This window comes from Hakea prostrata, chromosome 10 (assembly GCF_041222555.1).
Source record: "Hakea prostrata isolate BN-2017 chromosome 10, UWA_Hpros_2, whole genome shotgun sequence".
NCBI lineage: Eukaryota > Viridiplantae > Streptophyta > Magnoliopsida > Proteales > Proteaceae > Hakea > Hakea prostrata.
Window position 1 is genome coordinate 19913528 of NC_142609.1, and position 72089 is coordinate 19985616.

The window sequence follows — 72089 nt, forward strand, 5'->3', positions numbered from 1 at the left end:
TTCAAGATCTTCTAGATTACTTCTTCGGATAGTACTCTTAATGAGCATATCATCCACGTACACTTCCATATTTCTTCCAATTTGGTCTTTGAAGACCTTATTTACCATTCTTTGATAAGTTGCCCCAGCATTCTTCAACCCGAAGGGCATTACCTTGTAGAAGTAACTTTCTCGATCTGTCATGAAAGCCGTATCCCTCTCGTCCTTGGGATTCATCATTATCTGATTATATCCTGAGTAAGCGTCCATGAAGCTCAATACTTCATGTCCTGCTGTGGCGTCGATCAAGAGGTCGATCCGGGGAAGTGGATAGCAATCCTTTGGGCACGCTTTGTTCAAGTCTGTGTAATCCATACACATTCTCCATTTGCCGTTGGCTTTCTTCACCATGACTACATTCGCCAACCAAGTTGGCATTCTATGGGTTTTATGAAACCTGATTGCTCTAGCTTCTCCACTTTGGTTCTGATGGCAGCATGTTTCTCGAGGGAGAAATTCCTTCTTTTTTGGATCAAGGGAATTACATCTTCCCTAATCCATAAGCTGTGCTCTGCAATTCTTCGATCAATTCCTGGCATGTCTTCGGCCGACCATGCGAATACATCAAGGTTGTTCTGGAGAAACTCGGTCAGTTCTTCCTTAAATTCTGTAGGCTGTTCTGAACCGATCATGGTTCCTTTCTTGGGAAAATTCGGATGAAGTTGGATTTTCTCAAGCTTCTCAACAGGTTCGGCTCTCTGCATAGCTTCTTCGTCTCGATCATCCCGAATTTCAATACTCATTGTATTGCCCGATCTTTCTGACCTTCTCACTTTCTTGAGGTAATTCACATAGCATTGTCTTGAGAGTCGCTAATCAGAAGAGCACTCGCCAACTCCTGCTGTTGTTGGAAACTTCAACTTCATATGTGTTGGAGAAACCAGAGCCCCTAAGGCGTTAAGAGTTGGTCTCCCGAGCAAGACATTATAAGCTGAGAGGTCCCGAACTACCATGAAGGTTGACTGGACGATAGCATCCCGAGGAGGTGTCCCGATCCTTAGGTCCAATTGGATAGTCCCTTCGGATATGGCAGATGACCCAGCGAACCCATATAGGTGAGTCCCGCATGGAGTCATCATCTCGTCTTCGAATTTCAATTTCTTAAATGCTTCATAGGATAGTAAGTCGGCGGAAGATCTCGTGTCCACAAGAACTCGGTGAACTTCTCGATTTGCAAGTTTCACTTTGATGACTATAGCATCATCATGAGGAGAAGTTACGCCCTTGAGATCTTCATCCGTGAAGGTTATTGGATTTGGACATAAGTCATTTCTTCGTTTTCTCGGCAACTGCATTGATCCCACGAACCGTGCTTTTTGCTTTGCCTTCTTAATGGATTCTTCGGTTGGATTTCCCAAAACAATATAGATGGGAGAGAATTCTCGAGTGTCGCGTTTCTTCTCGGGATTCTTATCTGCCCTCTCGGGACTTTTGGACCTGAGTCTTTTTGTTGATCTAGGTGGGGACTTCTCTCGATCTTGCCGCTTCTTTTGAAGATAATTCTCGAGATGCCCTTCTTGAATGAGTTCCTGATCTCAATCTTAAGATTTCAGCACTCATCGGTATGGTGGCTGTAGTCCTTGTGAAAGTGATAATACTTTGTCATATTATTATCTTCGGGTCGGGCTCTTAGCTTGCCTGACCACTTCAAGTTCTCTTTGTCTCTAATCTGTAATAGGATTTCTGACCTCTTAGTATTGAGAGGTGTAAAGTCCCCATTGGATAGTCTTTCTTTCCAACCTCCCTTTTTGTCATCTTTTGCCCGAGCATTTGAATTCTGACCTTTTTCTATATAATTCTTCTTTTCCTTCACCACTTTGGTGGATTCTTCTCGGGCTTCAATAACTTCTGCAATTGTTGATTGCTTTTGGCATTTCTTAAGAAGTGCTCCATAAGTCTTTGGCTTATCTTGGAGCAATACCTCAAGCTAATGTCTTTGGGTTATTCCACTCCATAGTGCATTGTACGCCATCGTGTCATCCAATTCTTCTATCTCGATAGCAACTTTATCGAATCTTAGAAGATAGTTTCGAACAGATTCATTCGGTCCTGCCTAATGGCAAAAAGGCTATCTGTTGTCTTCTTACTCCCGATGCAGCTTCGGAATCGGGCAATAAATTTTCTCCCGAGCTCTCGAAAGTTTCGGATGGATCTTGGCTGTAGGCTAGAAAACCATTTTATCGATGGGCCTTTGAGAGATGCCGGGAAAGTCCGGCATAATAGCTCATCCTCTTGGCCAATCACAGCCATGACAAATTTGAAATAACTAATATGTTCTCGAGGATTAGACTTACCTTCATAGGGAGTAAACGTTGGCATGATAAAGTTAGGTGGAAGAGGTGCTCTCATGACTTCTTCTGAAAAGGGTTCTCTGTCAACCACGTCATAGTCGTCGTCAAGGTCCCGATCATCAACGCTTCTCTCCATGGCATCTAATCTTCTCCCGAGACCATGCGCCTCTTGACGTTCTTGCGGAGACCGAACACTTCCAAGATCAGAATATTGGGAAGTTGGTCCATGAGAAGATCCATACTGACTAACTGACCCTCTCGGGTCATCAGATCTGGAATGGCCTCTTCTGTGGCTTTCGCCTTCTTGTTCTTGAATTCTTTCATTTTTGCGCCCTCTTCTAGGTAAATCTTGAGTTTGCCTGAGCCCAGCCAAATGGTTGAACACACTTCCCCTCGTCCGATCTCCTTGGGGAAGTGGTTCTTCAATATGAACTCCTTGAGATCTTTCTCCAACTTGTTCGGTTGTTCGCCTTGGTTCTCTGGGATTTCGCCCTTCTCGAACTTCGTTCACCGGGCGTTGCCTGTTCCTAGTCTATCAGACAGCTTCACGTCTCCGTCCTTCTTGTGTATTTTTGGCGGGTCCGGGTGGTACCCCGACTTGATGGACTAAGCCACGAACTACTCCTTGGAGTTCCAACATTTGTTGTTGGACTTCTCTTTGCATATTTTGCAAATCGGCCACTGTCGCTGGAATCGAAGGTTGATTTGAACCTCCTTCTCCAAATGGAGTTGGAATAGTTAACGGGGATTCTCTTGGAATCCGTACTTGAACTTCCTCTAGAATCATTTGTGGATCTGGAGAAGGGAGAGTTTGTTCTTCAACACGTCCGTTTTCTATCTCCCTTTCTCTTGCTCGAGTGATAACTTGATGAGAACTCGTCACCTGAGGTGTGGTACGTCTCTTCATGACTTTCTGGTGACGTTTCCCACGACGGCCCCAATTTGTTGCGTCTAGAACTCTGTTTGAGGGCCGGATATTGAGATGACCACCTTAAGAGCTCCCCAGCCAAGTCGGAATAGCTGAGATGCCTGCACTCACAAAGAAAACAAGAACGGTCCGGCCGAGTTTTGGCCGGGGAACCGCCTTCGACGCCCAAGTCAGTCTAGGCAACAATAAGAGTTCTCAAGAACGTAATGAATAATTAATCAGATGAAGTTCGTTCTTCCTTTCTCCATGTAGGAGGTGGGTTTATATAAAAATTACCTAGAGGCGGCGCTTCCTTGAGTTTCGGATCAACAGTTGAAGAGTAAGTGGAATATCTTCGGAATAACGGATCCTTCTTTGTCGGACCAGATAGAGCCGTTATCTGATGACTCATCTCCCCAATTCTCGGAACGACCTCATTGAGCAGTTATCTGTAACTAACTCTTCTGACTTGGCCATCTGTAACGTCACTCTTGGACTTAGTCCAAGTAGGCTTCTTAAGCTTATTCTGTGCATGTTCCCTGAAGGGGTGAATATGCTTCCTCTCGAGGGGGTCAATAAGCTTCCTCCCGAGGGGTTTTCTGTGCTTCTCAAAGGAGAACACTATTCCTCCGAGTCTTCAGAATACTCATTTCCTAAATGGGTATGTGTTATTTGCATAAGAGGATTCTCAGAATCCTCTCAATGTAATTTCTTTACCCCGACTGGGGGTGTACGCTTGTCCCGTGGGGGGGATCCTCGAGAAACCATGCAACCACTTGATTTTCAATAAAGTCTACGCCTCCATCTTTGATATTCCTTTTCCCATGAAGAAAGTTATATTGAAGTATTCACAAATGCTTCCCCAAATGAAGAAGAGCCCAAGAGAGTTCTTGACTTAAGATAAGTTCAAGAACTCGAGAGTGTTCTTAAAATCAAGAAGAGCCCAAGAGAGTTCTTGACTTAAGATAAGTTCAAGAACCCGAGAGCGCTCTTCAAGTGGAGAAGACCCAAGAGAGTTCTCCAGATGAAGAAGAATCCAAGAGAGTTCTTGACTTAAGATAAGTTCTTGAACCCGAGAGAGTTCTTCAAGCGGAGAAGACCCAAGAGAGTTCTCCAGTTCAAGAAGAGCCCAAGAGAGTTCATAACAAGTTTAAGAACCCAGGAGCGCCCTTCAAAGCAAATAAGAACCCGAGAGAGTTCTTGACAAGTTTAAGAACCCAAGAGCGTTCTTAAGAAGAGCCCAAGATAGTTCTTAACAAGTTTAAGAACCCAGGAGTGCCCTTCAAAGAAAAAAAGAACCCGAAGAGTTCTTGACAAGTTCAAGAACCCGAGAGCGTTCTTAAGAAGAGCCCAAGAGAGTTCTTAACAAGTTTAAGAACCTAGGAGCGCCCTTCAAAGCGGAGAAGACCCAAGAGAGTTCTCCAGTTCAAGAAGAGCCCAAGAGAGTTCTTAACAAGTTTAAGAACCCAGGAGCGCCCTTCAAAGCAAAAAAGAACCCGAGAGAGTTCTTGACAAGTTCAGAACTCGAGAGCATTCTTAAGAAGAGCCCAAGAGAGTTCTTAACAAGTTTAAGAACCCAGGAGCGCCCTTCAAAGCGGAGAAGACCCAAGAGAGTTCTCCAAGCGGAGAAGACCCAAGAGAGTTCTCCAGTTCAAGAAGAGCCCAAGAGAGTTTTTAACAAGTTTAAGAACCCAGGAGCACCCTTCAAAGCAAAAAAGAACCCGAGAGAGTTCTTGACAAGTTCAAGAACCCGAGAGCGTTCTTAAGAAGATCCCAAGAGCGTTCTTAAGGAGAGCCCAAGAGAGTTCTTAACAAGTTTAAGAACCCAGGAGCGCCCTTCAAAGCAAAAAAGAACCCAAGAGAGTTCTTGACAAGTTCAAGAACCCGAGAGCGTTCTTAAAAAGTGCCCGAGAAGAGTTCTTAACTTATAACAAGTTTAAGAACCCAGGAGCGCCCTTCAAGGACACCTAAGCCCAAGGAAGGCTTTATCAGAAGATCTCTCAGAGGCGTCACACTCGGTAACTCACTCGGGTAGCCATTCGGGAGAATCTCACAACCTAAGCCCAAGGAAGGCTTTATCAGATGATCTCTCAGAGGTGTCACACTCGGGTAGCCATTTGGGAGGAAACTCAATATCTTCTTATGAAGCTCAAGGAAGACTTTCATAAGATAAGATCTCTCAGAGGCGTCACACTCGGGTACTCACTCGAGTAGCCATTCAGGTGAATCCCACAATCTCTTATGGAAACTCACAAGGATTTCATAAGAACTACCTCAAAAGCGTTACACTCGGGAAGCCACTCGGGTGAACATTCGGGAAAATTCACGAGCTTCTATGAAGCCCTTGGAAGGTTTATATAAGAGAAATTCCACTCAGAAGTGTTACACTCGGGACATATAAAGGGAGAACACTCTGGAGAAATCTCACAGTTCGACGTGAGAATATCAAGGTTTTCAAAGTATCAATTACCTTTAAGGCATTCCGCTAGGGGAGTGACTCGGGAAGATAATCGGGAGATATAAAAGCTTAATGCCTTAAGTGATACACAGATGATTACAAGCTAATTCTCTGTGAAATATTACAGAAAGCAAGGAAGCAAAACAAGTTTTTCTTCAAGAGACAATAAAAGAGATCGATCTTGTTTCTCGGGAGGACGAAGGATCACCTCAACCATGTTTGCTTCTTGCTCAATTTTTGGAGTTTCCCGAACTATTGAAGTCTTCTTCTCGAAGCTATCTCTAGTTTCTTCTTCTTCAAGAGGCTCGGTACAGTCAAGGGTCAAGTGGGTGGAACAGCTTGAAGAGCATGACACCCTTAATAGAGGCAATGGCATTTCTCGGAGAACCCGGCTGGGGACTTCTCGACTCGATGAGACTTTAGAGAAATGATGGCTATCATTCAAGACGACGCATTGGAATTTCTTCAAAAAAAAAAAAAAAAAAAACCTTCAAAGAGGTGTGAGAAAAGTATTCCGTACATCGCATGGAATGGGGGGCTCTGTTGTGGAGAACATATAGCCCGAGGGACCCCCCGAGACGAACGTACACCCCCACTCAGGGTAGAGAAGTCATCTTAAGAGGATTCTGAGAATCCCTTTGGGAGTAAAACACATACCCCTCGGGACATGTGTATTCTGCATGCTCGGGATGAACAGTGCTCTCTCATGAGAGGCATAGAAAACCCCCTCGAGAGAAGGCTTATTGACCCCCTCGGGAGGAAGCATATTCACCCCTTCAAGAAACATGTTCGGAATAGGCTCAAGACTCCCACTTGGACTAAGTCCCAGAGTGACGTTGCAGATGGCCAAGTCAGAATTGGGGAGATGAGTCATCGGATAACGGCTCTATCTGGTCCGACAAAGAAGGAGCCGTAACTCCAAAGATATTCCACTCACTCTTCAACTGACGATCCGAAACTCAAGGAAGCGCAGCCTCCAGGTAACTTCTATATAAACCCACATCCTACATGGAGAAAGGTACGAGATTCATCTGATCAATTATTCATTACGTTCTTGAGAACTCTCTCAAGAACTCTTATTGTTGCCTAGGCTGACTTGGGCGTCGGAGGCGGTTCCCCAGCCAAAACTTGGCCGGACCGTTCTTGTTTTCTTTATGAGTGCAGGCATCTTAGTTATTCCAACTTGGCTGTAGAGCTCTTAAGGTGATCATCTCAGTATCCGGCCCTCGAAGAAGTTCTAGACGCAACACTAATATAAGTTCATTAGCAGACTAATGCATTTATCTGAAAATTAAGTTGTTTTTATATCTTCAAATGTACTAGATGAGGTAAGAAGTAAAGGAGAGATGGATCTAAGTTAGCTTTTTATCATTGTTGATAAAGGCGAAAAAAAATCCTTTGATGTGCACATCTCTCTATTGTGCACAACAATGCATTTTTGTACCAAATAACTGGCTGAGATTAAAGCTTATTTTTAAATTTTGTGTATAGTAGAGACTTGTGCACAACAAATGATGTTTTTTCAATAAAAGCATCCTAGTTTTTCAACAATTAATAGAAGGAATGGCTTAATCCCATCATCAGGCAAAATTTAGATGTGAACCAAACCAGATCATGTGGCATGCAGCAAGAGAAGAAAGATGTGTTAAAGTTGGTTTCACCTAAGGGTGTAAATGGATAACCGAAATCCGTTTCTGAATTCGCATCCGCATCCATTTAGGGGTATCCGATCCGTCCGATTATTAATAGGATGCGGATATGGTATACCCCTTTCTTACCGATTATTATCCGTCCGAAAAAATTATCCGATTAAGTTTCTTATTTAGACTTATTATTCTTATTTTTATAAATGTTACCTATGATATGTGATTATTTTTCTAGATTTTCTAATAAAACAGCTACCGAAGTTGTTAAATTCTTAAATTTCAAACCTAACCCTCACAAATAAAAAAGTAAAGATGTAAACAGTAGTCGAAAACTTGTATTTAATCTATATTCATGCCCATTTAGAAGAATCTACTTAAGAAAATAACTATCCAATTATCATCCGAATCCGACGAATCCGTCCCAAAAACCATTAGGATATTATCTGAATCCGTCTGAATATAATAGGATGCGGATATGGATATACCATTATCTGATCCGAATCCGGTCCGTTTACACTCCTAGTTTCACCTTTACACTATGGATATTTGTGACTAGCTAAATTAATTTGAAACTTTCCTTCTAATAAATTCTTTTACTACAACTCCCCTCCCCCCCCCAAATTTTTTTTTATGTACAAGGGATAAAGATATTACAAATGCCGTTAGTGAGAGTCGAATCCACAACCTCTTTACTTGGAGGTGTTGGTATTACCAATTGAGTAATCCATGTTACTAATATTTTTCCTCAAAGTTAAAGAAAAATAGAATATGCAAAGTTTCAATTGATTGACTCGAGTGAAGGAATGAACCATGCTTATTGCTCTAAAATCTCATAATGGCCCTAGACAAATTTATCTTTATGCAAATTTGTTCTTTAAAATATTTTGAGGGTGTTTGAACTGTCTGTGTTTTTCAAATATATAGTGGAAAGTGTTAGTGTCTTAACACTTCCGTTTTGGGATGCTGATGCAATTTTCTCTTTTTTTAATCAAACCCTCAAAAGATGAATCCTTGCAAAAAAATATCTAGCATAAGTTCCCAAGCACCATGGTAAGAAATGACTTATGCGAGGGGGGGGGGAGAGAGGGGGAAAAAAGAGGGGACGTGGGGGCGGGAAGAGAATTAGTTCTAGATTCCCTGAGCACAGCCCCACTATACCACAATTGCTTCATAGAGGCATCCTCACTGATAGCAATGATGTTTCATGTGAGCTTAACAATCAAAGATAGAATATACACCACTTTTGAGGATCCAGTAAGTCTCACCTAATAAAAGAAAAGAAGAAGCCATAGGATAGATAGATCCATATGGTGTCCATTAACATTCTATAACAACAAAACAAAAAAAACAAGATACGCGAGCCAAGAATATCTAGGGAAAGTAGACGGGCCAGTTGAAATAATAAGAATCGCGTGAGTCCTTGTCCATGTATTGGTTCCACTGCAACAAGAAAGGACATTATAATGAATCAACAATCAATGAAGGAGCAGAAACAACCGACTCATGAGAAAGCTCCAACCCCAGACAAACTCTATGAACCTAATACACCTGTACCTTATAGTTAAGAAACTCATTTACAGGCTGAAGTCTATAAGTCAGAGTCCATACCTTGTACTTATAGGGCTGCTTTTTCTCCATTGCTTTCTTCAAGTGGTATTGCTCAAATAACATTGCCTTGTCATGCCAACTGGATGCCAAGTGTTGTGTAAGACATCAAGAAGTAAAATGTGAATAGTGGCTGGCAGTATTTGGCATTGGTCATAATGGTAAGGCAGAAGTGTACAAGATGGACACATGAATACATTTATATATAGGGAAGTCAGTTTCCGATGAAAATTAATGTACTTCAAAAACAGCTCCTCCGGTAAGTGGTGATTAAGCTAAGCCGACCCTTTAATTTTCAAACAAAAGCAGTCTAAACAGATTAAATCCACACATCACTCCAAAAGTGTAACCATTTATGGATCTTCCATTTTAGACCATCTAGTCACTTCCTTAGGTGCACCAATGAAAACAGAATGTCATAAATGACATTAAGATCATGTATCATGCAAATGAGCTCACGGGAATCAGTAAATAATAAACATTGTCAGTAACCTTTGAAAAATAAAAATAATTCACTCATGTGGACCTAATATAGTTACAAAATAGGAAAGAAAATCAGTTTACTTTTCATTACATTGCAAATCTTAATAAAAGACAGCTTGAAAAAGGAATCATGAGACGTAAGAACATAACTCATAAAGATATTAAGCCGGAAACCCCACTCAATGACTAGATGTAGTAGAGATAGTTCTAGATGTAATGGTAGTGGGGGCAGCTTGTAGTATCCGACAAAGAGTTTGCAGTTCCTCATTGGAGAGCTTTGAGAACGTGTCAGCTTTAATGGAAGTTGTGGAGTCGGTTTCAGTTTGATTGGCTTGAGTATGTCCCCTGTTCTTTTTATGACAAGCCTTTCTTTGTGCTTCAATCTCTATAGGCTTCTAGTGTAGTTTCCAACACTTTTCTTTTGTATGCCATGGTTTACCACAATGTTCACATCTGATAACTACCTTTGGTAACTCTTTACTATTTCCACTTTGAGTCTGAAGGGCTCACCTATCAGGTGCAAAAAGAGGGAGCATTGCAGCACGGAGACAATCTTTAGTGTGAACAAAAGCATATGATTCCTGTAGTGTAGGAAAGGGATCTCAACTGTGAATCTGAAGCCGGATAGGGTCATACCCAACATTAAGTCTTGCTAGGAAATCATATACTCAGGCCTCATCATGGTGCTTGCGATAGGATGCAATATCATCCCCATTATTTGGCTGGAATGTGTCGCAATGGTCAATCTTCTACCATAGTGCACTAAGAGTGTTGTAGTATTGAGAGAGTGTTATGTAACCCAACTTTAGGTTAGAATTCTTTGAAGTAATGCACCAAAATTTAGGATTAGCCCAAAAGCTTCCACCAAATATTCACCAAATTCTAATAGGTTGCTAGGGTTTTACTAAATCCCCCATGGGATGATTTTCGATCAATATGGTAGGGTAAGAGTTATTACAAACTAATATGGGATGAAAAGGATTAATCTAATTTGGGATGACTAGGGAAGATTGTGGCAATGATTCATGGGATGGATCAAAGATAAAGAAGAATTTATGGTTTTGGGAAAGTTTTGGGAAGGGTTTTGAAGATCTTGGGCCTCTTTTTCTTTCTTTTTCCTTTTCTTTTCTGTTTTCTGGTTGCCGCAAGTCGAGAGATCGACAGAGAGAGAAAGGAAGCCAAGGAAAAAAAAGTCTTTTTTTTTTTTGGGGGGGGGGGGGGTGGAAAGTGGTTGCTGCAGGGTTCTAGGACGGATCACGGGGGTTTTTAGGGTTGGGGGTGGGGTGGGGTGGGTTGCTGCAGCATTCTAGGAAGGATCGCAGGGGTGGGGGGAGGGGGTTAGGATGGATCGTGGAGGGCAGGGTTCTGAGGGGCTATGAAGGGAGGGGTTGGGGTCTCCTAGGCTGCACAAGAAAAGGAATGGAAGGGGGAGGGCGGCAATGGAGTTAGGAGATTGGGGAGAGGCAAGGGGTGTTGGACTCACTTGGTGGGGCTGCTGTTGAAGATGGTGACTGCTGGTTCTTGGAGATCTATGCTGCACTTGAATACAAGAAACTAAGAATCTGCCATGGCCTTCCCAAGAAGGCCACAACCTATTTTCCTCCAAGATTTCTTCAATTCTTTATTCAATGCAGGCTGCTTTTACGATGAAGAGAATGGCTTATTTTATAAGCCTTACATCAAGAAGGAAAGCACCTAACTGTAGCTGGGAAATTGACTTGGACTCAACTAGGGATTAGAAACTAATCTACTAGGGTTTTCCTTAGAGGTTAGGATACCCTACTCCGTCGATAAGAGCTCTTGGGAGTCATCAGCCTGTTATCCCCGGCGTACCTTTGATCTATTGAGTGAGAGCCCTTCCACACGGGACTCCCGGATCACTATGGCCGACTTTCGTCTCTGTTTGACCAGTCGGTCTCACAGTCAGGCAGGCTTTTACCCTTACGCTCACGAGCAGAATAGACGCTTGAGCCTACCTTCGCACACCTCCGTTACTCTTTAGGAGGCATCTGCCCCAGTTAAATAACAGCCACATAAAATAAAAGCACTTGACTTGAAATAAAAGACCTAAATTATCCTAAAAAGTCCTACTTAAAAGAAAGCTTCCATAAGACACTAGAACTCAACAACTAACTTAACTAAGATTTCAAGATAGAATTGGAGTAAGAAAAATAAAACAAAACTTTTGAAAATAAAATCAGCAACTAATTAGGGCTAAAAATGATCAAATTGCCCCTACAGGTTCAGCCAGCCATCGGTGCTCCATCTTGGTTGGGCCTTGGGGCCGAGACCCTGGGGGAGGGCCCTTGTTCACATCCGAGTGACATCAGTCTGCATGGTCTCATGAACTTTTTTAATGAACCTCACAGACCTGAACTGTCCTGAACCCTACTTCCAACTTCCCTATAAGTCTTTTGTGCAGCAGTCCAAATACTAGCAGCAATCTCCAATAAAAGGAAGGTTTGGTGTAACTTTAGTTTCATAGATCTAATTAGGAATACTACTACCAGAGAATTATGTGCAAGCCATCGATCTTGTGCTGATCTAGGGTTTTTTCCTTTTCTTGGCCACATTAAGTAATTTGAACCATCTAGGATTGTACGAGGGCTGGTTATCAGTCTTATCAGGGCTTTCAGTTGTAGTAGATATAGGGTCTATGGTTTTAGTTGATTCTGATGTAGTCATCTTCTCCCAAATTGTGTGTAGCAAACCCTACTGAACTATTTGGGTCAAACTTAGCATATAATTAATTACAACACCAATTGGTACTTGCGAAGTACAATCAAAGATTCTTGTTGTTCGTTCACCCATTGTAATGAGATAATAACTGCTAAGCTACAACAGGAAAAATAGAACTTCAACTTAGTAACAAGGTTATTTGAACCATCTAGGATGGTTCTATGTAAGTCTGAGATGGGATCCTTCACAGGTAATAGGTGAGGGGGACAACCACTGTTTTACCATCACCAGACCCCCCCCCCCGGGGCTCCTCCCGGGGTCTAAAAACGCAACTGGTTTTCAGATCCTTTTATGTAGTCCTTGGAGGTGCTTGCAATGGGTTTCTCAGGTTTCTCAGGTAGAGCGGGTCATCAGGGTCTACCGTGGGAAGAAGAATAAGTCAGTTGCAGATTGGAGCAAAATACCTTGCTCCGGTTGAGGTTTGGGAGGAATCCTTCATTACTTTTCTCGTACGCAGGGGAACAAATTTGGCGTAGCTCTGATACCATGTAGACCCAGGATTGCTCCTGAATCTCAACTAAGTGTTACCGTTTTTTCCAATTGGGGATGGAGTACAAATTAGATTAGGAAACAAATAAAACATAAAGGCAGAAAAAACATAAGGAGAGGGGAATACTATTTTGATTAGGACTTTTCCCAATCACTTGAGCTAGCACTGCTTCTGGGTGGAGTCCCTCACGACACTACCAAAAATTTCCGAACTATTGTCAGAAAGCCAGTTGAAAATTTGTACTCAACTCCTGTGAGGTTTCCTCTAGCTTGATACTGCAGTTTTGCCAAGATTTAGCTACACGATGTAAATTATATACTGTGTCAAGTTTTCACAGTTTTTGTGGCACATGGCACACAATCTTGAGATTGTCATACTAGAAGCCATTAAACTTGATGAAAATCCAGCAAATAGTAATTGTTAGACAAAGAAATACTTTCTCAATAATACCAAGGTGCAGCGGGGCTCTGTCAAAGTTACAGAAAAAACAGGAAGTGTTCTCTGAAGGGAAGAGAATTCCCTAAAAAGAAGACATGCATGATCAAACATGGTAATTGCGATGTAGGACTCACGGCCACCCCCATGAAGACCCCAGGAAGGCCTAGGGTAGTTCTGTAAAACCCTGAGGCTCAGCCAGCAGCACGGAGCATTTTTTGATCAATAGGGACATTTTGGTCATTGTTGCCAGCCCTATTCCACTCTAAGTCGGTCTTGTTAGATGCATAATTATATTAGAAGTCTAGTTCTATTTTTATTTTTGGGATAATTACTGTTGCCCCCCCATATACTTTGATTTTATTACTACTTTATCCCCTGTACTTTTTAAAATTTATAAATCCAACCTTTTACTTTGTCTACAATTACTAATGGCCCCTACCATTAAGCTCCATTACTTTACTGATGATTGTGGCATCTATATATTTTTTCAAAATCCCAAAAATAACCTTAGTGTCATCTCTTTACTTATTTACCTTTTTGTCAAGTTATAAAACTACCTATAATTAACCATGGAAAAAAATTAACCTTAAATCCATTTTATTCTCTAAAAAGAAACCACCAAATAAAGGAAATATGTGATTTTTCTTCTCTACAAAGAAACCACCGAATAAAAAAAAGATGTGATTCAATAAAGCTCAAAATAGAAACTAAATATGAGAAAATATCAAATTTAAATCAAAGTTGGAAATTTAAAATCACCTAATATATGCTAACCATTGTGCATGTTACCAAATTTCCTATCAATTAACATCTTATATGCTTAATTTGTTTGTAAAACTTCCATCATTATGATTGTGAAAAATTTAAGTGGAGCATGAGTTTCAACAACCATAAGCATGTGGTCCCACCAATCCTCGAATTAAATTCTCAGAAGAAAACAAAAAGAAAAATAATTTTAGGACAACACTTCCAAGATGAACCTTACTTGAAAATCTATATGATTTATATTTGTTAGTGCAATAGTAAGACCCCCATTAACAAGTATCACGTTGCAACATAGATCATTGTTGTTTTGTTCGTTTGTGTAAATTCCAAGAATTACAACACACAGAGAGATTCATTTCTTTTCTCTTAGATCACTGCTCCTGTTGTTAGAACTTAAATTTATACTGGTGAAAAATTCGTCTTTACCATGATGCACATTTTGATAGATTTAGGGACGAAGAAGCAAGATCTCACGAGGTAATTCATTCACAAACTTTCTTGATCTGGGTCTTCATCACATTTTAAATGAAGACAACAGGTACTCTTTCAAATCCAAAATTGATTCTAAAATATAAGATTTTAAAGATATAATTGGCATTCAATATATAATTTCTATAAATGAAGGTAATGTCATCTTTTTGATTTCTTAATTTTAATGAAAGGCAAAATAGACATCACATATTCAATGTTAACAACCACTTAATACCGTTAGACGTGAGGGGGGCAATAGTAATTTCATAAAGGAGGTTTGATTAGTAATAAAACCAAAGTATAGGGGGACAATAGTAATTATCCCTTTGTTTTTCTATTCAAATCAGTCCTTAAGTAAGAGTCCTAGTCTAGTTAGGAGCTTTATTTAGCAGGATTGTTTACATGGTCCAAGGTCTCACAAGATCTCGGTTTTTGAGATGTTGAGACAAGATGTCATGTGGATTAAGACGATCCCAGAAATATAAAAATGTCAGACAAGATCTCAGTAAACTCGAAATCTCATATCTCGCAAGATCTCGATTGAACCCTAGTTTTTAGAATACCACATCTTGTTCAAGATCTCAAATCATCTCACCTTGTCTTGATGCTTCTTTTAACTTTGCTGGTATTGGTGTTTTGGTCAGATTTTTGCCAGAATGTTGGTTGAATCGCTACCTAGGCTGCATCAACAAACTATCCAGCTCACCTATGACAAAGATCTACTGATTTTGAAGCCAATCTTAAAGCAAAGTGAGTGTTCTTCCAAAACTTCAAAATTATGCTCTACACTGGTGGAGGTGGTGCTGGTGCTGGTGAAGCACAGTTGGAGGAATTACTTAGTCAATGATTTTACTCATTTACTCTCATGATGTAACTTATAAGTACACGAATATTGTAATGTGAAATCGTGACAATTGAAGATGCTTAATGTGTTATTTGACTTTAAACCTTTTTGTTTTCATTTATATCAAGTAATGGTTGTGTGCTTCATGTTTTATAAGCTTGCATGTTCACTCCTTCAACATATTGATTTAAAAGTTCGGGTCTAGTTGGGACTCATACATACACCTGTTTTCTCATGTATCTAAAGGCCACAACTATGTTTAGAAGGCCTAAAATAGGCTAAATAACAAATTCCAGCCCAAAATAGACCCTAATACCCACCAAGATGGGCCCTCAAGTTGGTTGAGTTGACTGGGGATTTTTACCAGATTTCCCACCGAGGTCTAATGAGATCTCAATTTTTTGAGAGATTGAGACACTTGATGGGACCAAGATCTCAGACCGTGTTCTTTTAGTTGTTGTCCAACAGTCCAAGTTTCACCAAAAGTCTATTCCTACTCTTATTGTGTAATTAGAATCATTCTAATCTAAGGATAATTGGTGTATGAGTACTAATTATTTTAGAAGTTCTTATTTGTTTTGCTTTCAAAGTTGATTCCAAGTATGAGTCCTTCACTATAGGCTATAAATACAGCCCATATATGTTAACAGATAAGTTTATGTTGAATAAAAAATTGATTGAAGGAGACTAAGGTTCGTATAGGGTCCTTGGGAGTTTCTAATGCAAGAAGGGCTAGTGACAGCTTGGTTGATTGTTTCTCTTTCTTTCAGTCTTCATCCACAGCCTCCTAATCTAGTAAGCAAACATTCCCACCCCTTCTCTTCTTCGCCTACCATCACACCCATTATCTCCTTTCCTCATCCCTACAGCACCTCTTCTTGCTCACCAAACACCCTCCACCAAATCCCATTCCCTTTAGGAAATCTCACCTTCTCTCCTCCCCTAGATTCCGATCCCAACCTTAGCCCTAATAATCCCCATATCACCCTTTTCTTCCTTGAATTTTCTTGAATTCTTGGATTTTCTAGAGACCCAAAATTCAAGGTCAAGCATACACCAATCTAACCATTAGATCTATCCCAAAGTTTAGGAACCTCATCCCCTCAACCCTAGTGACCTTCCATCCCAATTTCAGCCCTACCGGACCAACCAAACCCTAATCTAAGCCCTAATTTCCCAAAACTTTGGATTTCTGGAATGCAGATCTGAAACCAGAAACAGCAAGGTACAGGTCTGTATCTCATTCACTCTAGACATCCAAACCCTAGCCTAATCTAGTAAGCCATCCCTACAAACCGTTAACCCCTAAACAGCCCTAAATCCTAACTGCAAGGTTTTGAAAACCCTAATGGCCTGCTGATTCTCATTATTAGATCCTAGATTTTGACCTCACCCCAGTGAGGTTACATCAATCGCTTCCTCTTCTTCAAGAATTCATTAGGCACCCCCACCAAATATCCAAATAGTAGGCTCACATCATGAAAAACTCCTTTGGTACAAGAGACTTCTAAAATAAATGAACCTGAATCCACAGGTTCCTTAGCACCAAAGCATATGATGAACATGGACTTCCATAAGATTCCTAGACCAAAATATTAATGGAATCCTATTGACTTCACGTGCCTTCCATCATAAGGCACCCTGTGATGCTTTCCTTCTTTATATTTCCTTTCATGTGTCTTCACACTTCTACTTGATGCACAAGGCAAATTTCTTGGCAAACAGTGTGCTAGAACAAAACATAAGAAGAGGGCTGGTTCACTTAGCCAATTGGTGAATGATGTAACCCTGGGTTACAGGGGCAGTAGGAGGATCTTTTCTAAGAAGCAGCAGGCAGCCTAGGTTGAAAACCTTGCTGTTTGGATCAAAATCTTAGAGAACAGCAGCATATAAAGGCTTATAACCCTGCTGCTTAGGCCTGGAAGTTGAGGACGACAACTAACCTTCTTTAATATTCTCACAATAGGTCAATTTGGGTTTGATCCTTGCTGTCCAGGTCTGAATGTCAATGAAGAGCAGCTAAACTTCCCAAAACACAGTAGGATCCCTGTGGCAAGGTCTAAATTAGTTCCCCACCCTTGGTCCAGGTATTGAGTGGGTTAAGGGTTATTAAGAGAGGAACTAGGGTTCGGCCAAGCTAGGGATGAGTCTGAAATTGAAGGAGAATTTTCTCTTTCTAAATAGGGCTGTAATTGCAAAGTTTTGGAAGCTAGGGTTCTGTAATTTTCTAAGCCTTCTAGAATTCTAGGGTTAGGATAGGGTGGGAGTCGAAGGCAAAAGGGCTGAGTTTGGGTTAGTGTTTTTTAATGATATTAAGGTTTAGGGTTTATGTGAGGAATATGAATTGCAGGAAAATTCTGCAACTAAGAAGGTAGTTTTAGAAGTAAGAGAAGAGAGAGGCGTGATCCTAGGAGAGGGTTAATAGGGAACGGCAATGGGGGATTCGAGGGTTTTATGTAGGGGAGGAAGGCTGCTGCCATGGGGGAAGAAGAAGAGGGAGGGTGGTCTGCAATTAGCAGTAGGCTGGGGAATTGAATTGGGAATGGGGTAGGGGATTGTACTTACTTTACTTGTTAGAGAGTGGACTGGTTCACTCTAGGCTGCTGTAAGGGACGTCACAAGGCTGCCGCAGGCTTCAGAAGAAGAAGAATGAGAACATTGCAGAAACTTCAAACCCAAAATTGTCACACCCCACCTGTCGGTCTCGGTTACCCGCCCGACAACCCGTGGGTGCGATCCGTCACAAGATCCAAGGTTTTAGTCTATCAACAATATTTAAGACAAATAAAGATAATCAAGAGCAAAGAATATTCAATAACTGAATTAAATGAATTACAGGAGTCCAAAATACTCCAATATCAAAGGAAAGAAATAAAGAATAAAACAAAAATGAGGGCAGCGGAATAATTCAAAAGTGTTTATATCAGTTTCTTTCCAGTTTGCTTTTGCTTTTCTAAGTCAATGAACTTAGACTCAAGTTTAATAAGGTGAGGGGTCCTCCAATTCTTCTCCAGTCTCTGTGCGAATTGCCTGACTACCTTTCGCCTCTGACCATCAACCGGTGCGATAAGCGCACTCCATGCACCCGAGGAACTCCCGCACATGCTATTTCCATCTCCCACTGGCGGTGCCACATCCTCTTCATACGGGATGGTTCCTTCATAGGAAACCAACCCATTTTCAGATATAACTCCTTCTGTGCAGGCTATAAACATACAAAGAATAAAGGAATGAGTTCTAAAGAACTCAGTAAGAAACAATCATAAATCTCATCCATCATCCAATAATGCCATGATACAAAAGTAATATGAATGATACTATGCAAGTCTCTAACGGTTGACATGCTTTAAGATAAACACCAGCCCTCCTCTGGGTAAGTCTCAACACTCTGATCCGGCAAGGACTGGTTACCTCTGTAGGGATCCAGGGAAAGTCCACACCTGGCTCACAAACCATGATTAGGGGTTAAGTCCACACTCTCTTACCACGACCATTGGTAATGAGTACTGGCGCATGTCGGGCTTCTAATCCAATGCAAGGTCATAATGGTTACATGAAGTCGAGATACATCCCCTATGGCACCAACCAACTCGGTTCAGTATCCTTTGCAACCTAGGAGTCAGAATCCTCACAGACTAGCTACCTCTGTTGGACTCCACTCCTTAACCCTGGTCATCCACATATTATTGGGGCGGATGCTCTCATGATTCCTCGCGACACCCGGTCCGGTCCTTGGACATCCATGAGCCCAACCCTAACATATGCAACCCTACCATTTATATGACTAACAGTGGACCACCAAGTCTCATCACTGTCATCACGGGTCACTCGGTTTCAATCCCCCTACCGAAAGGGTAGTAGCATGTGGGGTACCTAGCCATGCAATCTAGACTCATCCTAATAATGTCATCAATTAATCATGATAGTGCTGAAGGTATCAGCAGGCATGTGTCCCATTCCACAACCTTCTGATATCACCAGCCAAAATATCCCAACTATCATAACCATATAACATTCACAATTCACTAGATAATTATGAAATCAAGGCAAACAGCAGTAGTATATCAGAATTAAATACAACTACAACAACATACAACAATAGAAATTAAGACTAACAACCATCAGATTAACATGTTCAAGTATATGTAGATAGATAAGATAGATTGTCCTTACTTGCATATAATTGGAATGTCCGTAAAATGGAATCCAGTAACTATTAGAAGACTTTTCTTTCAAACAGTAAACACCTAAACACAGGGTTATTAGAATATATAAGTCACATGAATCAATTTGGATCAGAACCAAAATCCAATTGGTCACTGTTTACCAGCCGGTCGCTTAGGTTGAGCGACCGCCACTAGTGATCACCCCAAAAACAATGAGTTTCAATCCGAAACTCAGGCTTCTGATTACTCAATTTCAATCCAGATTTCGAGTAATCTTGACCTAAGTCTCGAATCAAACACTCCCTAAGCCAAAAGGGTGAGGGAAAACTAACCATTACCATCAATAGATTACCCATAACCCTCCCCTTGACTGGATTAACCATCTCACGGAAATAGGGTTTTGTTTACGGTTATTCCAGTCAAGGGGAGGGTTATGGGTAATCAATTGATGGTAATGGTTAGTTTTCCCTCACCCTTTTGGCTTAGGGAGCGTTTGATTCGAGACTTAGGTCAAGATTACTCGAAATCCGGATTGAAATTGAGTAATCAGAAGCCTGAGTTTTGGATTGAAACTCATTGTTTTTGGGGCGGTCATTAGTGGCGGTCGCTCAACCTAAGCGACCGGCTGGTAAACAGTGACCAATTGGATTTTGGTTCTGATTCAAATTGATTCATGCGACTTATATATTCTAATAACCCTGTGTTTAGGTGTTTACTGTTTGAAAGAAAAGTCTTCTAATAGTTACTGGATTCCATTTTACTGGACATTCCAATTATATGCAAGTAAGGACAATCTATCTTATCTATCTACATATACTTGAACATGTTAATCTGATGGTTGTTAGTCTTAATTTCTATTGTTGTATGCTGCTGTAGTTGTATTTAATTCTGATATACTACTGCTGTTTGCCTTGATTTCATAATTATCTGGTGAATTGTGAATGTTATATGATTATGGTAATTGGTATATGGTTATGATAGTTGGGGTGTTCCTTTTGGGATATCTTGGCTGGTGATATCAGAAGGTTGTGGAATGGGACACATGCCTGCTGATACCTTCAGCACTATCATGATTAATTGATGACATTATTAGGATGAGTCTAGATTGCATGGCTAGGTACCCCACATGCTACTACCCTTTTGGTAGGGGGATTGAAACTGAGTGACCCGTGATGACAGTGATGAGACTTGGTGATCCACTGTTAGTCATATAAATGGTAGGGTTGCATATGTTAGGGTTGAGCTCATGGATGTCCAAGGACCGGACCGAGTGTCGTGAGGAATCATGAGAGCATCCGCCCCAATAATATGTGGATGACCATAGGGTTAAGGAGTGGAATCCAACAGAGGTAGCTAGTCTGTGAGGATTCTTACTCCTAGGTTGCAAAGGATACTGAACCGAGTTGGTTGGTGCCATAGGGGATGTATCTGGATTTCATGTAACCATTATGACCTTGCATTGGATTAGAAACCCCGACATGCGCCAGTACTCATTACCAATGGTCGTGGTAAGAGAGTGTGGACTTAACCCCTAACCATGGTTTGTGAGCCAGGTGTGGACTTTCCCTGGATCCCTACAGAGGTAACCAGTCCTTGCCGGATCAGAGTGTTGAGACTTACTCAGAGGAGGGCTGGTGTTTATCTTAAAGCATGTCAACCGTTAGAGACTTGCATAATTAGAAATCATAGTATCATTCATATTTTGCATTTATTCATATTACTTTTGTATCATGGCATTATTGGATGATGGATGAGATTTATGATTGTTTCTTACTAAGTTCTTAGAACTCATTCCTTTATTCTTTGTATGTTTATAGCTTGCACAGAAGAAGGAGTTATATCTGAAGATGGGTTGGTTTCCTATGAAGGAACCATCCCGTATGAAGAGGATGTGGCACCGCCAATGGGAGATGGAAATAGCATGTGCGGGAGTTCCTGCGGGTGCATGGAGTGCGCTTATCGCACCGGTTGATGGTCAGAGGCGAAAGGTAGTCAGGCAGTTCGCACAGAGACTGGAGAAGAATTGGAGGACCCCTCACCTTAATAAACTTGAGTCTAAGTTCATTGACTTAGAAAAGCAAAAGCAAACTGGAAAGAAACTGATATAAACACTTTTGAATTATTCTCGCTGCCCTCATTTTTGTTTTATTCTTTATTTCTTTCCTTTGATATTGGAGTATTTTGGACTCCTATAATTCATTTAATTCAGTTATTGAATATTCTTTGCTCTTGATTATCTTTATTTGTCTTAAATATTGTTGATAGACTAAAACCTTGGATCTTGTGACGGATCGCACCCACGGGTTGTCGGGCGGGTAACCGAGACCGACGGGTGGGGTGTGACAAAAATCGTGGAGCTCCTCCTTGGAACCCACAACTCCAAATAGCCTTCAAATCACTCTTCAATTTTATTAATCCAGTCTGAATCGTTTACAAGGTCCGAGGGCTTTTTTATAGCCTCATTTCATAGGACTCTGTATAAGGAACCAACTTGCTTTAATTTAGTAAACCTACTTGGCCTCAACTTATGGAATCCAATTAAAACTCAACTACTTCGAAAGAGGACTCTCAAAGCAACTAAAAAAAGGAGTCTTCTAGTGAAATCCTGAACAAAGATAACATGCAAAACAAATAACCAACTTCCATTTTGAATCCAACTTGAAGATTGGATTCCAACTGGGACTCCTACTTACACAAGGACTCTTTAATGACTTGATCAAAACAAAACCAAAATAAAAAATATAAATAGATGTAGACTCCCAACAGCACTTTGCATCTAACTAACCCTACGACCCAAAAGAGGGGGTAAAATGATCAAAACATCCCTGGTCAGGTTCACCCAGTCCTAGGTGCTCAATGTTCTCAGGGATGTTTTTGGGCTCAAAATTTGAGGTGTGTATGCTTGCTAACCCTTGTTACATGAGTGAACCAACTCATTGGGCAATAGGACCACCATCATTAAGCTGGGCTGGAAATTCTTGTGTCTGTCAACCCAGATTGTGGGAGGTGTAACAGACCCCACAAGCTGGACAATGGGTACTGGGAAAGGTGGGGACGAACATGACTTAGGGAATGATAAGAAGAATCACCAAGGGGGTCCACAAGAGAAGGAGGCTGGCTGCACTAAATTTGCATCTTAATGGAACCATGGTTTATAGATCAGTGTCACTAATTTAGAACATTGTCAAGTTTAGTTTCGATTTTCTAGTTGCTTGAGTGACAGGCTAATGTTCTCCGTACATTTGAAAGACTTAGAAGCCACCACCACAGTGAATGAAGCAAATTTGAGACTGCTTCAAGCAAAGAATTATGTTTTCCTAGGATGAAGAGCGGAGGGAGACAAATATCGTTATCTCCCTATACCTTCTTCTCCCTCTGCTGCTCAATCATCACTGCTGCAGCTGTGACTGCAACTGAGCACCATTGCTGTCTTGAGAAGGAGTGAACGATTCTTGACGTCCGAGGTTGCATGCTGATGCAGCTGATCAGAGAACAAAGGAGGCTGATGTAGGTTCACTTGAGGTGAGAGACATAAAACCAAGATCTTTGAAAAACCCAACTCAAATGGGGAGAAAACTAGGGTTCCTTGGGTTTTCTGGTTGGGGTGTATGAGATGCAGATAAACAATTTCAGATTGGTCTTGAATAACTTGGTTGGCATTAATGGGTGTAATAGTTTCAACAATGGGGTCACTAAAGATGAGACAGAAAATGGTTTTTTTTTTATTACAATTCAGGAGTTCTTGTCAAATGGGTGAAATTGTTCAGATGTGGGATGATGACTTTTACTAATGGGATGGGACAGTAATTTAGATTGAACCTAGGTGGGCAGGCCTTGTATATTGATAGATTTCAGATGTGTAGACTCTGGAATAACATATTCAAGATTTAGACTTTGGAGAAAACTCTAATATAAAAAAAAGCGGATACTGGGTTTAGGATGGAGGGAAAGGGCTGCAATCAAGATAGAAGGTCATGGGTTTTTTAATCCTGGGTTTGCTGCTTTGTGTGTATTTAGGGGTCAAGCTGTTGATGAGTTTAAGTTATATGGATGAGGTGCAAGTCTGATTTGAATGGGGGTTTCTTGGATTCAAGAAAGCAAAGGGCAGGGGAAACAGCTCCAACTTAATATTGGCACTCATCAAGTTAGCTCTTTGCAATCAGCAATAACAATCTTAATTCAAGCCTTCTTTCTATTCTTTCCTAAAGAACATTCATGTATAACACACTTATTAAGTGAATGAATATTGCAACATAGGTGCATGTAAATAAATAATTTTGTCCAACAGAGATGAGGAGTGAACTGGAAGAAAAAAACTAGAAAAGAAAAAAATGTGAAAATGATAAAGAAAAGTAGAAATATTAGATATTTTGATGGGGTTAGGGCTTCTTATCTACAATACTACAACTTTAGCACACTAGATAGGAAGGTAGCTATGGCACACAAAGCTGATAGCAAGGATTGGACAAAGATTTAAAGACCAAAGGGTAGACCACAAAGTTACTTGGCAAGAAGTGCAAAGAAAAGATACGAATGGCTTCAGGTTGACTAGAACCATCATATAATATAAAGTAGAATGGTGAAACAGGATCATGGATTATGTTGAGTTTCGTCCAGTACTAAAATCCAAGCACTAAGCATCAAAAAACATTTAGTGGGCGACCATCCAACCAGCTAGAAACCAAAATTTGGTTAAAGCCTTGCAAATTTTTTGGGTAAAACTCATGGAATGCGCTGGTGAATACTGGTTGAAAATATCAAAATTTCTGAAATATTGAGACTGGTCAAAATCAGTCAAAAGTGGATTTTTTAAATTACCTTAAGGTTTCATCTCAGTTAGCTGCAAAAGCAAGTTGTATAAGATCACCGTTGAAGACATGAAAATTTATTGATATATATCCCAAAACCAACTAAGCCTTTTCCCTACCACTTTCTACCGCACTTGATGCAGCTTGTTAATAGGGACCTCCGCTCATCTACCTCAGATGGACTTAGATTCTGAATGTATGCTCTCTATAGTAGCAAACAGTTGGGCCATGACATGTAAGACCTGATGTTGTATGCTTCCTCATCTATATATAAATAAAATTTCTGTTTCGCTGATCAAAAGAAAAAAGATCACTGTGGGTACTTTTTGATTACAGTTAGATAACATTTTAGACATTCTTGATTTGCTGAGTCCCTGCAAGGCACCTCCAAATAAAATATAACATAGAAACTCCAACCACTTGGGCAATTCGAATGTTAGTAAAAAAAAGACGCTATAGACCAGCAAGGCAAAACTTCTGATTCTTTACCTCTGCTAGTAGGATTTCAAACAATCAGGCGTTTCTTAACAATCACAAAACCCTAGTATAGTACCAAAATTCTACAAAATAACAAGTAACTAAAAACACACCAAATGAGAACTTCTACCCATCACTGCAATATTGATTGAATTCAATACCCAAAACTGAAAGGGATGGAAACCTTTCAGAATAATTAAAAAACAAAGAAGAGTAAATTGCAGAAAGATAAACCCATTCAGCCAAATTCTGGACAGGAGAAGAAGCTGAGGAAACGAAAGAGCTTACTTTTGCTGATTGGGGAGCTGCCACATGTATGGATTAAACAATGTGATCACAGAGAAAGCAGCAGAGCCGATCCATATGTTCTGAAATCGTTCTGGATCGGCATGTGGAACTCCTGGGTCTCCACGGTACGCGCTGCCGAAAAACCTCTCCATCTTTCTCTTGCAGTTTTGCAATTTTCCCTCTGCAACCACGCTAGTGTCCTTATCCAACTCCAGGGGAATCCAAAGTGCTTCATTTGGGCTATCGAAATTCCCATTATACCCCTACTTTAGCGTACCGTAGGAAGGGTCGAGCTAGTATAATTTAGGATACGTAGCAGGGTGAAAAAGGAAAACTAAAATTGAAATGCGGTGACTGGACAGGAAGAGGTCAGAGATTGAGAAATCATCGTTAATTCCTAGGGTTTCGCTCGTCTCCTGAGGTTGGAATCACAGTCGAGGTTTTCTCCATCTTCAATTTGCAGTCGATTCCTCCCTCTTTCTCAGCTCGTGAGTCTGCGTTCTGAGATCACCTGTGAAGGCAATTGGAGTTCCTGTATTCGGTCTGGCTGACCTGGGTGACGATTATTCCAATATCTGGCAATAAAGGTATGCTTAAGTCTGCGATTAAGCCGAAAACATACATTGTCTGCTTTAGGATTGAAATAGGCTAATCTGTTCTGCTTCTTCTTCTTTTTTTTTTTTTCTTCTTTTTCACTTGGAGGATGTCGCAGACCTACTGCTCCTGAGGGGTCTTAAGTTGGTATTTCATGGAATTGCCTAGATCAAATCATTACTCTGAAGAACCTGACTCAGGTGCTTATGCTCTCGTTTAGAAGTTGTATATCCTTGTCGCTCTTTTTTGCTCTAGAAGAACACTGTGGACGCTAAAACCTAATTCTCTTGAATGGCTTTATTATCTATAGTAATATTATCTGGCTGTTGGTGGTGGAATAAAAATTGCTCTTGAAACTTTCAATATTGGCAATTTACTTTTTCATGAGCACCTAAACAAGGGAATGGCGTTGGCTTATCTGTTTCCTTTGTATTCTTGGTGTCAAACAATGTTTTGGTTAGGAATTAAGTATATAATCCAGTTTAGGATTGCTTGCAGAAGATTATATCAACTATAATTACTTACCATCTAGGGTGAAAGATTAGTTTTCTTGCTCTACCCCTTGGTTTTGGCTTTGTAGTTCTCTATGTTTCTTTAATTTAATTTTCTCTCTCATAGATTCATTCACCTAAAGCTGCTATATTAACTTGGGCGCCTGATAGACCCATACTTAGGAATGGCAGTTATAAGTAGAAAAAGTCATTCTGAAGTTGACACCCATTTTTATTGTATAACTTGGAAACAAATAATGATCTTACTTTTGACATGCATTCTTCTGATAATTTTTTAAATGTGAATCAACATTGCTTGAGAGACATATATAAGCTTTGCATTCTTGAGGTCTTTAGTTTTTTTTTTTTGGATGAATAAATAATATATTAAAACCGAACCAACGAATACAAAGGGGAGAGAGGGGGCAACAACTAGTCAAGAGAGCGACGGGAGGGAGGAGCTAAGACTCCAGGAACTAACAATCAATCTATTCCTTGGAGAGTCCATAATTGGGGGATGGGGGAAAGAACTGAGCCTAGAAAAAACATCAAAATAGATGGCATTCCAAATCAAGACTTGGGATTGGATTTGGAAGTCCATCTTCTCATGTTGCGGTCCCACCATAAATGATGAACCGTAGCAGCAAAGATGAGCTTACCTACCCAGTCACAAATCGTAGAACCAGAGAACTTACTTAGGAACCAATTCTAATCTCGAGCAAAGCCAAAAGAGCATCTCGATCTAGGCCAAATAGAAGCAAGGGCTAAGTTCCAGATAGAGCGGAAAAAAGGGCAGGTGAAGAAGAGGTGGTCAATGTCCTCAATACCAATCCAGCAGAGGCTACAGATGGGGTTGGCAGGGATGTGGCGACTGATGAGGAAAGCTTGGGTTGGGAGGGCCAAGTTAAAGGTTCTCCAAAGGGTGAGAGAGTGGCCTTTAAACCAAACAAGAGGGGACCAAGGGATGGGGGGAACGGGTTCTGAGGAGGTTCTTGGCATAAGTAGTTGTGAAGGTTTTGTATGAGAAGGGGTCCAAATGGTGATGCTAGTAGCAAAGGAAGACAAAGGGGGAAGGGAGTTCCAAATTTGGGTGAGACTCGGGAGGAGGAGTAGAGACCAAGAACCATTAATGATGAACGAGGAAAGGGGAGAATCTTTTGGGATTCGAGAGTTATATACAGCTCGGGGACCAAAGAGAGAGAACAAAATACCCATCGGATGTTAGGGGTCAAGCCAGAAGGAAGTGGAGGACCCATAGGAGATTTGGACCGAGATAGAAGAAAGGGCACGGGGCCGAAGGGTGAGAAGCTTTTTCCATATCCAAGAAGAAGTGGAGAGGGGGAGGGCGGTCCAGATAGAGTAGACCCAGGAGACCCAAATGGAATCATGTTTTGAGGCAATTTTCCAAATGAGCTTGAGGAGGCAGGCCAAATATGTTTTGTAGTTGTTTTGTAGTATGCAAGATATATGCTCTGATAAAGCCATGCAACTAACAACGATCTGAATTGAATTCTTTACATTATAATCCAGTATACAGCACATCTATTTATATTTTAGAAATAATAGACTGGGTTATGATGCAAGATTGAGAATCTTGTATTGCATGCAAAACGCACAATTTAAAGTTCATGATTCCAAGATGCAGGTGTAGGACATGGACTCGATAAATTTCCCCCAAAAAATATTAAGGACTCAAGGTTACAGAGTTTCATTTTTTGTTTAGATGTATAGATATAATGCTTGATACTATTATAAGAAAAAGAATACATTATACATTAGGAGTCAATGAAGTAGAAGTGATGTGAACACAAGCACTCGTTGATAAAACCCTACTAATACTTCCCAAAATCAATACAAAAATTCAAAAATTTAACAAGATAACACTGGACTCTATGGTGCCAGTCACCACGCCACACCTCATGGTGTTCCCTCAGCCTACGGCTGCCCACAAGACTCTCCAAACATTCGATAATCTCTCCCCTCTCTTTCCCCTCTATTATTACCTCAACTATCCCTAACTCACCCTCATTCTCTCTCTTCTCCACATTGCCTCATCCTAGGGTCCTAACAATTACCGGCCCCTCGAAAATCACCTTGTCCTCAAGGTGATGGAAACATTGAGGTTGAATCTACACATGGGTGCCAGCCATCTCGGTAACCTGCACATTCTCCCATAACCAACAGCAGACCCATCTCCAAAGATGCAACTGCTGGCCAATGCCACACTTTCAATATGGATCGCCCTACCAATGATCGGAGAGGTTGGTGTCTTGCAACTGCCCGTGAGTCGTGTAAGTGCGAAATTAAAATTACCCCCCAAAAAGACCATCAAAATGAATCTGATGTCGAATGAAAAATGCTGAGAATTGTGAAACCACTGAAGAGTAACCCTCCTCAAATGCATCAGTCTTCGCAAGCAGTACCAAGTTGGCTCCATGATCTCCCTTCTCTGCAACTGATGAACAAAATCTGAAGAGAATGATGAGAGAACAGCTTTCTTCTCCCGTTCTAACTCTTGGTGGAAGAGTTCTCTGTTGCTATTGCATCCTGCAATTCTTTCTTATGTTTCCTTCTAAGCGCCCTAAGCTCTTCCTCAAGCTGGCTGGCACAGTCTGCATGAGTATCAGCATCCTCCTTTGCTGCAAGGTAGTCATGACTGTTCTCAGCAGCTTTTTGCCTTTCATTTTCAAGGGAGAGTCTTAGCTGTGTTTGCTCTGCTCAAAGACATGAGATCTGAGCTTTAGGAACATTGGTGCGACATAAAGTATGTGATAGCCGTTCATTCGTGGACCACGCATTTTCCTCAGCAGCTGCAGCTTTGGCGTCGGTCTCCGGCAGCCGAGAATTCAGGGATCTCTCAACAGCAGCCCATGCTTCTTCTCTTCTGGCATCTATCTCCAGCTCCTCTTCCCAAAATAGGTCGCACCGCTGCGAATAATGCTTGCGTTGGGTTTCACTCGCCAGAATCAAACGCTGCGTCTCCGCTTTGGGGTTTCGCATGGCCGGATGCGAGGGCTGTCTCAAGAAGGAGGTAGAAGACAACGCTCTCTCCTGTTGGTTAGGTCGGACCTCCATCTCCGCAGCCTAGATGTCGCCGTCTCTCACTCCATCGTGATTTTCAAGGGTTGAAGCCGCCTCTTTGTTTCATTTTGATTTCCTGAGGTAGAAGATGATGAATTCTTGGTTCGGTTCGGTAAGTGCTTGGTTCGGGCTGGTTTGGGTGTGGTTTGTTGGTTTTAATGGTAATGAGAGGCAATGGGTTTTGGTGTAACGAATTGGGCCAGGCCCATAATAGATGTTTGAAATGGGTGGGGTCCAAATATTTAAACCTATGGGTGAAAGAGTTTGGCTCGGTATGGAATGAATTAAATGGGCTGGGCTTGGGATTAATGAGATAGGTTGTGCCCAAGGTGAGTCATTTAAATGGGTTAGGCCTAAGCACTTAAAAGTGTGGATTAAGAAATATGGGTTGGATATTGGGTTAATGAAATAAAATGGGTTGGGGACTAATGGTATGGGTTAGGCCCAAGGGGGTTTCTTGGGAAATCTGACGGCCCAATCTTTGAACTTGGTTTTCTTTAGGCCTAAGCTTGATACTTTGCATACCTGGGTTGGGCCGAATTGATAAGAATTTTGGCTCTTAATATGTGAACCCATGGTGCGAGATCTCGCTAGATCTCGCCGAGATCTCGCAAGATATCTCGTTTTTTCACCTTGGCGAGACGAGATGGAGTGCGAGAACAAAGAGTTGGGATATCTTGCTCGAGATCTCGCCATATCTCGCCATATCTAGCTATATCTCGCTATATCTCGCTATATCTCGCCATATCTCGCCCTGGGTCTCGCTGGAACTCTCAATTTTTTTAATTTTTTTTTGTGGATTTTGGCTGAATTCTCACTTGCAACTACTCTTAGCACATCTACAACAAGGAAGATCAATCATTCTCTACTTGTTTTATGAATTTATGATTTAATGACTTATATAGAACTTCTAATGGTTGTATAATTATTTTATTCTTGAAAATTGAGATTTTGATACTCATATGGATGGAATTTTGATAACATTTAAGTTAGTTGATGCATTTGATATACTTGCTTTTCATTTATATGCCTTAAAGGTTCTATATTACATGATGTATAACATTGCATTCCCTAATCCTACTAAATTTCGGTTTCACACTATGGGTAGACTTAGGAATCATACATAGGGTTGTTTCTAACAAATCTAAGGCCACCAACGTGTTCAAAAGGCCTTAAATAAGCTAAATACCAAGTTTCAACCCAATTAGGACCCTAAAACCCACTGAGATGGGCCACCGATTTGACGCCAAAAAATTGTATATCTCGATCGAGATCTCACTGAGATGGTCGAGATCTCTCTTTTTCAAGGTGGTGAGATCTCTTTTGAGAGCAAGATCTTCTACCATGTGTGAACCAAACCCATGAACCGATTTGAGTTAAGCCGATCACCCCAAAAACCCTAAAACCCAATCGTCTTCTTCCCCATTTTCTACAAATGAACCCCGTAGCCGCCTGAAGTCTTCCACCGTGTGCTCTTGTCTTCCCTTGATTCCTCTTCTCTTCGCCGACCTTTGATCTAGTGGGATGATTTATCGCTGTTGCTATTTTAATCCGGTAGGTGTTGATACCTGAAACTCTCCCTCTCTGCTTCTCTCTTCTCCATGCTCGGTGAGACTCATCCCCACCTGCTGCAACTTTCACTGCCCCATCAATCGACTTTACAGGGTGGTTTTGCCAATCTTTTCCATTGAAAACTGACACATATTCAACATGGGGAATCTTTGCATTCTTCCCATCATCGAAATCAGTAACTAGTGCCATCTTGAAGTTCATCCAGGTAAACTCCAGCCAAGACCTTTTGCATACCCAATCCAATGCGTCTCCTTCTAAGTGTTGGAGAGCTATGCCCAACCGTTGATCATCCTCAATGTGGCGTTCCTAGCAAAACAACATGATCTCTAGAATCCATCTCTGCACATCCTCTTCCTCTTCGCCTTAGAAAAGTGGCAATACCATCGCTTCCCTAGAATTGAGCTGCTCTGATGCCAGTTGATAAAACCCTACTAATACTTCCCAAAATCAATACAAAAATGCAAAAATTTAACAAGATAACATTGGACTCTATGGTGCCAGTCACACCCCCACACCTCACGGTGTTTCCTCAGCCTACGGTTACCCACAAGACTCCAAACATTCGATAATCTCTCCCCTCTCTTTCCCCTCTATTTATTACCTCAACTATCCCTAACTCATCCTCATTTTCTCTCTCTCTCTCCTCCACATTGCCTCATCCTAGGGTCCTAACACACCCCTTGGCAAAAAGCTCAAGTGGGCCCGCAACGATGGCTCCAAGAAGCCACCCTAAGCTGGCTGAGCCCCTTTTGGGGGTATTTTGGGCAATTTAGCCCTTATTTTTATTCTGAAATTAATTCTAGAATTTTTCAGAATTTTTGTTGAGTCTAATATTTTGAATTGAGTTTGGTCTTGTTTGGAGAGTTTTATTTAGATTTAAAGTTGTTTTGAATGAGTTCTGAGTGAGTAGGAATTAGTTAGTTTCCTTATCTTATCTGTTAGAAGTTGCTTTATTATTAAGAGTATATGTTAAGGAGTTCCAAGTTGAGTCAAAGTCTTTTATTTTCAGGCTATAAATAGCTTCTTCATGTAATGTTATCTTTATTGAATGAACGTTATTGATTAAGGACGGGTTCCTATTTTGGGGGGGCGTCAGGTGGCTTTGAATAGAGTTATTCAATTCTGCATCTTCCTTCAATTTTCTTCAAGATCAAGCAATCTCCCGTCAATGGCAGCTTCAAGCTTTCAAGTCCTGTCCTGCGATTCCGACAAGAAGTCCAGCCACTTGTTTCGTCCAAGTCCGGTAAACAAGTAAGTTGAACACCTCCCTAACCCCTGCCCTCCTCTCCCTATACCTTGGGGTTCATCAAGAAAATCCCCAAGAATCTCCAAGAACCTACTGTCCCATTCCTGCAGTCCAAGAAAACCCCTACCCTCCCATCACAAGCCCCTGCCACCTTGGAAGCAGCCAAGAATCCTCCCCCACCCTTGTGGCAACACCTAGGCCCCTCCCCACCCCTCTCTTGGCTTGAGGCAAATCTGAAACAGAAAAGAATAAAGAAAAAAAAAGAGACAAAAAGAAAGAAAGAAAGAAAAGAAAAAGATTGCCCAAGACCTTCAAATTGTTGGACTGTTTCCCCTCCAAAATTTCCTTAACTTTTTCCTTTCACATGAAGATAGAAATAATCCAATTTTACCTTTCCTTCCCTTTTCCTTATAATTATCCCTAAACCCCTCCACACCCCAACCACAGGTTTCTTTTACCTTTCCTTGATGAAATCCCAAGTTTTGGGTTATCTTCAGGATCTTCTAATTAAAGTTGCAGCAGCTAGTTAGGAGTCTTTGAAGTTTCGGCCAAGGTTTAAAAGGGATTTCAAAGCTGCTGGAGTTTAACTTCAGATCTGAAATTGATAAGGGAATTCAGATTTCAGACTTGAGATCAGGTCATAGACTAATTAGGACTAGGTTTACAGTTTCGGATGGACTGGTTGTGGACTGAGGATTTGCTGGTTTGATAGTTTTAGACTTAGGGTCAAGGGTTTAGAAGACTTAGGGCAGATCTGGACAGTTGGATCTGAAGTAATTAGGTTTTCAGAGAACCTGGAAAAAAAATCAGAAATTTTCTGCAACTTCAATGGAGAAGATAAATCACAGAAAATTTTCAGACTGGGGTTTCAGTACTGGAATGGACAGGGGGTTGTGGGGAGGTATCCTAAGGTAATTGCGATTCTACAGATAGAATTTGGGAGTCTAGAGGTCAGGGAAACTAGGGTTTTGGAAGGATTAAAGAAATCTGGAAATCTGAAATTTCTGCAATCCAATGAAAGCTTATTTTAAAAAAAAAAAAAAAAACTCCAGAACTAGGGCTAAGGGAAAATAAGAGTAGGACTGTATTCTAGGCTTAAGGGCGACCTAAAGGGAAGTAAAAAGGGTCCATTTGGGGCTGGGAATATGGGTTTCCTAGGGTTAGGATTGCAAATGTGGGAAGAAGGAAGAAGGTTCCTAGGGCTTGGAAAGGGGCTGGAGTTGGAGGATTTAATAGGGGAAGGGGCAGCAAGGGTCTGTGACGGGGTTAGGGTAGTAATCTAGGTCAAACAAAGGGGAATTGGGGCAGGGAAGCTATGGCTGCAGGGGGCAAGGATTCTAGGGTTTCAAGATCAAGGGAAAGGGAAGGGGAAGGCTGCAGACAGAAGGGGGAGGGGAATGGTCTGACTTGTGGATTGCTGTTGAGGTGCTGGAACTGTACATGAAGGTTGTTGCTTGCTGGAATTTCGGAAAGTTTGTGTGAAGAAGAAAAAGAAAGTTGACTGTAGGAGATCTTCCTACCCAGCTGCAGGTCTCCCAGGGATCCCACGACTTCCCAAGTCGAATTTTCTCAAACTCTATTCATTCATTCATTCATTCATTAATCCAATCTAAAAATTACAATGTAAAAGATGCTATTTATAGCCTAAACAAAGACTTAAGACTCAAAAAAGGAAACTTGATTGCCAAGCAACCCAAAGCTACTGGACTAGTACCTAAAAATTTTGGACTCCTTATTAGGAAATAGGTCTTTCCTAATTTACAACTCAATGACTCTTAAAATGGAAACAAGACAGACTTACTCACTAAGACTCCAAATTAAAATTTAAAAACAGAATTAAAAAAATTCAGAAATAATTCTGACCTAACCCTACTAGAATTAAGGGTGAAAATGACCAATTTGCCCCTTTGGTCAGTTTTGGCCCCCCTTGTTTGGGCCCTGTTTCAGATGGGCCTGGGCTCCTTCTAGGCTCTTTTGGGGCTGCCTGGGGGCTGGATTCATCATTCCTACTTTCCCAAAATTATGTTGGTAACCTTACTAACTAGTAAACCATCTTACCTTGGGTTTGATCAACCCTAACTTTTGCCTTTTCTCCAAAGGCCTTCCCACGTAATTTTTAATTGACCCATAGCCATCCTTTCAACCATTCAAAATTATTTAGTTTCTTTTCTGCCAACCCTGGGCAATCCATAATATTTTACCTTTAATTACTGGAATTTCCTAGGCAAACCCTAAGTATAGGGAAATTACATGATTACCCCTAATCCTAGTCTTGGTTTATATGAATTGGTATCAAAGCAGCCGGTTCTAACACATTTGAAGAAGTCTATAACCATCATGGATGAGCCAAGTCAGTAGGTAGCTGGAGCAAACTCTGAAGGGCCAGCAAGATATACTTGTTCAAATGACTAAACTGAATACCAGATTTGCAAAGCTGGAAGAAAATTGGGGGAGCAGCGGCCCTAGCCACAACATACAGGACTATCCAGTCAGTAAATGCCCTCAAAGAACGGGAGATCTAGTTCCCCCAACTCACAGAGCCAGCCTTGAAAGAAGAAATCCTTTGCCCACCTCTAGAAGCAACCCTCGATGGTAAAGACAAACCCTTTAATGAGAACTATGAGCCCAAAGAGTTGTTGCCGCAGAAGGTGGTACCAAAGTTGCTTGATCTAGCTTCCCTGCCATGCAGTATTCATCGTACCTTCAGTCTAGCACATAAAGAAGAGGTAACTCTTGTAGCTACCCCAACAGAGACTACACACTTAGAGGGGTATGAGAACAAAGCTAAGACAAAGAAGAACCTAGCCCATGTTGACAAGGCCCTAACAACTAAGGAAGGAATTGAGGCAACCACTACTCCAGGGGTTCTTTACAGTACAGGAAAAACATTGCTGGCCACGAATATCAGGTCTATACCAGCACCAATCTCAAGCAAAACTGAACCTCCTTTGAGTCTCCAATTTCTTGGTGAAGATACGATACAACACACCTTCTAAAGGCTATAGCGACGGTAATGATAAATGGGTTGATGGAGAAAGGCTCCCAAGGCATGGCTACCAACTCCATCTTTTCTCCTAGGGCCCCTGACACATAGGCCCTTAGGATTAAAGACTTCATTGCCACCAATCCTATCTTCTCAAGGTTTTGTCAGGGAAAGGTGCAAGCAAAAATACCTACTGCTTCCTCCTCACTGCAATATGAAAGGATGAGTCCACACCAAGGATTTCCGAAGCATTGAGCCGGGGGCATTAGGGTAGTACATTTATTAGGAGATGAATGTTTTCAAGAAGGAACCCCTAGCCGAAAGCTCAAGTGGGACCCCCAAGATGGCTTCAAGAGGCCACCCTAAGCTGGCCGGGCAACTTACCCTTATTTTTATTCAGGAATTAATTCTAGATTTTTTTCAGAATTTTAGTTGAGTCCAATTTTTCTATTTGAACTGAGTTTGGTCTTGTTTGGAGATTTTTATATGAAGTTAAAAGTTTTGAATGAGTCCCCAGTGAGTAGGAATTAGTTAATTGAGATAAGATAAGATTCCTTATCTGATCTGTTAGAAGTTGCTTTATTATCAAGAGTCTAGTCCAAGATGTAATTGGATCCTTATCTGTTAGCAAGTTCCAAGTTGAGAGTCAAAGTCTCTTATTTTCAGGCTATAAATAGCCTTTTTCATGTAATGTTATTTCAGTTTGGATTGTTGGGTGAAAAGTTATTGAGTAAGGACTGGGATTCCTATTTTGAGGGGGCCTTGGTGAGTTTTGAATAGAATTCTTCAATATTTGGCATCTTCCTTCAAGTTTCGTCAAGATCAAGCAATCTCACATCAATGGCAGTCAGTTCTTCAAGCTTTCAAGTCCTGTCCTGCAATTCCAGCAGGCAGTCCAGCCACTTGTGCAGTCCAGGTTCAGTAAACAGGTAAGTTGAACAACTCCCCAACCCCAGCCGTCCTCTCTCTTCTCCTCCTCTCCCTATACCCTACTGTCCTTTTACTTGCTGTTTCAGACCAAGAAACATCAAGAAAATCCCCAAGAATCTCCAAGAACCTACTGTCCCATTCTTGCAGTCCAAGAAAACCCCTATCCTCCCCAAGGAAGAAATTTCGACAAGCGGGTCGCCTTGCAAAGGCGATCCATCGACGGATACTTTTCGAAATTAGACTTCATTTCGGGCCTCTGGATCAAATGATTTGGATTCTGTACTCCTATTTCAAGCATAATAACACAATGGAACTGTATTTTGTAAAAACAAAACTTTGAAAATTTATCATTCAAGTATACTAACAAATGACGTTCCCGTGCCGGCTACATGCATGATCAACAACATACATGATTGTTTGGTAGTGGTTACATATACAACAAGTCAACAAAATAAAATGACCGGCTTGTCAGTGATGGTGTCTCAAATATATAGCTAAGCCTATATAACATATATACATAAATAAAAATACATAATTTTAAAAATAATTATTATAATAAAAATGAAAATGGTAGCAAATATAAAAGATAAGTTTAACAAAACACAATTATAGATCATGTCCTAGGCTAAACATATATTAATTTCAGGCAATACAAGATCATTTAAGGCATGAACAAACAAATAAGAGGAAGTTTGGCTGTTGGGTGTGGCTCATGCTTCACATTCTATTATTGCTGGAGTTTCCTTTGTAGCTGTTGTGGCTTAGGAGGTGTTTGGAGGCTAAATGAGCAGTGGTGTTGAAGGCGAGGGTAGTGAAATTAGGTGAAATGGGATAGAAATCAACAAAAACTAAGGAAAACAGTTGGATGCTGTTGTCAATAATTCGTCGGGTTTGATACTTTTCCGAAATAATTGAAATTTCGTTTCGTTTTTTAAAAATGCAGACATTTCGACCGAAATTTCGACAATTTCGGTCGAATTTTCTTCTATGATCCTCCCATCACAAGCCCCTAACCCACGTTGGCAACAGCCAAGAAACCTCCCCCACCCTTGCGGCAACACCTTGGCCCCTTCCCACCATCTTTGGCTTGCAGCAGATGTGAAAGCGAAAAGAATAAAGAAAAAGAAAGAGATGAAAGACACCTTGGCCCCTTCCCACATAATTTTGGGTAGACCTATAGCCATCCTTTCAACCAATTAGGTTTATTTTCTAGTTTTCTTTCAACCCTAGGCAATCCCTAATATTTTTCCTTTAATTGCCGGAATTTCCTAAGCAAAACCTATCCCTAGAGAAATTACTTGATTACCCCTAACCCGAGACCTGATTTACATCAAGAAGTATTCCTCCAGCCCAAATTAGTGCATTTTATTTCATAGCTCTGCAAAAGTAGTGTGGGAAATAGTTCACATGGTTTATAGAAGATAGGTTCCAAAATAAGAATTTTGCAGTAGGGACACACTCTTATGTGTGTTTGGGTAGAGATGTAATGATTTCTTTCAATCTCTTGCTTGCAATTATCCAAAGTAATGCAGATTCTGGTGATTGTTAACCATATTTTAAGCCATCAAAATGCCTCATTATGTCACTTTGTTGGCCATTTGTTCAAGAATTGTCGAGGATTCCAACTCTTCAGTCCCCCCCCCCCTAAAAAAAAAAAAAAAAAGATTTTTTTTAAAAATCTTTTTGTTACCATGTGAGACTTGTCTATTTTCTTACTCTTGTGTTTGTATTACTTTGATGGGCTTCCCTTTTGGGAATTTGGACTATGTTCATTTTATTTCAATTTCTACATTGGGATTGGACTCAGTTCTTCAATTCTTTAGTTGTCAAGCAAATCTTGACTAGGGAATTGTTGAAATGAGTTCCAAAGCATCTATTTATTCTACTTAACCTACCTACAAAGTTGTTTATTAGGTTTGAATATGTTTATGGGTGTATCTTTAGAACAACCTATAGGTTTTCTAGTGTCATCCTTTTGGAAGTCATTTTGATGAACCATATGTGCTTGACTGTTTAACTGATGGCCATATTTCCTTGTTCTGACCTTCAACTTTCATTAGATGGTCCTAACTATTGTCCTCTGCTTCAAGATGAATATGAAGTTTTATTTTTTCATGTTGCACCCCGTATCTAGTGTATGGTAGGTATCTTTGACCATGAAACTAAGAGTCTTTCATTTTTACAATATGAGAATAGGTCTTCTTGCTTTTGGGAACTTGATGCACTGCCTCAAAGATGTACATAGGAGTTTCTCACACTTTTGCATAAAAATATTTCATTTAGTTCTTCATTTGGCAGTTTGTTTTTGGAGTATTTTCTGAATTAGGAGTTCCTTTTTCTTTTCCTCTGGCTCTCTTAGCCTTTGGTTCCTTTTACCTGTGAATAAATTATTATTTTTTTTCTAAAGATTTCCATGATGATGAGTCATGGTGTGAAGATGGATCTCTGTTTGATGGTTCGGAAAATGGACAACATAGGGCATCTGACTTGGACAGAGAGTGGCAGAGGAGGCATGATCAGTTCCATACGGTATCCTTATAAATTGAGTATTGATGATTTATACTCTTGTTTTCTGCTTATGCGAATTGATAACTAGATTTCGATGAATTTTGATGGATCTTTAGATTGGCTATCGTGATGGCCTGACAGCTGGAAAAGAAGCTTTGGCACAAGAGGGTTTCAATGTTGGATTTAAGCAATCTGTGCTTGAAGGATATAGGTGGGGACTTGTTAGAGGCGTTTCAAGGTAAAGAATTTATTTCTTGTTACTGCTTTGTACAACTGCATTATAGTTTCAGGTTTATTTGTTCAATAGAGAATACAATTTGTTCTTCTTTGATCTAAATGAGTATTTTGATGTTTCAACCCATACAAAGTGCGCTGGCATGTCTTCATGATGATCAGAAAAGAAATTTGGTTGAATCAGTAGAGAAGAGAGAGAGGCTTGAAAGTTTGAATGAGTCTGTGAAGTCTCTTTCATCAAGAGATGCACTTAAAATGTTCCATGAAGATATTATAGGTGGAAGTTCCATAGAACAAGGTATGCATTTGGAGGGACACTCAGATTCAGCTGTTGCGCCAAATGAGATTTTAGGCAACAGCCAATTGGGAAGCTACTACAAGGAGCTTGAATCTTTACTTCTTGAATGTCCTGCAGTCAAGGTTCACTGGACAGTGGATAAGCATGATTAGTTTTTTTTCTTTTCGTTTCTTTTTTTTTTTTTTTTTGGGGGGGAAATAGATGTGTACGTCCTCGAACACTGTCTATAATTGCAATCAGAAATTCCTTCACATTAGTGGCTAATGTTATTCTCCATTTATATTGAAAATAAGGGCACACAATGAAGTAATGGGTACTACTATCTTGTAACTCATGGAAATTTATGCCTAAAGCAACATTTTTTTACTCTTTGTGTGCAATATTGCATACTGTAAATACTTGGGTTAACTATATATTTTTTTAAAGCATTGTCATGGAGTGACCTTTGATGTTTATCCCACCTTTTTTTCCCCTTTCAACAAATTATTCTTTTTGTTTGCCCTTCTGATCTCCTTTATAGTTTCTTTGTTCTCTTGAATGGGGGTCTCGGAATAATATGTCAATAACTCAGCAAGAACCTGCAATGGCATAATTTACCGAAAAACGATTGTATAGTTAATGTTTTGTCTTGCTCCAGGTGTTTGTGAAGTCTCAATGTAATATTTAATTTGTCTTCTTATGTTGTTTCCTTGATTTTCTGGATTTAGTTGTAGTATAAGTGGTCTTTTTTCTTCTGGGTTTTTACTTTTTCCCTTTTTTTTTTGTTTGGGGGTGGGGGGTTGAGATTGGTTAGGATTGATGTAACCCTAGGGTTTGGAAATCCTTTTTTGGGTTCTGTAGTTCAACCAATATAATAGAAGACAGACTAGAAAACCGGTGAAAACTTGAAGCTTATACGAGCATGTCAACTTGTTAAATAGATATAACCTTAAAGTGGTAGTTGGGTAGACAGGAAAAGGATGAGGAAGGGATTATTAGGTAAAACAAAGTGTAAAACATGGAAATGTAAAAATTAAAGGACACAAGGGATTAAAGATAATAGGTAAAATTGAAGCCGCAAAATGGAATAACAGGGATTAGAATAACTCATGGAAGCAGTTGTTTAACCTCTAAGCAGCATAGGGAATCTGCAGAAAGATGGTAGACTTATGGGTATGGATATTTCTCAACAAACCTCCAGGTGGCTAGAAATTGCAATGAGAAGTTGATATTGAAAGACTACTGGTTACAAACATTAACAATTCAATCTAAGAAAGCAGACACCAACTTAAGCTTTATGACTTCTCCCTGGCAAATATGAACCAGAGGAGTTTAGTTAGATTTGGTCAACTCTAATAGCTAATTGGACTGTATGTTCCACAATTGAGCAGACCAGCCATGGACAAAAATAGAAACTAATAAAGAAGGAATGAGGAAGGAAGAGGGGATAGAATGGCAATCAAATCTCAAGGAAGAAAGGGCGAAAGAGAGGGGCAGGGAAGAGATCAGAAATCAGACAAGCACCTTGACCAGTCATGCTGGCTTCAACTAGAAAACAACTCGATTCATTTACTATCCACTTGATAGCTAGTTAGGCTCCCATAAATGGAAGTGATGGAGATCCAGCCCCCAAACTGCAGCACTTGGACATGTTGCCCTGCCCGTGGAAGCTCTGGTCAAGCACCTAGGCTTGCGGCCTAGCAGCACAAGAAGTCATTTTTGTTTTTTTGGTTGCAGTGTTAGTTTCAGTGGCAGCTTAGTAACTCTGCCCAACTTTTAGTCAGGGTCCAGTTAATTTAGGTCAGTAGTCTTATTTAAAGTCAGTTTTCTCTTCCAATATTAGGTTTGCTTAGTCAATTAGAAGTAGGTTAGCTGTTTTGCTTTAAGTCAGTTTCCATGTCCTAATTTTCACTAAGCCTTCTCATTTAAGGCTATAAATAGCTCGGGATCAATTAAATAGATTTAGTTGGTTAATAGATTATTTTCCCTTCAAGCCTGGAGTGCTTTTATTTTCCCTTCGCATCATTTAAGAGCTCAGTACTTATAACCATAGGGCCCTAACTTAACCGTTTTGCCCTATGCACCCCATATGAGTTGGTTCTCTTAATACATCGTGGAATAGCTGACCCTCGTTCACTTAAGGCTACATTAGGAAGCTATCCCTCAAATAAGTAACCAAATTAATTAAAGAAATTAAAGTTACTAGGAAACTTGAAATGTGAAAGTTATCTCCTATGCATCTGACTTTATCTAAATCTCCCAATTAAAAAAGTAACTAAAAGCTTCAGAATAACCGCAACTTATGCATTGGTCTGGATTGAGAAAAATTGGTTCAATGAGAAACCTAATCATTTCCTATTCTTATTTCTACCTGTATGAGGGAGTGCTTGTCTAGATCAATGTGAAAATTATCTCCATTGCACTGGCTAGCAACTCAAGTGTCAATTTTTACTCCATTGACCTCAAATCTCAAATGTGTACCAATATTTTATCTTGCTGATCCCTGCAAGTGGAAATTTATTTAATCTAGAATCTAAATTGAAAGCTTACCATTCCTTTAATATTGAATAGTGTCCTGCTCACTGAGCTCTAAATGGTAGGAGGATAATGCATATCAGCATTCTTTGGATGCATGATATCGTTTTCTATTTTCTCATACATACTAGAGTGGATTGGGATACCCTTGAGAAGGTGAGACATGTATTTGTTGTCGGTAATTGAAAAGTAAAGTTTAAAACCTAAGCAAAATACGATTGAAACAAAGAAATGCATTATAAGTTACATGAAAAGCCCTGGAGGTTAAGCAACCAGTACAACTTAGCATAAATATTCCCTTAAATAAGACAGCAAATTGCACCATTTTAATTTTTTTATTATTGGAAACTAACACAGTTCCTCCCAGTACACACATCTCCTATTCCTAGTGCTTCTACCATCATCTACAATTTCTTAACTTCCACATGGGTTGGACACTCATTCTGGATAAGCTTGAATTTTAGGGGGAGTTTCAGTACTGTATGTACAGTTGTATTTCCGCTCATCAATGATGCATTGAAGTGCTATATCTCATGTGCTGCTGACACTGGTGTACAAAAATTCAGTTGTTCTCAGCATCCATGCCTGTGTGCTGAACTTGCAATTGTCGATACTACTATATCAACCTGTTCTGCTTCTTGGTGTTTCCACCTGCACAAGAAGAAAGGAATGTGATACACCTTTCTTTCTTTTGATTTACTAATTAATACCATAAATTTTCTAACTGAGATTGTTCTTACCTCAGTTATCACCCTTAGTTACAAGCTTGAATGGATCTTGCATGAGCAAAAGCTGCTGAGGAATTTGGCAGGCGGGATTCACATTTGGGCGGTATAACTGCTTCAAAGGCTTCAACCAGTAGTGATACTTTCCGCTTGCGAGCTGGAGCAAGTTTGGTAACTGCTTGTTGCAGTGCATAATCAAGCATCCACTCCTCAGCGTTTTTCCTGCCGTCCATCATTTGATGCCTTAAATCGACTTTTTCTGGTTCAGGTTCAGGTTCAGTGTCCAGGAATTGTGGCTCCTTTGGGTTAAATTTTCTTGGTTCATCCTGCTCATCAATGGGCCTCCTACATCGAATTGTTCTCTTCAAATTCACGGAGGTCATAGGCAGTTGATTGAAGCTATTTCCCCTAATGACAATTTTTTCATCCTTATTGGGGCTTGTTATATTGGCTTCACTGTTGATTTTTTCTGTTGCATTGGAGTCCACATTACCTTCAACTTGCATAGTCTTTTCTTCCCCAATGCTGTTCTCAGCATGACTGGATTTTCCTCCATAGCCATCAAGTTCGATTGTATCTTCTGCTTGTTCTTTTCCTTCTGCATCATCTCCAGCATCAACACGCACACAATTATTGGTAGATACGAGGGAGCTTTCTTGTTCCTTTACTGGTGCCTCACCAATTACCTCAGTGATGAGAATGAACTCTTGAAGTAAGTTTTCTGATTCAGGTACTTCATTCTTCTCATCACTGGATGCTGTGAGAGCATCGAGTTGGTTCTCAACAGAAGCAAAATAGACAACACTATTGAAGGCCATGTCTGACTTGGGAATTCCATCTACCTCTTCCGTAATGGTTGCTGGCTCCTTATGAGTAGTGGAGGAAAATAAGATCTGATCTGAGAAGTTAGAGATACCGGAACTTCCACTACTGAAATTAATGGGTATGCCTCTCTCAGAACTGTTATCTTCAATATCTGTCCCTGAGTCATCATAACTGTATTCCATAGTGAGACTTTCAGTATCTTCTGTGTGGATCTGTTGCTGTGCAAGTCCCTCCAATGGAAATTCTTCAGTGCCCTTGTTGATACTTTCATCTGTCTTGGAGGCTAGCTCCTCCTCCAGCATTGGTCTCTTGAACTCTGTTACATGCAGGGTCATAAAATCTGACTCATCACATGGAGGGGCAGAATTTCCTTCCCAATTCATATCAGTGAGTTCAAGAGAAGATTCCTCAAGTTCGGTGTCTCTAGTGCTTTCTTCTTCCAAATCCTTCCCAATGCAATATTTGGTACCTGGTTCTGCTATAGCCAAGCTGGAGTTATAATTTGTGTTTGCAATTTGGATGAACTGATCTTGTTGACATGTTTGAATGTCCAATCCTGCTTCTGGGTCAGTGTTTTGGTCAATGTTGTATTCAAAGCTGATGTCAGAGTAGGATAATTCATTTAGCATGCTTTCATGAACATTCCCATCATAATCTTCTGTTTCTATTCCAATGCCATATATGAATGATGATGTGATGCCAACTGGAATGTCGGAGTTTACAGTGCAGTCAGTATTTGCTCCATCATTACCATCTTGAATGCTTCTTCCCATTGGCGTTGCAGTGTCTTCACTTGGGAGGGCATATATTTCTACGAAGAAATCTATGTCATCTTCCTTTATTGCTGGTGGTTTCACTGTGGGAGCCAAATCTGCTGCTGCTGCTGCTGTAGGGTCCTCATAAAAGGCCACCATGTCCCTTTTAATATCCCTTTTGCTTTTTCCAGGAGGCTTATTTTGAAGAGGAGATAGGCTTTTCATTCTCAGGCTTTTCTGTCTCTTTAGTAAAAACCTTCTTGCTGACAAGAAAGGTTTCAGCAATGGCAATTGTTTATGATGATGGCCATTAAGAGAGCAATAAGTATAGGGGCAGACCTTCATAGCTGAAGTTCCTTCTGATTCAGTTGCACCTGAACTAAGTGTCAAAAAGGTGGGGAACTTTGAATCCTTCAGAGTTGATGAACAAGTAGCCCTACCAGCAGTCAGGCTGGAACATGAAACAATATCTGGTCTATTCTTAATTGAAGATCTCTGTAGTTTCAGACTAGATGTCTTTGTTAAAGTCCTTACTGGTTTTAAACTAGATGTCTTTGCTAGGGTCCTTGCTGGCTTGTAACCCGAAGCAGATGAAGGTTTTCTACGAATCAAGCTACTTTCATTTGGATTCTTGCTAGGAGTAGTTTGAGAACCTTTGGTGCTTACCTGAGACTGTTCCTTCTTTGCATCAGAACTGCTTGTGGGCTTCATATAATTGGGCAAAAGATCTGGTGTCATCATCAGGTGTTCATTCACTTGAGTGACAGAGACGCTGGATATGGTGCCAGGTGATTCATCAAAGCTGGAGTTCGTCTGTTCCACTGAAGATGGTTCGAAGGTCTCCAAAGCCAATAGCTTGATTGATCTTGACTTCTTCATCTGCTTCTTCAATTCTGCTCCTCCCTTGAGACTACTGGGTGTCTTTGTAAGAGTCCTCACTGGTTTCAAGCTAGGTGTCTTTGTTAGAGTTTTTACTGGCTTGTGATCAGAACCAGAGCAAAGCTTTGTATTGGAATACCTTCCTCTCAGGCTGGGACTGAAGCTTGGAGAATTAAACTCCCTTCCATCTGGGCTGGGAGTGGAGCTGTTCTGAGTGGTATTCCTTCCACCTGGGTTTGGACTGGGACTCATGTGATTCGAGTTCCCTTCGCTTAATCTCTTGCAATGGGAGCTCCTCACACCACTAGAACTCAGGTTATGTGGATAGGTTCTTGCACTACTGGGGCCTTGGGTTGGGCTCTTGCAACAGGAACTCCTGCCAGTTGGCTTAGGACTCAGACTCTTACGTGAACAACTAGCTAGATAACCATGAGGATTCACCTGTGAAAGCTCCTTCTTTGCATCAAAACTACTTGTAGGCCTCATATAATTTGATGAGGGATCTCGCTTGTTTGACTGAGATGGCAGCTGTGGATTGGCAGCAGCAGTAGATGAACTGGTAGTTGGTTTGTTGAAGCGTGATTTTGCTCGTCTTGTGGGAACTGATTCCAAGTTCTCCAAGTCCAAGAGCTTGATCGATCTTGACTTCTTCATTTCCTTCTTCTTCGACTCTGTTCCACCCTTATCTTGGATATCCTGATGCTGAGAAGAAGATGGTTTAAGGGCCAACAACCACTTATCAGACTTAACATCATCCTTGGAATCAGCTTGGATTCCTAGCTTGTTAGGATCCTTTCTCTGGACCATCTGCAAAGAGAGCTTTGAATCAGAGTATCATTCAGATGAGAAACAAAGTTTCTCTTGGGTTAGAGTTGGAGCTCTATAAAGAAAAAAGTAGTCTTTTTGTTATGGTCTGAGGGGAAGTTCTACAGAGGAAGAAAACTCTGAAGTAGGGAAGGGTGGCTTTTTATTCAACTTAATTTTTCTGTTTCGGTAGTGATTGGGTATCTGAAATTTGAATAAGGCTGAAAGAAGAATTTGATGCTGACCTGCAATTTGGTAGAGTTATGGACTTAATGGGTCCCTGTTTACGTGGTTTTTGATTCTTAGTTATCTTGTTTGCTTCAAATTCCAGAAACGCCCATGGTCTTTCATTGAAATTACACAAGTGTGTCATATACCTCTGGTATAGCAATTACAATTTTGAGGGTATTATTGGTAATATAGAAATAGATAGGGAACCGGCCAAAGAAATGTGTTGGAAGGAGAATGGAGCGTGAGGGAGTGGGAATTGGGTTAGAAAAAGTGGTCGGCTTAATGCCGGTGGTGGCGGGACCCTTTTCAAGGAGACGGACGCTCCACTTATGCCGTTTGTTTAAAAATAAATAGAAAATTTTTGGGTTTTTTGTATTTTTCAACTGTTAGCAGATTTGGTCAATATTGTGGGGCTACCCTCTTCTAAGGTTATGTATAAGCTGGACCAGTTTAGGTTGCTTTGGATTTTAGAGGTTCTCAATATGTGATTTAAATTGAAGAAGTGAAATGATGTCTTTGATAATGGTTTCAATGAATAGTTTAGGTGTTCTTTTGTTCTTGGAGAACAGAAGAATGTATGGTAGATGTTTGTTAAAATAGTTCGTTCTTTGGTATGGATTGCATAAACATGTGATACATTTGTTGTAGGTTTCATTGAAGGAATAAAAACTTGATGAAATAGTTTCAATGGCAAAAGTCTCTCGAGACCACCACACTGGTATTCTTGCTCGCAGACTCCCTTTTACCGTCTCCCAAAATGTGTCATTGCTTGAAAACTAGAATTTCCAAATTGTGGACTTTATTGGGTGTGAAGAATAGTCTCTTTAAGAAACTTCTCCGTTGGTTGATTTGGGTAGAAGTGATTTCCATATTTATTTCTTTGCTGATTTCGTTGAGTTTTGAGTTTGTAACAAACTCTAGACTACAGTGTAGAGATAGAGTTGTTTGAATTAAAAATCAAAGTTCAAATGCAAATTTGTGCTTGATGATTTGAATTTAAAAATTGAAATTCAAATATAGATTGCTGCTGGATAATCCTTATCCTTAACAATGGAAAACATTTCCAAAGTAGGTCTATTAAATGTCCATTTCCAAACAAAGAATGGTTTCTCAACACAAGAAACATGTAAAAATGGTATTGCATAATACCTGGTCTCCTAGAATGGAAATATTATCAAAGGCATACTAAAGGATTGAGATTACCCTAAAATGAATCTAAGAGAAGTGATGAAAAAGACATGAGAAGGCAAGGATCTTTGTAGTTGATTGTACAAGGATGAGCTTCATAGGGTAACAATCCACAACAACCTATCAAGTCATTATACTCCAAAATTTCTATCAGAGACAAAACTGCTCTTCAGTACCCATGGGTGAAGAGATTCTTAGTTCACAGCTAGGGAATAAATTCATCAATTTACACTTGTAGGTTAAAATTTGATATTGAGTTTTCTATTAGTTAAATGAGTCGTACATAGTCTCTCTGAAGACATTTTTTTTCCTGGTAAATCTCTTTGAAGACGTTTGATGTAATAGAATATGTTGTTCCATTGGTTGAGATTGCATGTGATGTCATTGTTGGCAACAAAAATATAGTGTGTTCTTAGAGTGCATGGTTTGTACTAAAGTGAATGTCCCATAGAAGACTTTATGTTTTTAGAGGGTGATTAACACTATTACAATGGTTTTTAGTGCTTATTAGAAGATTTAAGTGTTTTGGGAGAAGCAAAAATTCCTGAGAATAGTGGATTTCATAGGTCATTGCACAAGGATCATCTTGGATGAAATTTTGGGTAGTCATGCAATTGTTTTCTGGGTTCACCTTCAACTACAAAAACGTAGTGTATGAAGTCTTCTTTCCAACAAATTTTTTGGATTGTGATTCCAATATCAAACAAGAAAGTTATGATGTTTCTCATGGGCAGTGTAGACCTTTGATGAAATTTGCTCTTTATGATGTTATCTATATTCAGGGGTTCAAAAATAAATTTTAAAGAGTTTGGGTTTTTGAAAAAAGTTTGATGTCTCAATGAGGAATGTGTAATTTTGAAAGTTTGAATGGTGTGAATCTAATAGATATTAGAAGGACATGGATGAAGATACTATTTTAAGGGCCGAGTTGATGCGCTTGGTTTTCAAGTTTCCAAGACAAAAAGATTTTATCGCGAGGTGTTTGGTTGGCTGGGAGTATATATATATATGGTATGCTGCAAAATATAGTGATTAAAATGATCCAGTGTGTTTCATGTCTAAGTTTGAATAAAAAAAAGATTATATTTTAAATAATCTTGTGAGGTCTAATATAACTTAAGACATTCAACGGCTAAGATCTCACCCTCCATTTTCTAGTGGATATCCAACGGTTGTGTGATTAGATTCTCTTTGGGGCTCATCCCGAAGATAAAATCCAACGCTTCCTATACATCAATGTTCATCCTCTTTAAAAAGCTCGAATTTGAGCGAAATAGTAGCGGATTTTTTAGATTTTTGACTTGTAGAGACTAAGAAAAACAAGGAAGAGCCAAGAAGCAAGGTTGGTATGGAGAATAAACTCGGATGCATATTTTGGCGAAAACGTTGAAGAAGAAGGTGAGTAATCTATTGTAATCTCCGTCATTCGAAAAGTTTCACCTTTTAAGTGGTTGCTTATTGGTGCAAGAGTTCATATTGGAGTTGGTGTTCCATGTTTTGAATGTATTGGGAATGAGTGATCTCTAATCATTTTACAGAACATGATTTTAGTTGGAAAGTATTGAGTAAATACGAAGCTCTATTTAGGGAATTACCCTGTGGATGTAGGCAATTCACGTAAATTTGGTGTCTTGTGTTTCTAGTTTATTGCACTGTATACATTGGAGTGTTTTGATTGCAGAGTGGTGGTACACTATCTGGTAGACTTAGCCACATTGTGTTGTGTGGTGGACGTGTCTTTGTGTAATTGATAACTACAAAATTATCTTGATCGACCTTATCTTGAGATTAAGGAAGCGTCAAATTAAAGAGAATTTTAGAAGACACTGATTCACTCCCCCCCCCCCCCCCCCCCCTAGTGTCAATTTGGAAATAAGAAGTGGTATTAGAACTTGGTTCCCGTGGAGAAAAGTTTAACCACTTTTGGATTTGATCAAAGAGGCTGTAAAAATGGCTATAAGTGAAGGAAGTTCAGAAAACTTTGGGAAAGTTCCTGTCTTTAATGGTACAAGATATGTTTTTGGAAAAAGAATGCAGATATACATTGGGTCACTAGGGTATGATGTATGACAATCAATAATTAATGGTTTTGAGGAACCAATAGCTCCACTACAGATAATTTTGGAAAAGAATGCAGATATACATTGGGTCACTAGGGTATGATGTATGACAATCATAATTAATGGTTTGAGGAACCAATGCTCCCTTCGGATGCGCTAAAAGGCTGCACTTATCTTGGGCACTAAATGCTTTTGGTGGGTGTGGTGCTGGTTAGTATGGTTGAAACAATTAAGAAGTATGAGACAGGTTGATAAACATCTATATAGAGGATGCCAAAGTTAAGAAAGCAAAACTACAAATCTTCATAGCACAATTTGAAAGTCTCAAAATGACTAAAGAAGAAGACATAGACAACTATATGATATGTCAAAAGATTTTTTTGATTTGTGTTACCCAAATATGACTCCAAAGTCTCAGCCATTGAAGAAACCAAAGACTTGGATACAATCACTCTTGATGAAGTTCATGGAACACTTAAAACTTATGAGATGAAAACTGGAAAGAGCAAGTTCACAGAGAAAGAAACATCATTCAAAGCGAAGAAGATTAAGGTTAGAGGAGAAAAAGAATATGAGGACTCTGTTTAGGAATTAATAGCTTACTTAGCTACAAAGTTCAAGAAATAAATAGGTAAACACAAGGGGAAGTCACCTTTTAAGTGCTTTAATTGTAGTTGAATATGCACCTCTGTCGGCAAAAAGAAAGTGGAGGAGAGGCATGATAGGAGGGAGATTAAAAACACCAAAAAGTTCTTAGAAGAAAGTCTTTTGACTAAGAGATGCTACTCTTTGAGAGATCTTGAGCATCTCGGTGTGTGTTCTTTTTGGTTATTGAAATGATGAATCACCTCAGTCAAAGTCTAATGATGATGAGCCTTAGGTGTTGATTTGTTGGTGTTGTACTTTGCCTTGCTTAATCTCAGGAAGAAGAAGAATCGAAACAAAGAATCAACTTAAGTTAGAGACAACAAACAAGATTGCCTATCATTAGGCATGTCTAATGACTCATCATCTTGCCTCTCTCTCGTGTAGGTGGAGCTTGAGGAGATTGGTTAGACATGAGCTTGAAGGAGAGGAGTTATTTAGCCTCCACATCATTCAGTCCAACTACTTTGAACTCCAAGGACAAGGAAGTCAAAAATCAAGTGTCTAAGACTGCTCGATTTTCCTCTTGTAGAGCAAGAGACAATGTGCTGGAAGAGATTTTGAGCATTCAGAGATCACCTTGTATCAAAACTGGACTTGGGTACTTTGAAGGGAAACATTCAAATGCGGGAAAACCAAAGGAAGTGGACGACAAATCCTGAGTCTTGATGAGAAGCAACAAAGAATCCATGTGTCGGCAAGACTGATCCAAAAATGAGTAAGATGGCTATACTGGAGTTTATCATAAAAAATTTAAAGGTCAAGGCTTTAATGGATATTATTACGGATGCAACAACTTTGGACACAAAGTGACAAATTGTAGAACATAGAATAGGAATGTGGCATTCAACAACTAACAGATTTGCATCATTAGATGAGGTTGAAATAGAGTGCTTCACGTGTTTCAAGTTGAGACATATTGCAAGATATTGTTGGATTGTGCTTCCTTCACAGAAGAAAAGAAACCTACCACTCAAGCAAGCGCAAAGACATGCACAAACAATTCAAAGAAAGCTTAGAGAACCTATTACTATATTAGATAATGTAGTTTGGGTTGAAAAAGGACAAAAGGAAAAGACACTACTTGGTAGTTCAAACAACTTTCAAGGCTCATAGTAGTGAGGCACCTTGGATTCTTGATAGTGGGTGTTCCACACATATAACAGGTGGGAGGAATAAATTGTCAAGCATGGATGCAATAAAAGGTGGCTCAGTGAGATTTGGCAACAATAATGGGGCCAAGATTGAAGGTAGATGCACATTTAAGCTGGATGAAGGAAAGTTGAAATCCAATAATGTCTTATATGTGAGTGGATTCAAACACAATTTTCTCAGTATAAGCCAAATTTGTGATGGTAGATATGAAGTTATTTTCACTAAAGAAGGATGTGAAATCAAGAAGTCAAAGAGTAACAAAACAGTGGTCAAGGAACCAGGACTACAAGAAACTTATATGTCTTGTCAAATGCTAGTAGAGACAAGTGCATTGTGAGTCAAGAGAATTAAAGTTTGTAATGTCATATAAATTTCATGAATCTTACCAAGCTCAGTAAGAGGGAAGTTGTGAGAGATTTTCCAAAGATTAAGAGGCCTACAAATCATGTATGTGGTCCATGTTAAAAAAGGAAGCAAACTAGAGACACTTACAAGCCCAAGGAGTTTCACATACGTAGTCCTCTTGATTTAATTCACACCGACTTATGTGGTCTTCTAAGAATAGAAGCTGTTGGAGGAGAAAGGTACTTCATGCTTTTCATTGATGAATGCATAAGAATGACTTGGGTATCCTTCCTAAAATAGAAGACATAAGCACTGGATAGTTTCATAGCTTTAAAAAAAAGAGGAAAATGTAACAAGAAAGACTATAAAATGCTTAAGGTCAAATCAATGTAAGGAATATACATGGAAAAAATGGAGTGGTGGAAATAAAGAATCAAACTATTCAAGAAATGGCAAGAATAGTGCTTTAGGAAAATAATGTATCAAGAAGGTCTTGGAGTGTCACATCTCGCCCTAAATCCACCAAGGGGGTACCTTATCTGGTTTATCGAGGGAGTGAATTACGGTCCCACCGATCAAGTTTAGGAACGATCATAGTCACTTAGCACAATAATATAATCAAAAGCAAGAACAATTCTTTGTATTCATATGATTTAATAATAAAAGTCAATAAAGGATCTCAGAAGGATCACAAGAAACATCAAAGTGCGGAAATGATACAAATCGGACAAAATAGTCAAAGTGTGAAAAGGAAGGGAAAACCCGTCCTTTAATAATAGCGGAAGGTAGATCGACTGAAATTAAGGGTTACAACCGGTTCCCAAAATGACAAGGGAACAAACTAAACTACAGTCTCGACTATTCAAATAAAAATGTTAAAAAGGGAATGAGACGATATCCCATCCCTAACACTTAAGTACAAAACTGAATTGCTCCAGATAAGTCCCAATCTCGGACTACTAGTCTTTATCAACTTGTACACCGTGACCAGTGGGGTACGGGTCATCAACTTGGTTTTCAGAGTGTTGATTGTCAAAGTCGACAGTAGTAGTACCTGCAATAGAGTCTAACAAAGATGTTGCAAAAAGGAGGGAGTTCAAAAAAACTCAGCAAGGCAATTATTCCATAAAACATAAGCCATATGATACAAACCATAACAAGATGCAATATGATATGAAACACATGATGCAAGTATGATTCTAACTCTATGAATGCTAGTCTCTAAGGTAGACATGCTTTAAGTCATAGCACCATACTTCTTTGGGTCGTCAGTCACTCCCCCTCAACTCATTCCGTATCTTGTGACTGCCGTGGTAGTTGGGTAAAGTCCTCTCAAACCATGGTAGGGGATTCAGTCACCACTCTCTCACATCACCATTTGGTATAAGTATTGGCGCATGTCAAGATAAAGCCTAGCCCAATGCAAGTCTTCTACTCAATCATATCAACTCAGATCCAAGTACGTCCATTCCTCGCCCTGGGCGATCCTTTCCAGTATCCTTCACACTAGAGTCAGCGTTATCCCGGATTACGGACTCATCAACCCTATTGGTCATCCACAAATAGTAAACGGGAAGCTCGCACGTCCTCTCACGGGTTGGTTATCAGTCTTGAGCGCCCGTGAGCCCAAGTCTAGCTATTTGCAACCCTACCAATAAATGGCCCCTTTAGGGTATTCGTAGTATAGTTTATCTCCTCTCATGGGTTGGTTACCGGTCTTGAGCGCCCATCAAACCATACCCTACCACGGGTTGTTCGGTCTCAATGCCCTTTCGATTTGGGTCTAATACGACAGGGACATCCTAGCCAAACAACTAGACAATCCTATGTATGTCATCCAATAACCCGGGAAAGTATCGATAGGCACCTTCGGAGAACATCCCATACTATTCCCTCCGATGCCCAAGAATAGAAGTGTCAATAGGACACTTCCCAATCCCAAGTTATACCTAAGCAATCACATACTCAAGTCCATCATATCTTATACATTTAATACATCATCATGATAAAAGTTAAATCATAACATCAAAATGATCCACATGAATACAAGTAACAAGAATAATAAATCATTATGACAAGAGTATATGAAATCACAATACTACTGTTCTAAAACATGTATAGCAGTCCTATGATATTCAAAAGCAATTAGGAGACTATGTTCACTAAGTAAAAGCACCAAAACATAAGTACATAGCATATGTGTTTATGGAGATAACCATCCTTACCTTAGGTTGAGTTGATGATGAATCAAGATTTACCAAGGAATGATCCAAAAGTAGTGTTAAGACCCTAAACAAACATAAATAAGAGGTTAGAGAAGAAATTGGGAAGATCGGATGTTGAATGGGTCAAAACTGGCTGAGGTTGCTGTCAGCAACAAGTTTGGTCGATGGTCTTGGTCAATGGCATCTACCAAAGAGGATCGACCAAAATGTCTTCGAGGTTGCATAATGGGTTTTGGGGATTTTGGTCCGAAATTGGTCTTCCGGGGTTCGGATCGATCCGGAACTTGGAGGGATGCTTAAGAACAGTATGAGGACACTATAAATCAAGGAATTAACATAATCTAATGGTCTAAATAGAAAGCCCCAAATTAGACTACTAAGTTCAATAGACAAGTATCATAGCATGGATTGAAATCAATTGCATTTGCATTGGAAAGGCATGCATTAGCTAAGGGAACTTATAGGAATTTGATTAGGATTATATGCTAGTGATAAACATGTACATAGCACACTATATACCTCAGTTTTGTGCATGAAGTTAAGAAGAAAATCAAGGAATGCATATGCAAGGTTTGAAATGAGAGAAGCATCAATAGGCAAGTGAGAGGATCATGGGTTAAGCAAGAGTGGACACTTGGAGTGATGGTTGCAAAGTTGTAGCACCATCTCCAAGGTCTCAACAGCAAAAGAGGGATAGAAAAGAATAGAAAAGAATAGAATAGAGAGTGGAAGTGATGAATTATACCTTGTAGTTGTTGATAGAGGCAATGAACAATGATTAGCAATGATTTGGGTGGAATCTTCTTCACAAATGCCTAGGAGGTGCTTTGGGAAGCTCTCCCACATTCTCAGGAGTGATAATGATTGGAATAGGGCTCAAAACACAAGGCTAGTATAAATAGAATAGGGAATATTCCAAAGAATCATTAACTTTGAGTCTGGGAAACTTTGGTTGAGGGACCAAAGAGGATCGACCAAAACAGAAATCAACAGAAAATCAGGTTTAGTTTAGCAACTTCGGAAAGGGATTTGGAAGGCTATACAGGGTCAAATTGAATGGGGTTTTCTTCTACAATTCAATCAATAAGTCTATTTTCGGGAAATATCTTCAGATTGGGCTCGGGAGTTCATTTGATACTTCAACTAATTCACCCCTCTTCGGTGCACAGGTTTTCACTAAACACCGACAATGTACCCAAGTAAGGGCTATCATCGTCAATGTCCTTGGGTTTCGGGTCAAACACCATGTCTTCCACAAAGAGGGCCCACAAGGACTTCTTCCTTCACTTTGGGACATTGGATCTACTTTAAGGGAAAGGTCGGGCATAACCTCCTAAGGCTCTTAAGGATAATAACACTGAAATTAAGTCTAATATTAAGGTCTAACATCAAACAAGTCTTTCTTTATCTCAAAGCAATTAGGGTGTCCTGGTTAAGTTTGGGCTAGATTTCACATGGAGAGAATTAGTCTATAGTTCAGTCCACATCTTAAACAAGTGCATGATGAGACCAAATGAATAAAAAAACTCCATAAGAAGTGTCATATAGAAGGAAGGCATACAGGTGCTTCAACAAAAGACTTAGAAATGTTGTAGAAAGCTCATATGTGAAGATAGATGAAAATCTACCTCAGCTCAAATTTGTTGTGACTGAGGACCCTACAGTTGACAATGTTGAAAATAATGAAGAGCTTGAAAATGAGATACCCCATATAGTAGAGTCTTGTAGAACCAGAAAGAGATGGAAGACCCAAGGATAACAAATGGAGAAAAGTGCGTCCTCTTAGTCAAATCATTGGCACTTTAGATGAATGGATACAAACAAGAAAGATAAAGAAAAGGAAGACTAATGTCTCATTGATATTTTAAGAAGAGCCCATGTCAAATCCAATATCCTTGCAAAGATGAAAATTGGGTGAAAGCAATGAATGAAGAACTTGACCAAATAGAAAAGAACAATACTTGGGAATTAGTTTCTAGGCCAATTGATGAGTACCAAGTGAGTATTTAGGAACAAGATGAATGAAGAAGGACAAGTTGTTAGAAACAAGGCTAGATTGGTGTGCAAGGGATATGCTCAAGCAGAAGGGATAGATTTTGATGAATTTTTTGCTCTAGTGGCAAGGTTGGAATCCATTAGAATGTTCTTAGCTTTGGCAACCTTTAAGGGGTTTAAAGTTTATCAAATGAATGTTAAATTAGTCTTTCTAAATGGTGATTTAGAAGAAGAAGTCTATAGAAGGATCAAGGTTAGGTAGTGTTGTTGGCAAGGTCTTGAGTATCAGTATTATCTTGAACATTCTCCAGGTTCGGGAGAAGCTAGGGGTTCATCACTTAGATAACCTTCAATGGTTGGATGTACCAGTTTGTTATTAGGCTTGTCAAGAGTCCATCAAGGGGCTTCCAGGTTCAGCTCTCCAAAAACTTCACAATGACAAACCTTCTAATGGGCCTCGGTGTTGAATAAGGGATCTTACCTTAGGATGGATCTCCACACCTTATTTTGCGCATCACAATAAGCCATGGAGTTGTAATGGATCATCAAGGTAGCAAAAGGCTTGCCGTTAAGATATTTCTAAACACAAGCTTTTTTAACTCAAGAAAGGTGCTCGGGCTCAGAAGGAATGGTAGTGGTGAGGTGATCCTACAATTCATCCCGTTCTTTTATCAAGCCCTCGACCTTGGCATTTGAATTGCCAAAAGATTAGCTTGAAGCCTGGTCACCTCACAATCAAGCTCCCCGATTCTCCCTACAACCACCATCAGCTCCTCCCCAGCTTTACGAAGTTTGAAGCTCTCTTCTCGAAGACGAGAGACTTCCTTCTCCTTTGTCATCATCTCCTTGTCATGACATTTGGACATAACGCTCATACGCCGAACCTACAGCAAAGCCTCCATCTTCCTATGGAAGTCGTCAGTAAGGACCCTACAATCAATAAAGAGTCAGAATATAAGATTCAGAATAAGGCAGAAAAGAAACTACCAAACCAGTAATCTTACCTGTTAGAAGAGTTCATAAACTCCTCGTCTGGCATAACATTTAGGATCTCCCAATTCATTATCGTCCGAGCGCTTGTGCCCCACTCAAGAGCTAGGTTGATATCCCTAGAGACCCTATCCCTTGTCATCAACTTCCATAGAGGAATATATATCTTCCCCTACTCGACCCTTGCCTTCTTGGACGCATCATCATCAAGGAGGTTGTGCCTCCTCTTTGCCAAGTTGATGTTATCCTATGTTGACTTGGCAACGTCATATGGAGCCTTACCTTTCTTCATCGGGTCCCAACGGATCTTCAATAGCCCTTTGGGAGGCTTGGGAGTGAACCTTTGGGATGGAGCCTTCCACCTCGGACTCCTTCTTCTTTGATCATGCTGCCCTATCCTTGGCAGCTTTGAAACCCTAATTGGCAAGAGCCTTTCATTGCCTTAGGGTTGTACTTTGGAGGCACTGCACAAAAACAAATGGGGTCAGTATGAAAGAAAGCCAACGGTAAAAAAAAGTTAAAAAAGAAGAAGAAGAAGCTTAGGGGCTCACCAGGGGCAAGACCACACCATCAAAGCACATCCTCGTATTCCATGGTACGTCCAAGGATCTCGTCACGTGCACAAATGGACTTTATTGTTTGAACGACGTTGTCCTCATCGGGAGATAGAGGAAGGGGCATATTTACTTGGGTATAAGAACCTTGATTGTTCCAGGCAATTGGGAAGTTTAAGTTCTTGAGAGGCGCCCGACAGAATAGAAACCAATGACGCCATCCTTTATGATTAGATGGGCAAGTACCATCGGCTATGATACTCCTCAACCAGCCCAATTCACTTTGTGGGCCTTTGGAAAGGAAAACCCACCTAGGAGGGTTGATTTACTCAAGTAGTAAAAATGTGAAAAAGAGGTAAAAAAGGAGAAATTCCTAGTTCGAATCATAAGCCTAGGAAGCCGACGATTTGACACCAGGTGTTTGGGAGGAGCATACCAGGACACAAGTCCCAGTGATTTAGAATGGTAGAAAATAAGGAAGAAAAGAAGGAAAACCTAACACCACTTTTCAAGGTGTCAATGTAAATGGAAAACTCTTGGGAGGGTTTAAGTTAACATTTCTGTAGAGTTGGGAAGCTTGAAGGAGGTACATAAATGGAATGGAAAAATGATTTGACATATCGTCAAGTTCAACATGACGAACGTGAGAAACAAAATAACACGAACCTTGGGAAGGCCTCTTGGATGGTCGGGAGCTACTAGCAGCAGCTTTCGAAGAAGCCTTACGCTTTCAAGAAGCTCGGGGTGAAGTAGCAATTTCACCCTCCATTTGATTCCCTGGTTGCTCCCTACGGGAAGACTAGGTTGAAGGACCAAACTAACGGTAGGTAATCCTAATGTTCTTATCCCCAGATGGTACAATGGAATAAGAAGGTCTGGATTGGTTAGCTGAGTCGTCTCCCTCGACCATTCGGTCAATAGAATCATCCTCAGATGTCCTACCACTACCCATTGTCAAAATGAAAAACAGAAAACTCCCAAGGGTAAGGGTTGGAAAGGATTTGGAGACGAAACCCAAAAACTAGCAGAGATTACAAACCCAATGAAGGGGAAGAAAAGAATGGAAGAAAGAGGAGAAAAAAGAAGTATGTAAGAGGCATAAGAGACTTACTTGTTGAAATTGAGCTAAGTTGAAGTTGATTCCAAAGGACCTAAAGGCAAGAAGTTCCCTCGAAGCACACGAATATCTTTAGGAACAGAGGAATTTGCCAAAGGGAAAGTGAAGAAATGGAATGAAAAAAAAAAAGAAAAAAAAGGGGGGGGGGGGGTTTAAATAAATCCATAAATGAATTGGAAGAACGAGATCAATCCAGATTGACAATCGAGAATGGGCGATGGTTCAAGACCAAGCATTCAACAAAAGAGATTAATCCGAAATCAATGGCCGAAAGTAAATGATGGTTTGAGAAAAAGAGCTTTATGATGGCACATGTTCCCAATGAACACATGGTGAGAAAAACGTGTTTCGTGTTGAACGATTGTGGCTCGAGAGGACGTAACATTTATGACAATAAATATGACATTTGGAGGACGTTCAAGAAACCTAGGATTGTTTAAACTTCCATATACTATGCCCATGATTCGTGATCGAGAAAAACATACCAAACGATTGGTCATTTGATCATAATCATTCAATCGGGGGGGGGTTGTGATAAATGAAAACAATAACCAACCGAGTGAACCATGGTCTGTTCGATTGCGCCGGTCGGGACTTGTTCTAGAGGTTATGTGAAATCCAGCCCAAACCCTAGCCTAGACACCTTATTTATTTTGGATGAAGAAGTGACTTGATTGGTGTTTGACCTTGAAGTGGGACCCAGAGTTTAGTGTGGATGTCTTTGGAAGGTCCTAGGAAGTCAGGTCAGACCTTTCCCTAAGTTGGTTGAAGGCCTAAGTGTTGATTTTAACCTTAGAGATCCAAAATTCAGCAAGTTGACAAAGGGAGACCTTTTGGTCAATCTCTTGGTCGATCCCATCGACCAAGCACCATCGACCAAAGCAACTCCGAAAATAGAATTTGTTATTTTTGAAAGTTTTGGATTTTGGATCCTCTATATATTGCAACCTCATTCTAAACCTAATTGTTTTGCCTCTAAACTACTAGAGAATGTTGGAAGAACCCTAGAGCCTCCTCCTTAAGCCAAGGAAGATCCCCAAGCATTCCACCAAATTTCTACTTTGATTTCTCTCATTCAAGATTAGTAATCTATCACCTACTGCTGTAACCTCTTCTCTTTACTATTGTTTCTTATTGTTTTGATCATGAGAAAGGTATTACACTACTGAAAAGACCCATCCTCTGATCTCCTTTGTTTTAGAGTGAAACCCCATTCACTCTATGCTTTCCTTGAAACCATATGGTGATTCTTCATGATTTTGAATTAGTTTTGATAGCATGATCTATGCTTACTATAGTTTTCTATTCTAATCAATGTTAGACTTGTTTCTTATTAGTTCTCTATTATTGATCTACTGTATTCTATCTCTTTGAATGAATCCCCATTCATTCTAGCCTTTCCGTGATAATCTGTGGTTTTAGCCTAATTGGGGTTTTGTTAGAATTCTATTTTATTGACCTTATTAGATGTCTAAACCTTCATAGATAGTCTTAGTATGTTTTTGTGGAACTCTCCTTCAAATTTCGGAGTAATCAGACTTCAAACGAAAAAGTTATGACCAATTTAGTGTATTCTGTTCACACTGTATTTGCTTGGTTGATGCTTTGGTCTATCCCATCAGCCAAGGACCATCGACCAAAGGGTTGCTGACAGCAGATTTTCCCCTGTTTTGTCTCCATTTCGACTCCAATATTTTGGAATTACTTCTTATGACCTATACATGTTTTCTTAAGCTTGTTTAGGTGATTTTGGAATTGTCCTCTGATCTCTTACTTGAAGATTATAATTTTGGAATACGAGGTGAGTATTCCACTCATAATTTGCATATTTACATACCTTGTTTTGATATGATGCAAATGCATGAATTATCTACTATAATTCACTTTCTTAACATTGTATCACTTATGTAATTACAATAGCATATTCATATCGTGATTTACATATTAGAATTGATTATAGAGTAATGTGAATGTGATTTGGACTATGATGTGAATGTGATATGTATGGAATCATGATATGATGTGAATGTCTAGGTTGTAGTTGTAAAATGGGGAATGCCCTTTTGGCATTTCTGTCTTTTGGACACCAGTGGAAGTGGTATGAGATGCTTTCCTATGGTGCCCCTTGACTCTTTCTCTGACTACTAGTTGACATACCTAGGGTATGTCTAGAAGTGTTTGGCTAGGAAACCCTTGTCATATGTAATCCTATCAGAAGGGGAATTGAGACCAAGTGACTCGTGGCAGCAATGGGGATTTGTGGGCGCTCAAGACCGGTAACCAACTCGTAAGAGGACATGAATCACATTGTGGGGGTCATTCATTTGTAGGGTTGCATGTGGTAGACTTGGGCTCGTGGGCGCTCGAGATTGCGGGAAGCATGAGATGACACGAGAGCTTCTCGTTTACGATGTGTGGATAACCAATAGGGTTAAGAGTCTACGTAGCCAGGAAGGAGATGGTGACTCTAGTGGGAATTATACCGGAAAGGATCGCCGGAAGCGATAAATGGACGTATCTAACCCTAAATAGATGTGACTCAGTAGATAACTTGCATTGGGCTAAGATTAACCCTATACACGCGCCAATACACAAACCAATGGTGATGTGAGAGAGTGGTGACCTAAACCCCAGCTATGGTATGTCTGAGAAGGATTCAGGACCCAATTACCAAACGGAAAACCCAAGATGTCGGGAAGGCTAAGGGAGAGTGATTTGAGACCTACCTAGAGGAGTATGGTGCTATGACTTAAAGCGTGTTTGCCAATAGAGACAAGCATACATATATAGAGTTAGAAGCATACTTGCATTTATTGTTTCATATCATTTGCATTTATGTTTGCCTTGGATTGTGTGTGAAGATGTTTATTGTGATTGGATACTTGCTAAGTTCTTTTTTAACTTACCCTTCGGGGGACTTGTTTTTAGATGACTTTGTAGGTTCGAAAGAGAACCCGTGCTATGGTACGGAGGACCCTTCCTCATATGGTGTAGCTCCGGAAGTCTCTGGAAGAAGGTTATGACCAGTGGTGCAGCTAGCTCACAGGTTTGGACTGCTCTGACGGCTCCTATTGACAGCATCTGGACATCGTCTTATTCGCCGATGGGATCGTGAGCTTGATGCTGACTTGAAGCTACAAGAGCACAATCCTAAGATGAAGAAGATGAAGACTGAAGAAGAAGAAGAGTCGATGGAAGATGTTGATTAGATTTCTCTTATTCTTCTGAACTTTTACTTTTATTGTAATAGCTTTATACCTTGCTTTAGATTTCGATCTACCTTCCGTGTTTGTTTGTGGGGTATATTTCCGCTATATTCTACAGTTATCTTTTTGTTAGTATCTTGTTTTCCGCACTCTGATATTCTTTTGTGATCCTTTTAAGAAAGTTACTTTTATTATTAAATTACTTAAATATAATGATTTGTTCTTGCTTTTGATTATGTTATTATGTTAAGTGGATATGATCGTTCCTAAACTTGATCTTTGGGGCTGTGGATCACACACTTGGGTATTCCAGATAGATTACCAGCTAGGTGGATGTGACAGGTTAACCCATTGGTGCCTTAAGCATGAAGGAACTCAACAATAATAGAAAGAAATGTGATTCCGCCAAGCTCGGGATAGGCAATCGTGCCCAATATGAATCCGCAACTAAACCGAATTGAGGGAGAAAAAACCCTACAATCAGATGACAACAAATAAGACTTATGAATTGATCCAACGGACGGAAATAAGAGGTAAACTTTGTATAAATCGAAGCATAATATGAAGGGAAGGTAACTGAATTTTTTTCTCTCCATTGAATCTTTCATTCAAGCTCTACAACTCGTTAAAGTTCATTGGTGGTGCATTTATTGACTTAACCATTGGAGGTGGCTCCCTGACCGCTTAGTCACCTACGTCTAATGTTCATTTATCAGGAATCCGAAGGTTGAGCAATTTTCAAATGCATCATTGGGTAAAAAGGTGAAGCAATCAATCAGGATAAATTCGAAAAACAAAACGAACATGCAATCCTTACTTTATTTTATTTTTTTGAAAAATTTGCTACCACCCAATTCTTATGCGGTGCTAGAGATCTCTTAGGTAGTGACTTCACATCCAATCACCAATGGGTGAAAAACAAATTAAAACCTACGAATCTCACCATAAATTAACCAACCCGTACATAAAATCCAACCATTGCCGAGGACCCTAAGTACAACTTGGCTCTAATACCAATGTTAAAGAATTAATTATATTAAAGATGAGTTCAAAATTATATACCTCAGAGATCTTGAATGCATAGACACGGGAGGTGCCTCTTTGGATTCCCATTTCTTTGACTTGCCTTCTCATCCTTTTTCAGGTTATTTCCACGCTTTCGAATCGGCTAACCATATTGTTGGAGGATCAGGATTAACTTCTTCCAGAGAGAAGTCATAGAGAGAGCAAGGGATAGTATTTGAATTTTTCCAATAGTCTGTTTCGTATTCCATTGCCATATTTATAATATTCTTTCCTTCAACTTTGATTATTTAATTAGAGTTTCATTTAGACTCCACCTTGGGTGCAAAGTGTAGTGGGTCCCACCCACTATAATTAACAAGAAGGGATAATAGAAGAAAAATTATTGTTTTCTCTATCCGACGGTTGAAGTAGACCTGTAAATTGGTTCGTGATGTTCAATAAAATAACATGCCATCGTATACAATATCGATAGTGAGTGAGAAAATAATCTCAGGCCATCCTCATCTGCCAAGCTCCTTGTAGAAATCCAACCATTTGGAAAAATATATGGTCCACCTATACTACTTCAAAGATCCAGAACATGCTCTGGCAAGTCTGTGCAGTGGATCCCCGTTTTTCTCAATGTGGTGGTGTTGTGATGGTAGATCATCCATTATTGGACTTCATATTTTCAAGAGCCTAGTTTGCATCTGGGCTCTCATTTACACCCTCTGACCCTTCCCTTGTATCTCTCATCCAATCTTCTTGGAAGCAAGCTTTACTGGGAGATAAAAGGATCTACGAGGAGATCTCATGCCAAATTGCATACATGCTAGAGCCTCTGGAAAGCGAGGAACGACTTGATGTTTAAAAGCCAGCAATGGAGCCCTCACAAGTAGCAGAGCATGCAAAAGCCAGTGCGAGAGAGTTCACGGCCAGCAACCAAATAAAAATTGTTTCCAGATCCTGGGAAGAACCAAAAGGAAATCATGAAGAGGAGGTTTGGAGCCCACCACCTATGGGCTTTCTGAAATTGAATGTGGATGCGTCCAGCATTAATGACAAAGGTGGCTTCGGCCTAGTGTTTTGGGATCAGGAGGCTAAGCCCTTCGAAGGTCTATCCATCGATTCCATCCATTTCGACTCAGTTCGAATCAATGGCCCAAGGGGAGTAGGGGTGTCAACGGCCGGGTTGGGTCGGGCTAGCCATGAACCCTAATTCGACCCTAGATGCTGAAATTGAAACCAAAGCTGACCCAAACTTGTCAGGGTTTTCAATTTTCTAACCTTAACCCGACCCTAACAGGACTAACCCGGCCCACCCTGATTTACCCTGATAGGGTCGGGTTGGCCCTGACTAACCTGGACCTGATTCTATTTTTTAAGGAATTAAAAGAATATTTTGCAGTAGAGTAGAATCAAACCGAGGATCACTTGTTGATAAATGCTAGCTTTGCTATCTAACCAACATTGCACTTGTGACAACTTAATTGTGCTTGTCGTAAATGTATGTTTACGTATAATTTTATAATTAAACTCACATAGGGTCAAGTTGGGCCGAACCGGGCTGCCCCGAGGGTTGAACTCGAACCCAACCCGACCTTTGCAGGGTTAAGTATTTTGTAATCCTAGCCCGCCCTTTGGGTTGAATTGGGTCGGGTTGAGATCATGTTGGACCAGATCAACCGGGCTTTATTTACACCCCTAAAAGGGAAAGAGGTCATAGGTTGGACTCTCCCAGGCAATAGTCCTTCACCAATGATATAAGTTTGAGAAAAATAAAATAAAATAAAATAAAAGATAATTTTCATCTGGACCCCTGAGGTTTGGTCCAAGGTCACTTTTAGTCTAGTTTAAATTTTCTTTAGCATATGGCTACCTATGATTTCAAGAAATAATTAAATAATGATCAGCTTAACAGAAATCGTTAGTTTGATAATTTTGTGATGAAAATACCCTTTTTTTTTTTTTGGATTTATTTATTTTAGCTTTTTTTTCTTCTTTTTAATAAGTTTATTTCTTTTATCCAATCTACCATAATAATTTATTATTATTATTATTTAACAAAGTTGCTTATATATAGGGAAATTGGGGATGATGATATTACATATACAACAAGCAAGGGTTGAACCCACAACCTCTCCACTAAGAGGTGAGGATCACAACCACTCCACTAATCCTCCATTGGCTAGATTCTCTTCACTGTACATGAACAATTTGTGAGGATTACTCCTTCTGATCACAACCTTTGTAACTTCAGGATGGATTTCAACAGTGCAAGCAGTTGTTGGTGCTAAAATTGCCGGAGGTTTTGAACCGTAATCTTCGCACCAATCCATTCAGATCTGGATCGATCTAGCTTGCTCAATTGTCAATCAACCTCTCGCTCCTGAAATATAGAACACCGTGAGAAAGCGAAGCCGATCGTCTTGATCGGCCCGTCTCCGACGATCTAGTCAGTAGATGATCAGAAGTGAGCTCTCAAAGAGCTTTAATGGAAAATAAGCGAGAAGTGTGTGAATATTCGAATGAGCTTACCTTTCATCAGAATCTTGGCTCTATTTATAGGCTTTAATACGTTGTCTCTTATCACTGATGATCGTCGAATGGAAAGTATAGATTGGATGGCTATGATTAAGCCTTTGTTTAACCTTTGGGTGGTCCCTTAAATTCATTCGTCTCATCAGTTGAATCCGGTTGAACTTGGTTAGATCGGTATAAACCGGAAGTGGATATTTTAGTCACAACACAAGCCCCCAAGCCTGCTGATCAAGTTGAACTTATATGAGACTCTGGTCAGGAGGTTTGAATCTTTCTTTCAAGTGACTTCAGAATATTCTTCCTCTTGTATTGGCTGTGAGAATTCTTCAATACTTGAGCTTATCTTGCATTTGGAAAATGTTCAGCCCCCAAATAATTTTAGAAAGGAAATAAAGGGCGATGGAAGATAATCTTGAGGATGAAAAGAACATAGAGGGGGCAACAATATTTGACCTGCTGCACATCTACTATACTTCTGACCACTCGTTGTATTTCTGATCACTTGTTGTATCTTTGATCAGTTCCTGATGAAGTATTCTTAGGAAAGAGTGGCTGATGAAACTTTTTGAGAAAACAGCTGACGAAAGCCTTAATAACTGATCAGATGCCTTTTTGAGAAAATGGCTGATGAGAACCTTAATAATTGATCAGAAACTTTCTGAGAAAATGGTTGATGATAACCTCAATAGTTGATCAGAAACTTTTAGAGAAAACGGCTAATGAGAGCCTTAATAGCTGATCAGAAACTTTGAGAGAAAATAGCTGACGAAAGCCTTAATAACTGATCAGATGCCTTTTTGAGAAAATGGCTGATGAGAGCCTTAATAATTGATCAGAAACTTTTAGAGAAAATGGCTAACGAGAGCCTTAATAGCTGATCATAAACTTTTAGAGAAAATAGTTGACAAAAGCCTTAATAGCTGATCAGAAGTCTTTAAAGAAAACGGCTGACAAGAGTCTTAATAGCTGATCAGAAGTCTTTAGAGAAAACGGCTGACAAGAGTCTTAATAGCTGATCAGAAGTCTTTAGAGAAAACGGCTGACAAGAGCCTTAATAGCTGATCAAATGCTGTCCTTTAGACAATAGTTGAAGAGAGTCTTAGCAACTTTGATTAGAATCTTCAATATAATCTGCTTTGTGTGAAATTTTCTTGATCAGCTCCTTTTGGCTTTGACAGAGTAGTAGTTTGAAGGAATTCTTTATAATATTGACTTATCATCCTCTGATCATTGCATATCTGATTAGATATATACTTCTGATCAAACTTGTATTCAGTATTAGCTTTTGATGAGATATTTCTGAAGAAAATATAGCTGATGAAAACCTTAATAGCTGATCAGATATTCTCAGATAATGGTCTGTAGAAAATCTTTGAGCTTTCGATAAATAATCCTCCATATAACCTGATCCTTGAGTTGTTTTATTGATTAATTCCATTGCTCTCGATCAAAAAATTGCCTTGGGAAGATGCTGCCTTAGAAAGATTGCTACTGGGAGCCTGACTTTGGAAAGTTGGGATCATTCCTCGGAAGGAACAATCCGGGATCACCCTCGCGAAAGGAATGATCCGTGATTAGCTTAGCATGACCTGGCTACCTGAGCCTGACTTACGTAAAGTCGGGACCACCCTCGGAAGGAATGATCCGTGATCAGCTTCGGAAAGCATGACCAGGCCTCGGAAGGTGGCTACTGGCCTAACTCACGAAGAGTCCCGGGGGGGGGGCCCGAGCCTAACTCACGAAGAGTAGGGATCACCCTCGGAAGGAATGATCCGGATCAGCTAGCATAATCACGCCTCAGATGGCTGGCTACTTGAGCCTGACTTCGGAAAGCCGGGATCATCCTCGGAAGGAGTGACCCTGAGTCAGCGTTGAAAAGGCATGACGTGACCTCGTAAGGCTGACCACTTGGGCCTGACTTCGGAAAGTCGGGATCACCCTCGGAAGGAATGACCCTGGATCCGCGTTTAAATGGCATGATCAGAAGACTAGTTCGCAAAAATGTTCTTTGGATTAATAATGGAGAAGAAATTTTAGATGAGCATGCTTAATAAGATGATTTCTCCAAGAATACCAGAAAATCCTGTCTCCTTTCTACTGATAGAAATAAGTCTTCAAGAATAATATAAGTCTTCAAGAATAATATAAGTCTTCAAAAATAATGTAAGTCTTCAAGAATGATGATCAGTCTCTGCTCTATAGAAAATTGCTGGTGAGAAGCCTTCATAACCGAGATCAACCTTTTATGTGGCTGAGAGAAGCCTTTAGAAAAAGTTGCACAATGATCAATGCTTTAATGTTCAGCCTTATTATTGTAGTAGATTTTTTGCTCCATGATCTCTTTTTGCACTCGAATTCTTCAAGAATCTTTGAAATGCTTCTTTGAGGAGTTGATACTTGAATAGAAAAGCTTTCGAAAAATAAGAATATTGCGAATGTAGCATCCATTGCTGCTGCTGCTATTCAAGCTACCATCATCTGGGCTGTTATTTGATGTGGCCTTTCACATTTGCTACTTCTTTGTTCTCAAAATTTCAGAAACTACTAGAATGTTTTTGCTTTGAAGTGTTTCAAGTCCAGCTCAGATCAAGATACTAGTTGACAACCTCCTTTGATTGCCTTTATCAGAATTAAATTAAATTCTGAAAGCTTCGGAAAAGTCATCATGTACTCTCTCCTTTCTCAACCATCCAAGCGATGGCCTTCCTCTATAACCCCAGCAGTTGTTGCTGCTGCTGCCACTGCTTCTTCTCATTTGATCCTCTGGATTGTAGATAATGAGCTAGGTGTATGTGGGTGCATCCCCTGCATCTTCCCACTACTTTACACTTCAAACTTCCATACTGAAACTGTTATTCCTGTTGGCAGAACAACCTTGCTGGCTGCAGCTGATAATGGTGGCACTGGTTCTATTGACTCTTGGTAATTGAAGCTCTTCAGTACATAATTTGCTGTAAATTGAGGAAGCCCAAAAAACTGTTGCACATGATTGTTGAACCCATTTAAGTTTCTTAGTGCCTTTGCTTCCCAATTCGAAATGAGCCACATGTGGAATTTCTTTTGAACCACATGGTGACAGTGGTCCTCCACGTAGTTGGAGGTTTCCAATGAAAGCACTCATACCCATGGATCTGAAAATCTGTTCTGGAGGGACATAACCAGAAATATTATTGAAAGAGATGTTTAGAAGTACCAAGCTTGAAGAGTTTCCAAACTTCTCTGGTATGGAACCTTTGAATTCATTGTTTGATATATCCATGACACGTAGGGTTGGAAAACTTGTAAGCTCAACACGTATATAACTTGTCAAAGTTATTGTAAGCCAAATCCATCCACTCAAAAACAGAAACAAATAGCAATTTGCAGTTGGTAGAAACAAACACGTATTCTTGAAAGCCCAAATCGAATTCTCTCAAAATCCTAGCAGTTGGCAATGCTGTTCAAGATTTGCACCAACAAATGAGCAAGCACATAAAGTGTATCTTGAATTCTTTTTGTAGACCAACTTAATTCGCCATCAGTTACAGAGTGATGCATTCAAGCAACAAATAGAGAGATGGATAAATGATTTAAAGAGATCAGCTGAACTCGTTGAGGATAAACTAGAAAGCATGGAAAATAGATCAGGGAAATTGTTACAGAACTCCAACCAAATCCAAGATTCATTAACATCAATTGATCTCCGAACCCAACAAATGTCAGAGACTTCCAAGGATGTTAAAATTCAAATTGATGTTGCATTAGAACATTCAAAGGCTATTTTCGTGCAATCAAAAGAAATAGTAGCTTCTCAATTAGAGCTTCGTGAAGAGCAAATAGAAATGAAGGAAGAGTTAAGAGGCAAGAATGGCATTGCTTCATGAATCTTACCAACTTCCATTCACAAGCACTAGAAGAAAACAGGGCTGCTTTGCAAAAGCTGGCTGAATTCAATCGCAAGAAACAAGAGGAGCTCCTTCAACAACAACAGAAGCTTTTGCATGAGAACAGATGTGAGATGTAGCTGATGTGGCGATTTCTGTACTTATTCTCAGTACCAAAATGTACTGAGGCATTTCATCGAACAATTCTATTGCTAAACAGTAGCCAAATGAAATTGCAGAAGAAGGTGGTGTCAATGAGCTGTCAAACCTCATTTTACAAGTTGATCCTCCATTGCCTCATGCATTGCGGGAATTTGCTGCTTCAGTCCTAGGTAGTATCTTGCAGTTCAGCTCTCAATATTTTCTGGAAGTACCTGTTGCAGTGTTGGTAAAGTTGCTTCGATCAAGCACAAATAGCAACAACTTTCATTTCTTCTGAAGGTTGGTCTTCAAGCAGATTTACTAGGGCTCTACAAGCTAAAATTGCATCTGTAGTCTGGGCAAAACTCTCACGATCTGAAGCTGGGAGAAACAGGAACTAAAGAGACTCCAAGAACAAGTACATAAATCGCATCAAGAGTAGCTGAGATCATAAACGCAAGCTGCACCTCTTCTCTGTATAACTCGGTTTTGCTCCTCAAATGCTTCTGTTGAAACACAACTTCCTCAAGTGACACGTAGCTTTTGCAAAGCGGACAAGTGGCCTGCTCTCTCCTCAACCACTGGTCTAAACAGTCTTTATGGAACTCGTGTAAGACAGATTTAAAGAAATTCTTGGTCATCTGCGTTAGCCTCTACTGGACATGTGTAGAAGATAGGTAGCCTTGCAAGAAAAACATCATGGATTATCCGTTTCTTCCAGAAGAGGGTAACCTAACAGCAAATCACCATGGGCTTTGGCTTTGTAGGAAATATAGAAGAACAGTTAAATGAGTGGCCAAATTATCCTTGATCTGCTACGAGAATATCTTCAGATTTCACAGGTTTGTGAAGGAGCTCAATCGCTTGATTAGCTGGGAGACCAAGGAGAGAAGTAAATGAGTTCTCGGTTACAGGCACCGTTGCTGCTGAGTCTTGAAAAGCTTTCTCCGTTATTAGTCCTTGAATTTCTGCAATGAATTGCTTATTGTCTCCGCAATCTCCAGATCTGCCTCCTGAAGTTGTAATCAACTCCATAAACAATCAAATTCAACAAAAATTTGATGTAATTGCTTAGTTAGATCAACAATTTCCCGTTCTCGTTACTTCCAAGACTCTTTCGAACCTTTTCAAAACGTTTACATCTCTCATTCAATTGATAAGAAAACCGAAGTCAGATTCAAACTTGGCTGAAATAATGGAATTCTCAGATTGAATGTGAACGAGACAACTCAAAACCATCTTAATCCTTAGAGCGGAAGCAATACCAAAACAAAGATTTGGAGATCAACAAAAACGAATTTGCAGAAAGGAGTGATGAAGATCTTAGAAAATAGAGATACTTTAGATCTGAGAGAACATCAGAGATCTAAGAAAACGGAGATGTTTAGATCTGGAAAAACAATGACTGAGATCTCAGATTTGAAAACAGAGATACTTAGATCCGAGTGAATGGAAAACTTATCAGCAAGATTGATGATGGCCAGAGTATCATCGTTGGCTGTAGGGATCCTTTGAGATGCCGATCAAAGATCTAGAGATAGATCGAAGCTAGAACAAGAGATCAAGAAACAAGATATAGAAGGATGCTTCTTGCTCCACCATTATTGTCACTTTATGAAAACCAAGATATAAGAGCTGTGAAGAAGATCTCGCTTTCTTCTCCAAATTCACATAACCGACTCAGATCTCGCTTGAAGTACATGAAACTTCATCGGAAAAAGAGCATAAGATCTCGGATGCCTTTTCAAGACAGATCGTAGAAGAAAAACTTGATCGCTGAGCCAAAGATCTCCGAACAAAAAAGAGCAGAAGAATGATCATGCTCTTCCGGTAGTTGAGCCATAGCTTTTTGCTTAGATTCCCACAGACGGCGCCAAATGTTGGTGCTAAAATTGCCGGAGGTTTTGAACCGTAATCTTCGCACCAATCCATTCAGATTTGGATCGATCTGGCTTGCTCAATTGTCAATCAACCTCTCGCTCCTGAAATATGGAACACTAGTGAGAAACGAAGCCGATCGTCTTGATCAAATGAGAAGAAGCAGTGCAGCAGCAAGCAACAACTGCTGGGGTTATAGAGGAAGGCCATCGCTTGGATCAAAGGAGAGAGTACATGATGACTTTTCCGAAGCTTTCATAATTTAATTTAGTTCTGATAAAGGCAATCAAAGGAGGTTGTCAACTAGTATCTTGATCTAAGCTGGACTTGAAACACTTCAAAGCAAAAACATTCTAGCAGTTTCTGAAATTTTGAGAACAAAGAAGTAGCAAATGTGAAAGGCCACATCAAATAACAGCCCAGATGATGGTAGCTTGAATAGCAGCAGCAGCAATGGATGCTACATTCGCAATATTCTTATTTTTCCAAAGCTTTTCTATTCAAGTATCAACTCCTCAAAGAAGCATTTCAAAGATTCTTGAAGAATTCGAGTGCAAAAAGAGATCATGGAGCAAAAATTCTACTGCAATAATAATGCTGAACATTAAAGCATTGATCATTGTGCAACTTTCTCTAAAGGCTTCTCTCAGCCACATAAAAGGTTGATCTCGGTTATGAAGGCTTCTGACCAGCAATTTTCTATAGAGCAGAGACTGATCATCATTCTTGAAGACTTACATTATTTTTGAAGACTTATATTATTCTTGAAGACTTATATTATTCTTGAAGACTTATTTCTATCAGTAGAAAGGAGACAGGATTTTCTGGTATTCTTGGAGAATCATCTTATTAAGCGTGCTCATCTAAAATTTCTTCTTCATTATTAATCCAAAGAACATTTTTGCGAACTAGTCTTCTGATCATGCCATTTCAACGCGGAACCAGGGTCATTCCTTCCGAGGGTGATCCCGACTTTCCGAAGTCAGGCCCAAGTGGTCAGCCTTAAGAGGTCACGTCATGCCTTTTCAACGCTGACTCAGGGTCACTCCTTCCGAGGATGATCCCGGCTTTCCGAAGTCAGGCTCAAGTAGCCAGCCATCTGAGGCGTGATTATGCTAGCTGATCCGGATCATTCTTTCCGAGGGTGATCCTGACTCTTCGTGAGTTAGGCTCAAGTAGCCAGCCTTCCGAGGCCTGGTCATGCTTTCCGAAGCTGATCACGGATCATTCCTTCCGAGGGTGGTCCCGACTCTTCGTGAGTTAGGCTCAAGTAGCCAGCCTTCCGAGGCCTGGTCATGCTTTCTAAAGCTGATCACGGATCATTCCTTCCGAGGGTGGTCCCGACTTTACATAAGTCAGGCTCAGGTAGCCAGGTCATGCTAAGCTAATCACGGATCATTCCTTTCGCGAGGGTGATCCCGAATTGTTCCTTCCGAGGAATGATCCCGACTTTCCGAAGTCAGGCTCCAGTAGCCATCTTTCTAAGGCAGCATCTTCCTAAGGCAATTTTTTGATCGAGAGCAATGGAATTAATCAATAAAACAACTCAAGGATCAGGTTATATGGAGGATTATTTATCGAAAGCTCAAAGATTTT

The 72089-nt window shown here is 40.1% G+C and overlaps 3 protein-coding genes across 3 annotated transcripts; 1 reads left to right on the forward strand and 2 right to left on the reverse strand.

Moving 5' to 3' along the window:
• Positions 1 to 8437: 8437 nt before the first annotated feature.
• Positions 8438 to 25117, reverse strand: LOC149002257 (actin T1-like protein). The gene is made up of 3 exons (XM_089138427.1): positions 24916 to 25117; positions 8950 to 9028; positions 8438 to 8781 (listed from the first exon to the last, which is right to left on the reverse strand). Exons 1-3 carry the CDS (start codon positions 25065 to 25067, stop codon positions 8713 to 8715), a joined length of 300 nt encoding a protein of 99 aa, XP_088994553.1. The 5' UTR covers positions 25068 to 25117; the 3' UTR covers positions 8438 to 8712.
• Positions 25118 to 25255: 138 nt separating this feature from the next.
• Positions 25256 to 39009, forward strand: LOC149002258 (uncharacterized). The gene is made up of 5 exons (XM_089138425.1): positions 25256 to 25502; positions 25628 to 25709; positions 38220 to 38341; positions 38437 to 38558; positions 38689 to 39009. Exons 2-5 carry the CDS (start codon positions 25664 to 25666, stop codon positions 39002 to 39004), a joined length of 606 nt encoding a protein of 201 aa, XP_088994551.1. The 5' UTR covers positions 25256 to 25502; positions 25628 to 25663; the 3' UTR covers positions 39005 to 39009.
• A 2310-nt stretch (positions 39010 to 41319) lies between these two features.
• On the reverse strand, positions 41320 to 45499 carry LOC149002259 (uncharacterized). Its single transcript, XM_089138428.1, has 2 exons — positions 42107 to 45499; positions 41320 to 42017 (listed from the first exon to the last, which is right to left on the reverse strand). Exon 1 carries the CDS (start codon positions 45355 to 45357, stop codon positions 42121 to 42123), a length of 3237 nt encoding a protein of 1078 aa, XP_088994554.1. The 5' UTR covers positions 45358 to 45499; the 3' UTR covers positions 41320 to 42017; positions 42107 to 42120.
• Between the last annotated feature and the right edge of the window lie 26590 nt (positions 45500 to 72089).

What these genes read in the sequence shown, in the direction of transcription:
- LOC149002257 (XM_089138427.1), bottom strand. Translation starts at nt 25,067, where the DNA reads ATGGAGAGGTTTTTCGGCAGCGCGTACCGTGGAGACCCAGGAGTTCCA. An exon ending in CAGCTCCCCAATCAGCAAAA is followed by an intron (nt 9,029 to 24,915) that starts GTAAGCTCTTTC and finishes CTTGGCATCCAG; the next exon opens with TTGGCATGACAAGGCAATGT. An exon ending in AGCAGCCCTATAAGTACAAG is followed by an intron (nt 8,782 to 8,949) that starts GTATGGACTCTG and finishes TTCTTGTTGCAG; the next exon opens with TGGAACCAATACATGGACAA.
- LOC149002258 (XM_089138425.1), top strand. Translation starts at nt 25,664, where the DNA reads ATGGAATTGCCTAGATCAAATCATTACTCTGAAGAACCTGACTCAG. An exon ending in GGCATGATCAGTTCCATACG is followed by an intron (nt 38,342 to 38,436) that starts GTATCCTTATAA and finishes ATGGATCTTTAG; the next exon opens with ATTGGCTATCGTGATGGCCT. An exon ending in CTTGTTAGAGGCGTTTCAAG is followed by an intron (nt 38,559 to 38,688) that starts GTAAAGAATTTA and finishes ACCCATACAAAG; the next exon opens with TGCGCTGGCATGTCTTCATG.
- LOC149002259 (XM_089138428.1), bottom strand. Translation starts at nt 45,357, where the DNA reads ATGGTCCAGAGAAAGGATCCTAACAAGCTAGGAATCCAAGCTGATTCC.